This window comes from Abramis brama (assembly GCF_963993115.1).
Source record: "Abramis brama genome assembly, chromosome: 5".
Taxonomy (NCBI): Eukaryota; Metazoa; Chordata; class Actinopteri; order Cypriniformes; family Leuciscidae; genus Abramis; species Abramis brama.
This window is the reverse complement of record NC_139967.1, coordinates 39,224,902-39,296,990: the sequence shown is the minus strand read 5'-3', so window position 1 is coordinate 39,296,990 and position 72,089 is coordinate 39,224,902. Positions and strand designations below refer to the sequence as shown.

Sequence of the window (72,089 nt, the reverse complement as noted above, 5' to 3'; positions counted from 1 at the left end):
GAAAGGCGTACAGACGTAGCCTCGGCCACGTCTGAACCATAGCATCCAGTCCCAGAGGAGCTGGATGCGTGAGGGAGAACCAAAGTGGACAGTGAGACGTCTCTCGAGACGCAAACAGATCCACTTGTGCTTGGCCGAACTCCCTCCATATCAGCTCCACCACCTCGGGGTGGAGCCTCCATTCCCCGGGCCTCGGCCCCTGCCTCGACAGAGTGTCTGCTCCTATATTCTGGACCCCGGGGATGTAGGCTGCTCTGAGTGACAGCAACTTCCCCTGGGACCACAAGAGGATATGGCGCGCCAGATTGGATAATGGGCGCGAGCGCAGACCCCCTTGGTGGTTGATATAGGCGACTACCGACGTGTTGTCCGTATGCACTAACACATGGTGTCCCCTGAGATCTGTGATAAAGCTCCTCAGAGCCCGGAAGACGGCTAACATCTCTAGGCGATTGATATGCCAGGAACGATGATGGTCTTCCCACAGACCTTGAGATGAGCGACCCTCCAGGATCGCTCCCCAACCCGTGAGGGAAGCATCCGTCGTTAGCAGTTTGCGACGACAAGGAGCTCCCAACACTGGGCCCTGGGACAGGAACCAAGGTTTCTTCCACATAACCAAGGCACGTAGGCATCGCCGCGTGACCTTGATTGTGCGAAACGGGTTGCCCCTCGGGGAAAACCCCCTGGTCCTGAGCCACCACTGCAGGGGCCTCATGTGCAGCAGTCCAAAAGGTATCACGTTGGAAGCTGCCGCCATGAGACCCAACAGTCTCTGGAACTGTTTGACAGTGAGTAGCTGGCCTAGCTTTACACTTTTCACAGCTGCAAGGATGGACTCTATACGTGGCGGTGACAGGCGCGCCTGCATCGACACTGAGTCCCAAACCACGCCTAAAAAAGTGGTCCTCTGGAGTGGAGAAAGCACACTCTTCTTGGCGTTCAGCCGTAACCCCAGCTCTTTCATGTGGGCGAGAACAACATCTCGATGTTGAACCGCCAACTGATGCGACTGAGCTAAAATCAACCAATCGTCGATGTAGTTCATTATGCGAATACCCTGGAGGCGCAGCGGCGCCAGAGCTGCATCCATGCATTTGGTGAAAGTGCGGGGTGATAAAGCTAGGCCGAATGGAAGAACACGATATTGGTAAGCTTTGCCCCCGAAAGCAAACCTCAGGAACTTCCAATGACACGGACGGATGGAAATGTGGAAATATGCGTCCTTGAGATCTATCGTGACAAACCAGTCCTCGGATCTGATCTGTGGCACGATCTGTCTCAATGTTAACATTTTGAACTTGAGCTGCATGACTGAATCGTTCAGAACTCGAAGATCTAAAATGGGACGCAATCCCCCGTCCTTTTTTGGAACTATGAAGTACCGGCTGTAAAACCCGGTTTCCCTGTCGGAGGGAGGTACATATTCTATGGCCCCTTTCTCTAACAGAGTGTTCACTTCTTGTTCCATAACCAGAACCTGCTCGGGGGCCACCACTGTGGGCAGGACCCCCATAAACCGAGGAGGGCGTTTCTTGAATTGTATCAGATACCCTCTTTCCACGGTCTGCAGGACCCAACGAGAAACATTTGACAGTAGTTTCCACGCTGTCAAAGATTCTACTAGAGGTACCAGCCTCTCGAGACTGGTTTCTGGATTTTGTTGTTGTTGAGCAGTCAATTCGACGCCCTGTAACGGCGCACCGGCAGGGAGCGACCGAACAGACTGCTCTAACACCCTCCTCGGAGGGGGCGGGCATCCCGAGGCCACTACGTTTCCGGGTGGTCCTTGAGATATGTGCTCGCCGGAGACCGCTGCGCCCTGTAACACCGGAGGCGGCAGGGTTAGCAGAACGGTCCCCTGAGGGTACCGAAGAGAGACGGGCACCGTAAAAAGAGGTGTTAACCGCTCTGCTTCGGGGGGGACTACCCTCATTAATCCTGAGCCCTCGGACGTCAGGATTTCTTCCCAGCAGCCTTCTTGGCGGTAATAACGGTCCGCAGATCCGCTCTACCCCTCGAAGACTGCTGGGTTTGAGCGCGCCCTCCGTGTCCCCGAGATTTTGCAACCGCAATATTCACTGCATCCCCAAATAACCCGGCAGTGGAAACCGGAGCATCTAAAAGAACATGTTTCTCTTTGTCCTTTATATCGCTTAGATTGAGCCACAGATGCCTCTCAGTGGCCACCAGGGCTGCCATAGACCGCCCGATAGATTTAGCGGTCTCCTTGGTGGCCCTGAGAGAAACATCTGTGGCTCTGCGAAGTTCAGCCACAGTGTCGGGACCAATTCCCCCGCCCTCCTCTAAATCCCCCAATAATTCTGCCTGATATGCTTGCAGGATGGACATCGTATGCAGACACGCTGCAGCTTGACCAGCGGCTGCATACGATTTATGTACCAGGGACGAAGTCATTTTTACTGGCTTAGAGGGAAGTGTAGGAGCCTTCAGGGAAGATGCCGTTGCTGGAGAGAGATAGCCCGCGAGCGTCTCCTCCACCCTCGGCATCTCCCCATAACCATACTCTTTATACTTAAAAATAGAGGAATAGAGAGAAGTGTGTGGTGTGTATACTCTGTGAGACACTGGTTTCCCCCACGATCTCGACACCTCGGTGTGGAGATCGGGGAAAAACGGCAGGCTCCTGCGCTGGGGCTGAGCACGAGATGGCAGGAAGCGTTCGTCGAGCTTACTTTTCGAACGAACGTCCTGCCGATCCTCTGGCCACTCAATAGATAGTCTGTCAACCGCTCTAGTAATAACATCGAGCAGTTCCTCAAACGCATGAGACTGAGGTGGCGAATCCTCAGACTCAGCTTCAATACTCACAACATCCAACTCCTCAGAGCTGGATAGTTGCAGTACTGGTACCTCTATCGGGGGGGAAGTAACCGCAGCGCGTGCTTCCACACCCTGATGAGAGGCACTGGATCTATCAGAAGGATGCTGAGATAAGGCAGAGCCCGTCTCAACATCCACTGATAAATCCATTTGTGAACCCCAGGACTGAGATCGACGCCGTGCCTCGGCAGCGGCGGGACCCGAGCCCTGGGGAACGTGGTCGGGATAGAACCGAGCCAGGCGGGATCGGAGTGTACGCAAAGGAAGCGCACAGCAATGCTCACAGTCACCACCCTCGAGTGCTGACTGGGCATGCTCCTCTCCCAAACAAACAACACAAAGAGTGTGTGTGTCACCTCCCGTTAAATAACGCGGGCAGGGATGGACACACACTCTAAACTGCTGCTTGCTCGCCATACTGAATAATATAAATATATATACAGACAACACCAAATAAGACAGACAGATTTCAACACAGAGCGCAACTGAAGACTCAGAAAGCTGTCATTTTCTGTTTCGGGACGGTTTTTATAGCTTCCTGGTACGTGACGTCACCCGCCTCTGACGTTCCGCCACGCCATTGGACTGATTTTACATGTGCTTCAAGACGTCATCACGCAAAGCGTTCCCATAGCGTCAAACTCGACGCAACGCGAGTTCCCTTGAAAGGGAACTTACTTAAACTGAACAATGCCTTTCTTCTAGAGCTGCTGTATATAGCCAAAACAATCTTTGTTGCTTTAATTCCTGTTATCACTGTAATCTGCTTCAAATCAATCTATATTGTAAAAAGCACCATATAAATAAAGGTGACTTGACTTGACTTATTATGAAACCTCCCTCTTTTTTTGTTTCTTGAGGGAGTGGCATCACCACAGTCTTTTTTAAATAGAAGTTAAAAATCAGTATTTTATTATGTTTACACCTGCCATTTTCAAGCTCAGTAAAGTTTATGGGGAAAAGTGATCATTTTTGTGTTGGCAGTGATTTTTGGCACACCAAAACCATTAAATCTAGTTATTAATTATTACATTTATTAGATTATTTAAATTTATAAGACACTTATCCAAAATGACTTACAGTACATTCAAAGATCAACATTTTATCATTTATCCATTCTCTTGGAATCAAACCATTGGTTGATTGTTTATGCTACAGGAATTATTTTAACAGCATTAAATTATAAGTAATATAAGTACTGTATGAGTAATGCTTTAGACAGTAGCTGTAATTAACTAAAAATATTTCAATTTCTATTCACATTTATTTGTATAACGCTTTTCACAAATACATACCATTTCAAAGCAGCTTCACAGATTATTCAAAATCTGCACAAAATTCCTTTTAGAAATCCTAGACCGCGGAAGATTGTGCGTACATGCATCCCCACTCCGGCTCCTCCACAGCAATATATGGAGTGTACAACACTTAGTTTGACTATGCATAACCTCATCTGCATATCATTTCCATATCCATATTCCCATCCATGTGTGTTTAATGGTAGCCTATTAGACACTAGAAAAAAGATTGTACATTTTGTTTGTGCTGTTACAGCTAAAAAGCATGCAGTTTGCATATGAACATGAAATGTGCATGTGCAAATTTCCACATAATATACATCCGACCCGTTTTTCCAGCCTCTACACATTCTAATTCACACGGTCTGTTCTTTCTATCCATCCATCCATCTATATACATATATATTCAGTATATATTTCATTAGTAAGAATCATTGCTGTCAGTCCAGCCCAAAATCTGGGTTTGGATATAAATGCTTGCACTGTACTCATGCCAATGTTTGTGATGGTTTTTGTTTTGTGAGTTTCTTATTTAAGTATCAAACAAATATCATCAGTGCAGGTATATATTCTGTCCTTCTCTCAATAGGTACACAGCTTGTCCAAATCTGTTCTGGAGATGCAGATGTAACATTTGTCATGTCAATAAAACTATTTGCTCTGGATTGATTATCTGTAAGGCTGAGGGGCTCCCTGTGGGCTTTCTGACAAGAGCGAGTGAAAATATGTGTGTTTGTGTGTGTGAGAGAGAGAAACAGGGAGCAAGAGCTGATTCACCAAACACAGATTGTATCAGTCATGTCGCTGCTGACGGGGCTGCTCTGGCTGTGTCTGGGCCAGTGCTGTTCAGGGCTGATACTGCACCCTGGAGATAGTCCAGATAACAGCACTGACATCCTCTCTCATTCACACAGCTGCGGGGGAGGACAGCCTCTCCCCTGGGACAGACGACCGCAGCACCGAGGGGCAGGAGGGGGAGCCTGAGAAAGGACAACTGGAGGAAGAATGGAATAATTAAAATCATCTACATAAGGTCTGAAGTTACCAATTAGTAATGTTTAATTTGCAAATAAATCTCTTTTTATAGGTTTTGAAAAGCACTTGACCACAAGGGAAGACTTTGTTTGGGAGTAAAATTTATCTGGCAAACATTCATAATCAGGATCTGCTCCCTGATGGAGGGAACAAGGCGTGGTGTCGAGGACTGACACTAGGGGTCACACTTGGGAGCCCCAACCACCTCTGATACTACAGAAAAGGCCAATGAGAATTGGAGAGTGGAATTTGCATGCGCCACTCGCCAAGACATTTGGGTATAAAAGTAGATGGCGTGCTTCCACTCATTCAGGTTTGTGCTGAGGAGACGAGAGCGTGTCCTGGTCATCCAGCGGGTATTCCAGCATTGTGGCAGGAGGGACATCACGTCTCGTTCCCTCCATCAGGGAACGGATGTTAGGACGCTCCCCATCTGCCAGTCACTGTTGAGGGCTGACACTAGGGGTTGCTATGGAAAGGGCTACAACCGCTGAACTGAGTTATGAAGTTCTGGCAAAGCAGATGTGTACAAACCACTGCGTGCACTCACAACATAGTAACCTTCCCAGTGGCCCAGGTAAGCCATGTAGTCCTTAGTACCACTCGGGTACCGAAAGGACAGTACTTACAATGGAAATAGTTTCTTTTAGCCTGACTTTCTTTTGACCTTTTCTGTTCTTCTTCTTCTTTAAGGAAACAATCCACAGCTGAAAGGTAAGATTCGTTCAGAGTTTGCCAGTCTGGAGAACTCACATGGACAAAAAAGCGCATGTTATCACCTCAGGGAGGGGAAAGGTGCTGTGTGCAAGTGGAACACTCAGCCAGTTGGCGAAACTGGCTCAACCCGGAGATAGTAAAATGTCGCCCAGCCTGCCGCTCTGCAGATGTCTGTTAGAAAGGCTAAAGCCCAGTAGGATGCAACACTCCTCGTGTGTCTTCAATATTAATGCCAAGGCAATAGCATCCATAATCCATTGGGCCAACCTCTTTTTGGAGACAGCCTTCCTCTTCTGCTGTCCCCCAAAATAGACAAAGATCTGCTCAGAGCTTCTAAAGCTCTGCGTGCAGTCCAAGTAAATAACGATAAGCAACGGTAAGGCTGGGTCTGCCACGTCTCGAGGCAGCACTTGAAAGTTCACCACTTGGTCCCTAAATGGGGTAGTTGGAACTTTGGGCACGTAGCCCAGTAAGGGTCTCAGGATTACATGAGAGTATGCAGGACCGAACTTAAGGCACGTTTCGCTGAAAGAGAATGCCTACAGGTCCCCAACCCTATCGATGGAAGTGAGCGTGGTCAGGAGTGCCGTCTTTGACTATAGGGTCCTAAGCTCGACTGACTCCAGTGGCTCAAAATGAGCTCCCAGTAGGCCCAGCAAGACTACAGAGAGATCTCATGAGGGAATACGGGATGGCCTACGAGGATTCAACCTCCTGGTGCCTCGGAAGAACCTGATGATCAGGTTGTGCTTTTCTAAAGACCTACCATCCACTGCATCGTGATGTGCTGCTATGGCAGCCACATACACTTTCAGGGTGGAAGGGGACAACTGACCTTCCGACCTCTCCTGCAGGAAGGAAAGCAATGACACAATCTCTGTGGGTCTTCCCCTCAGGAAGCACATCAGTTTGCAAACAGACTTCACTTGATAAGAATAGGCACACCTCGTGGAGTGGGCTTTAGCCTGAGTGATAGTATATATCACCACTGACATTGCCAGACATTGAGGTTCCAGAGGTCCTGGCACATGCGCCCTGAGAAAGAAGGTCCCTCCTCAGGGGGATTCGCCAGGGAGGGGCTGTCGCAAGTAGCATGAGCTCCGAGAACCAAGTCCAGGTGGGCCAATATGTCGCAACCAGCAGAAACACTCCCAGTGTCAGTGCTAGCCGTCCTTGTGCATTGCAGAAGGACCAGCGTGGGAAGCGGCTTAGGTGACTCCAGTCGTGATCGCAATGTTGCCATGGTCATGGTCTCGCAGTAAGGACATGAGACATCCACAAAGCTTTCTCAGTGTGGGTACAACCTAAACACACGAGGCAGAGATTGTGGCCGTCCAAGGGTGATAATATCAACCGCATCCAAAAACACACAGGTGGAAAGGAATCTTTACAAACATACTTTCCATCTGTGCTTTGCTCTTTTAGAAAGGAAACTGCTCTTTTAAGTGTCCGGGGGAAACTCTCTGAACTTATCCATGCCGCTGTGGGAGAGACCCTTGTGATGCGCACATTTTCAAATACCTGGATGAAATACCTGGATGACCAACTACATTATGCCAAAATGTGCAGTATGAAACAGAGCACACTCCTTAGTACTGCATACCACAATGCATTGCACTTGATTTGACCTACCACTTCCGAATGATCCTTCTTGACACGTTACTTGAATGGATGGCAAAAAGTTTCAACATTTCTTCAAAAATGTAGGTAACACTCTATTTTCAGGTTACGTTGTTACGTTTTACTACTCTAACAGTACTAACAGTAAATTAAAAATAATTACAAGCAACTAACCATAAACCAAACCCTAACCTTAACCCTACAGTAAGTTAACTACATGTAGTTAACTATTGCTACTTAGTACTTAATTATGTAATTACACTGTAACAATGTCACCTTAAAATAAAGTGTTTGTAACACAACATTTTTTAAGATGATAACTGGATGCCACTCACTGAAATTAAACATGCAGGTCATGTGATTACAATGTATCAGACTTTGGTTTGCAACATTTATTTATGTTCCACATACTATTTAGAATAGAAAGCAGTACTTTGTATGTAGTACTGATTTGTATATTGTGTAGTGTGCAGTAAGCAGTACACAATAATTTCATTAATTTACACTATATACAATAAATACAACCAATTAAATTAAAATAACCTTTGTATGTATATTTATTTATCATACATAGTATTATATATTTACACACAGGGGCTTTTGGGAAAACTTTTAAGTGACGACTTGAAACAGTGATTTTTTATTTTGAACCAGTTGTTGTAAAGTTTTCTTTGTTCGAAGCAGAGACCAGTGAGACAGTCGGGATCGCGTTCAACGGAAGTTATTCTTTATTGAGAACTCCGCCGTACGCGGCTGTAGAAACGTCCAACATGATCTAATCTAATACAGTATGCATTGTAGTTATATACATTCCAAGGGGGAGGGACTACATAGAGGTGGAGACTCTGAACAAAGCATGCAAATGAAGTAGGAACACACCCTACTCTGAGTCCAATTGAATCAGCATAACTACTCAAATGATCCAATCAGCCTGACGGTATCACCCATATCTTCACATGATCACAGAGACAAAAGCACAGCTGTACATTGAGCTTACTGGGCAGGAAATGCATAAGGGCAAAGGGTGAGGGTGAGAGTCTCAGGAATTGACTCATTTAGAGAACAAAGGAAAAGGTCGGGCAGGAATATCTTGCTGTAAACTCAGTAATCACTTTCTCAGTTTATATACTAACTAAATTAAACATTTAATAAAAATGTAATCCAACACAGTTAATTGGAATAAAGCAACAGAGCAATGTGAACCAATTAATTTAATGGCTTCCCAATTATTTAACAAATCTTCTGCAACTCTAAAAGCATTATAGATTGGATTTTTTTTTTTTTTTTTTACAATTGAGGTCTTCACTTTTGTGTCCATTTGATGCATCACAAAAATGACCGCAATCATGGATATGTGGATAATTGTGCGGAAATAAAATGCATCCAAGAAACTGCTTGAATTAAAGGATGTGAATGTCCATCACTCAAAACACTTTGCAACAAATAATGATCAAGAAACACTAGAAAGAAAGCTACGTAAATGATCTTGCCATACAGTGAGGAAAATAAGTATTTGAACACCCTGCTATATTGCAAGTTCTCCCACTTGGAAATCATGGAGGGGTCTGAAATTGTCATCGTAGGTGCATGTCCACTGTGAGAGACATAATCTAAAAAAAAAAAAAATCCAGAAATCACAATATATGATTTTTTAACTATTTATTTGTATGGTACAGCTGCAAATAAGTATTTGAACACCTGTCTATCAGCTAGAATTCTGACCCTCAAAGACCTGTTAGTCTGCCTTTAAAATGTCCACCTCCACTCCATTTATTATCCTAAATTAGATGCACCTGTTTGAGGTCGTTAGCTGCATAAAGACACCTGTCCACCCCATACAATCAGTAAGAATCCAACTACTAACAAGGAGTGGCTCTGTAAGAAGCATATCAAGGTTCTGGCGTGGCCTAGCCAGTCTCCAGACCTAAACCCAATAGAGAATCTTTGGAGGGAGCTCAAACTCCGTGTTTCTCAGCGACAGCCCAGAAACCTGACTGATCTAGAGAAGATCTGTGTGGAGGAGTGGGCCAAAATCCCTCCTGCAGTGTGTGCAAACCTGGTGAAAAACTACAGGAAACGTTTGACCTCTGTAATTGCAAACAAAGGCTACTGTACCAAATATTAACATTGATTTTCTCAGGTGTTCAAATACTTATTTGCAGCTGTATCATACAAATAAATAGTTAAAAAATCATACATAGTGATTTCTGGATTTTTTTTTTTAGATTATGTCTCTCACAGTGGACATGCACCTACAATGACAATTTCAGACCCCTCCATGATTTCCAAGTGGGAGAACTTGCAAAATAGCAGGGTGTTCAAATACTTATTTTCCTCACTGTATGCATAAGTTAGGAAAGAGCAGATAGTGGTTTCCCATAGAGAATATGATATTGTTGGATCCACAACCGCATATAAAATCACATGTACGTAACAGCACGAGCCTGTTCCTGTCTCATTCATCTGAGTATTTATAAAGACAGGCCAATTCTTCTGCTTAAATCTGTAACTGCCCACAAAATGAGTATCTGCCTTTGAATTTAGAGTGTTCATTAATAGGATATTATGTGCAGCAGGAGTCTATAGTAATAGAATATTACACACATGGTCTGAGGGATCCTCACTGTCTCTGGACTTGATGAAATATCAATATACTGACATCACACATTCTAGGAATTCACTGATTCTTGAAATAAGGGACAAAACATGTTTTAGATGTTAGCTTTTTATTATTTAATAATACATTATTATGAATTGATATATGAACCATGTAAGGCAGGGATGGGCAACTTCGGTCCTGGAGGGCCACTGTCCTACAGAGTTTAGTTTCAACCCTAATCAAACACACCTGAACAAGCTAATCAAGGTCCTCAGGATTACTAGAAAATTACAGGCAGGTGATTTTTTTCAGGGTTGGAGCTAAACTCTGTAGGACAGTGGCCCTCCAGGACCGAAGTTGCCCATCCCTGATGTAAGGGAACAGGTTATGACAGAAAAAGTGTGTTTGTGTGCACGTGTTTGCAAGTCTGCAGTAGATGTAAAGATGTCATGTTTACAAGGCATGTAAATTGGGCCAAATATATACAGTATGTAAATAAAATCATAAAATAACATTAGAATAATTCCTCATATGCAAAACATATAGCCTATGTGACCCTGGATCACAAAACCAGTCACATGGGTCAGTTTTTTTAAATTGAGATTTATACATCATCTGAAAGCTGAATAAATAAGCTTTCTATTGATGATATGGCTTGTAAGGATATGACAATATTTGGCCGAGAAACAACTATTGAAAATCTGGAATCTAAGGGTGCAAAAAAATCGAAAGATTGAGAAAATCGCCTATAAATTTGAAATTTACAAATTATCTTTATGGAACATGATCTTTACTTAATATCCTAATGATTATTACGATAATTTTGACCCATACAATATATTTTTGGCTATTGCCACAAATATACCCGTGTGACTTGTGACTGGTTTTGTGATCCAGGGTCACATATTATATCATATTATATCATTATTATATCATTATATTTTGTTGTTATTTTGGTCATTAGTTTACTAGTCAAATCTGTCAACTGAGTTGACAAAATTAAATATTTTTCCATCGTAACCATGTGTTGTACAGTGGAGCGTTTTTTTTTTTTTTTTTTTTTTTTTCAGTTGCAGCTGCCTTAATAAATAACATAACACAAATGGCAAGATTTATCCCACAACTATTGACAGAAATGATCACACTGGGAAGATGGAGATATCTCTTCTCACTGTTTGCATCTACAATGAGCAGGGAAAGGGTTCTAAGCAAAAGCATGTTCGCGAGAACCAATGAGGTTCATTCTTGTGTGTTACGCAGCACGTTTGAGCTTCCGCAAGAGGTTTGTTCTCGCGCATCAAGCAGGTTCGGTTGAGCTTCTGTGTATGTTCGCTGATCAATGTTTATATGTGAATAAAAGCCTAAATTAAATCTGTTCATCATATAAACCGATCGAGCCTCTTCAGAATATTTGGACTAAACCGCTCAATTAATATGGATTAGTTTTACGATATCTTTATGAACTTTTCGAAGAGTCAAAGTGGTAGTTGCATAGACTGTCAAAGGAGGGACAGAGAACTCTCAGATTTCATCAGAAAGATCTTCATTTGTGTTCCAAAGATGAACAAAAGTCTTACGGGTTTGGAACGACATGAGGATGGGTAAGTAATGACAGATTTATTTATTTATATTTTGTGAACTATCCCTTTAATTTAATGGTGTTTTTTTTTTCCTATTTGCATGTGTTTTCTTCACAACAGTATTTGTCTCAAGAATCAATTAAATATAAAAAGATTACATAAAGACCAGTCACATTTAGTATCACCTCTGCCAAATATGGATCAACGATTTTGATGACATCATGATGCACTACAGCATCTCATCAGATCTTCTGTCCAATCAAATGCTCTCTAGAAACTAAAGCATCCCGCCCCCAACATTATAAGTAGACGCTGAAGCTGTAGATGAAATCGGTCACTTGTTTACACATTTACTATTTTCTTCATGGTGAATGACAAAGTGCACTGTAAAGGAGATAGGGAATGATTCAGACAGTGTAAATATGCTTTCCATTGGGGTGAATTAAGTCTTGTTTCACATCAGTGTCATGCAAACCGCCGCAGCGCACACAGTCTGCTCCGGTCCAGAGACATAATATCACAGAGTGGATCATATGCGTGAGTCGGCGCAGACCACAAAACGTATCGGACCCATTTGAATATTACACAGAAATTATAAAGCGATGTGGATGAGATTAGGAGGAACGGTCAGAGATTAGGAGGAAACTGCGGCTTTACCGAGCTCAACAGCTCTAGCCGAGCTGTGATATAAAATAAACGATATTGGCTATTTTAAAAAAAGGGAGGAGCTGTGCAATCTATCCCACCCTGTCTTCCTGTTTCAGTAGAAATTACATCAACACATTGAATAATGCTGCGCGTTTCAAGGCACTTCAGAGGGCCTTTAAAATTTGTCGGTAACTTGTTGCACATTGTTAGTGTGGTAGAGCTTTATTTTACAGTCCTGTTCTGCATGTACATACTATGTAGGTACTGTATTGCAGTTACTAAATAATAACTAGGTTGTGGCTAGCAGGATGAGGCAGAGAGCTGTGAGAACAGTGCGAGGCCGGTGGCGCGATTGCTAATGAGCGTCACCTGCGCGCTTCACCGGACTCGAGTCTCACAGAGGAGCTTTGGATTGTATACAAGAAAAGTTGTCAAAAAAAAATAATAATCTAAATATTGTCTTTAACATTTTTGTCTGGTGGAAAAAAAAGTAGTAATATCACTCAGCTAAAATCACCCAAAATACATTGGTAACCGCATAGCAACACAAACATGCACACACACAAACTGATCACCTTAGTAACCATAGCAATGTCCTGGCAACCAACTACACCACCATATAATCATTTAGACAACTTTTGTATAGGCAAGCACCATATTTCGTGGTAATATTTGGTATTATATTTCAGTATATTTCCTATTTCTCTTACTGAATTGTAGTTCAATTCACAGCATATCTGCAGGAGACAGACAGCCTTTCTGTCAGCCAAAAGACAGGTGATAGTCAACAGACAGGTGGAGAACAAATGGAGAACAAGGATCAGAGAGCCTCTTGAAAAAGAGGGGAGACATGGAGGGAGGATGGATTTTGTGAAGGGCTCTCTGAATCCCAAAGGACATGTGTATATAAGTCTATCTGGGGCTAATTCATGTCAGAGCGTGTATTTCACATCTAAAGAGAGGCCAGAGATGAGAGAGCCTGATAACTCTTCTTTACACTAATTCCTGCCCACCTTCCATATTTAATCTTGAAAGTGAAACTGTAATGCCTCATGTCAATGTCAAGTTCAACAATCAAATGTATGAAGAAAAGGTGTTACTGGCACAGGAATATTACAGTAGATATAAAATGAATTTGCATTTTTGCTCTCTAAACTTTATTGCAATCTAAAACAAACATCCTCTCTACAATCAAATATCTATGATAATGTTTTTATTTGTGTTTATAATTTGACATAAAAATGTATTTAATAAATGAATGTAATAAAGCCCCGGTTGCTCTCTCTTTTTTCAGGTTGGGCAGTTTGTGGGCTGGATCAAGGGGAGTTCTGGGTAATGGCACTGTGAGTGTCCCAGTCGTCTGAGACCCCTCACTAAATGACTTGTGAGGATAGTAATTGGAGAGGAGGGAGAGAGAGGTGCATAATGAGCAGTGGTATCACACAGAGAGCAGAATAGATGTCAATGTAAAGGCAGACACACAGGATGCACAGACAGATTGCATTCATAGAAAATAGACATGGCGTCTTGCTAAGGAAATGAAGCAATTTTAGAACAAAAACACTTGAAACGCTTTAACACTTGAAACTTTAAAAACGCTTTTCACCCAAAATTGTTATTTGTCATAATTTACTTTCCCTCATGTTGTTCCTGTTTGATGTACTTTCTTCTGTGGAACACAAAAGGACATTTTAGGCAGAATGTTCATGCTGCTCTTCAAAAGACATAAAATACAGCATTTCAATCTATTAATAATAATATAACATAACATAACATGAAATACAGATAATAATAGATAATATAAAAATAGTTTAATCTCTGTAACTTTAGTAATACAACTATAATTTTGGCAATTCATTGCAAAAAACATTGTGGTAGGCACGAACCATACATTCCACCTGAGTCATACTTTCTTATATGTGATTTGTTTATGGTTTTTGAGGTTGTGCACGCAACCTGACAAAGCTGGCATCTGCCTAAAATGAATTAGCTTCAAGTGACACGTGATTCGAGCCAAATACCGTTTGATTTGGAGGTACAGCTAAGCTTCACAAATCATATTGCCCTGATCTGAAAAGCTTTATACATTACAAGACTGAGGAATTAAACAGTGGCCCTACATTAAAACGAAGTGAAGAGAGTGAAGTCAGTGCAAGTAGCAAGCTAAGAGTGGTGTAGGTGAAAAGAGACAAGGCAGATGGCAGAAAGCTGAATAAAATACCGCTGTCGGATCTAAGCCTATATTCATATGAGCCGCCTACCTTTGATTTTCAAGAGGATTACACCTTTTGCTCAAACACAGAGTGGAGACAGAAGGAGAATGAGGAGGTGCAGAATTAATTGAATGACTGCTTAAGGAGATCTTCATTCATACTTTATTCCTTATGTCTCATTAACACTAATCCTTATTAGTCTGTGAGTAAAGCAGGTCTGAATGGTCCTGTGGTGTATAGGCAGACATGTGCCCCTATTGTGATGGGGCGTAGGGGGGCGTAGGGGGTTAATCCAGATCTTAATGCTCGGGTTGAAGAAGAGAAGCCAGGTTACACCCATCCCCCTATTTCCCCCCCACCGAGGTCAGGGAGGAAAAAGGACACTGCAGTGGTGGTTGGCATAGTAACAGGCATGTGTAGCTCCAAATGTCAGCGACATGCAAATACTGCCATGAGGTGATGTTAAGGTAGTTATAAATGCTATAGGGCATTTACTGTAAATAAAGGTATTTGTCACACTACAATTACTAAATGGTATTGCAAATAGTAACACATTCAAACAGGTTTCCCAAACTCTCCCCCTGTCTGCCAAACAGGTAGCCCTGCCCCCATCTCTTGACATTGGTTGCCAACTTGAAGATGTTCAAGCGGAACTTGAAAGAGTGCGATGCAAGCTAAAAGCCATTGGCTTTTTTTCTTTTCTTAAGGCCATACAGGAGACGATAGAGGGAGGAACCTGAGACTGATGGAGGGATGAGCCATGATGGAACTCTGATGGGAATGCAAGGTAAAACCAGGGGGATGAACGAATGAGGTGGAGCCGTTGGAGGTGAGGACCCAGGGCAACACCGCTGTACTGCAGGGCAGAGGCGGAACCGCAGGCTCACGTGACCGTAGCAGAAACAGGGACAAAGGCATACCGGGGTGAAGTCGGAAGGAGCAAGGACAATGGTGGAGCCGGAAGGAGAGGAAGAGTCCAGGGGAGCCAAAGGGGTGGAGTGATGAAGCGTGACCGTAGAACCAGAAGTCCGTGGCGCAACCGGAGTGATTACTGACCGAGCCGGAGGGATGAGCTTGCGAAACTTGAGGGATAACGGGCCACAGTGGAGCCAAGGTAGAGCCGATGGGTCGACAGGAGTCCAGGTTCGGAGGCTTGAGGCAAAGCCAGGAGATTGACACACCTAGGCGGAGCTGGTGAACTGGAAGCCAAAGGCGGATCAGAGCTGCAAGGTGTAACCAACGAAGGAGGAGCCAAAAAGCTGAATGGGGCCAGCGGAGGCAGGGCTGAGAAACTGGATGCCGTTGACAGAGGAAGAGGGAGTAGGAGGCTGGGCAGGGCCATCAGTGACAAAGGAGACTTGGAGCTGGGCTGAACCAGTGGCAACAAAGGAGACTTGGAACTGGGCTGGACCAGTGGCAACAAAAGAAACTTGGATCTGGGTAGGACCACTGGCGACAAAGGAGACTTGGAGCTGGGCAAGAGCACTGGTGACAAAGGAGACTTGGAAATTGGCGCAACCAGCAACGATTGGAGACTTTGAGGTTTGCCAGTATCCAGATCAGCATTCCAACTTGCAGGGCTCCACTCCATGCCCTCGAACACCACTAACATACACTCTGGGACGGATGTTGGTGCCGGCTCTTGTACTTGGCCCCTGGTGTAAGCTCTGACTCTAGCTTCTTGGCGGGCATGGGTTTTGAGTATGCGGTTTGCTCTGGCATAAAGTGTGTGGGGGGCGTGGCTGAAGGCTGTCTGGGCTCTGGTGTCATGATTCCTGTCTTGTGTTCACCCTTGTCTTGTGTGGACTTTTGTTATTTCATGTCCTGTGCCATGTTTTGTAGTCCTTTGTAGTTTTTCTTGTTTATTAGTCTCCCAGGGTGTTTGTGATTAACCATGCCCCCTTGTTATCTTGTTTAGCTTGTTTGCGTATGTATTTAAACCTCTGTGCTTCAGTTGTTGTTTGTCGGTCATTGTAGCTGTTTCCATGTTCTAGTCCTGAGTTCCGTGTGCCATTGTTTGCCCTGGATTTCCTGTTTGTTTCATTAAAGCTTGCATGTGGATTCCCTCTCTGCTTCGTCCTTGCCTCATCGTAACAGAACGACCGACCAAAGATGAATCCAGCAGCATTAAAGGGGAATCTCCAGCCAAGTAGGCGGCCATGCCTGATTCTGGTTCCCAGGATGGCCGCCGCCATGTCACCTGAGAGATCGTCTATGGCAAAGATGGCCGCCGCCACGCCTGAGAGATCGTCTCCGGCAAAGATGACCGCTGCCACGCCTGAACCTGAGCCCTCAGCAGAGATGGCCGCCTCCACGTTTCCTGAGTCTCTTTCTGTTCCTGAGACCGCGTCTGTTCCTGAGTCTGAGCCTGTTCCTGAACCTGAGCTTCTTCGCGTCACGCCTGCCGATCCAGAGACTGTTCACGTCACGTCCGTCGAGCCAGTGTCTCCGGACAAGATGGCTGCCGCCGAGCCAGTGTCTCCGGACAAGATGGTCGCCGTCGAGCCAGTGTTTCCGGACAAGATGGCCGCCGCCACGCTGTCTGTTCCTGTTCCCGAGCCGGTGTCTGTTCCTGTTCCCGAGCCGGTGTCTGTTCCTGCCCATAACCCCATAGCCGCCCCTAAGGAAAATTTTTTGGGGGGCAGGAGGTCCCTTGATAGGACCATGGAGGCCACGCCGCCATGGTCTCCTGAACTGTCTGGTCCACCCTGTAGCCCTGAACCGCCAGGTCCGCCTGGTCCCCCTGAACTGTCGTCTTCTCCCTGGCCGCCTGAAGGGTCGTCTCCTCCCTGGCCGCCTGAAGGGTCGTCTCCTCCCTGGCCTCCTGAAGGGTCGTCTCCTCCCTGGCCGCCTGAAGGGTCGTCTCCGCCCTGTCCGCCTGCACTGCCTGCTCTGCCCTGGCCGCCTGCTTTGCCATTGTTTGCCCTGGATTTCCTGTTTGTTTCATTAAAGCTTGCATGTGGATTCTCTCTCTGCTTCGTCCTTGCCTCATCGTAACATCTGGGTCTGCAAGGTCCACTGGAGGATTAGGGGTAGTCTTGGCTGGAATGGGTACAGGGAGTGTGGAGCAGGCATCCTCCTGAACCTCCTCCACTGTCAGGGGGGATCCAGTCATCCACAATGCATATTCAATGTACTGGAGTAAAAAAAAAACAGCTGGTATTCCCTATTGCCATTAGTTAGAGGAGGTAATCATCTCACCCACTTCAAAAGCAAGTCTTCAACATTACCTCATTCCAATGATAAAGCGAAAATAGTTGGTCCTCTGGATGAAGTGGAACTGCTACTAGATCCATGTTTAAGGTCTGTTAAATATTTGCATAATTTAATTTTAATTAAATAATCATATTCTCAAATGTATTCAATATGCTTAGAATCAGCACAAATCTGTTCATTGTAAAAGAAAATACATTTATTCAGTTAAATTTCCTACACTGTATGTGTGTAGGGTGAATATTTAAACTTGGGTGTGTTAAATTCAGGCGGAATTCCAAAATATGCCTTGGAGTGGAAGAGGTTAAAAAGTATAAACATGGTAAAATATGTTTAGCTGTGGAATAAAGAATATTCATCAAGTAAAAATATAAGAGATTGAAACAAATTGGATTGATTATAAATATACAAACCTGCTAGTCTGCCTTTAAAATGTCCACCTATCACTCCATTTATTTTCCTAAATTAGATGCACCTGTTTGAGGTCGTTAGCTGCATAAAGACACCCCATACAATCAGTAAGAATCCAACTACTAACATGGCCAAGACCAAAGAGCTGTCCAAAGACACTAGAGACAAAATTGTACACTTCCACAAGGCTGGAAAGGGCTACAGGGAAATTGCCAAGTAGCTTGTTGAAAAAAGGTCCACTGTTGGAGCAATCATTAGAAAATGGAAGAAGCTAAACATGACTGTCAATCTCCCTCGGACTGGGGCTCCATGCAAGATTTCACCTCGTGGGGTCTCAATGATCCTAAGAAAGGTGAGAAATCAGCCCAGAACTACACGGGAGGAGCTGGTCAATGACCTGAAAAGAGCTGGGACCACCGTTTCCAAGGTTACTGTTGGTAATACACTAAGACGTCATGGTTTGAAATCATGCATGGCACGGAAGGTTCCCCTGCTTAAACCAGCACATGTCAAGGCCCGTCTTAAGTTTGCCAATGACCATTTGGATGATCCAGAGGAGTCATGGGAGAAAGTCATGTGGTCAGATGAGACCAAAATAGAACTTTTTGGTCATAATTCCACTAAACGTGTTTGGAGGAAGAAGAATGATGAGTACCATCCCAAGAACACCATCCCTTCTGTGAAGCATGGGGGTGGTAGCATCATGCTTTGGGGGTGTTTTTCTGCACATGGGACAGGGCGACTGCACTGTATTAAGGAGAGGATGACTGGGGCCATGTATTGTGAGATTTTGGGGAACAACCTCCTTCCCTCAGTTAGAGCATTGAAGATGGGTCGAGGCTGGGTCTTCCAACATGACAATGACTCGAAGCACACAGCCAGGATAACCAAGGAGTGGCTCTGTAAGAAGCATATCAAGGTTCTGGCGTGGCCTAGCCAGTCTCCAGACCTAAACCCAATAGAGAATCTTTGGAGGGAGCTCAAACTCCGTGTTTCTCAGCGACAGCCCAGAAACCTGACTGTGTGGAGGAGTGGGCCAAAATCCCTCCTGCAGTGTGTGCAAACCTGGTGAAAAACTACAGGAAACGTTTGACCTCTGTAATTGCAAACAAAGGCTACTGTACCAAATATTAACATTGATTTTCTCAGGTGTTCAAATACTTATTTGCAGCTGTATCATACAAATAAATAGTTAAAAAATCATATATTGTGATTTCTGGATTTTTTTTTTAGATTATGTCTCTCACAGTGGACATGCACTTACGATGACAATTTCAGACCCCTCCATGATTTCCAAGTGGGAGAACTTGCAAAATAGCAGGGTGTTCAAATACTTATTTTCCTCACTGTATGTATGACTGACAAATACGCATCAATTGAAGTTTAACAGTGTGTGCTAAAACTGTTTAATCCAAAATAATTTAAATTCAAAAATATTAAATTTAGGCCTACATTTTTTGGGGGTTAAAATGTGTATGATGCCACGTGAATATGAAAGAATCAAAGAAGAATGTAAAGACAGTTAATGCACACAGCGAAAAATAAGTGTTAATAAAGTGCCATTTTATTTCTTTATAGAACATATTTTTAATATATACAAGAAAAGTCTGTAAAAATAGGGCTCAATGTACTGTGTTAATATAAAGGATTTTTCTGTATGGATTTTTCACTGGTGTTTACCCGTTTTTTGAATTGCATATTGCATTTTTGCTGTGCTTAAATGTCTGTAAACTTATCGGATAATGTGCTGGCAGGAAATGACCTTTACCTTTTTTTCTTCTCTGCTGATTTTTTTCTTACAATGTAGGACAAAATAAACATAAGGCAATCAAATCTAGAGATCTCAATTATAACTATCCCACATTTGACTTTGAATGGAACACAGCATAAAACCACTTAAAGAAAAAGAGCCACATGGCCTTTACCCACTTTTACATGCCATCTGGGACCTGGGGTTGAACCCTTCGGGCTCCTCCAGAGTTCTTACCAGACAACCTCGTTAACGCAGGTCAGAAATTAGCACCTGCTGTTCTCTCGTTAGTGTTTGTAAGTGAGGTGTTAATGGAAGCCTAACCTGTTGAGAGATTCCAGCTGTGAGATATACCAGAGATGGATAAGGTGAGAACATTGTATTGGAAGAAGCAGTACTTTCAGTCACTGGTTATGAGCACTTCCTTCTTCTTTGTTTTTCTTCCGACAATGATCTAGATAACTAACTATGCATACTCAGTAACTATGTAAAGTTGGACAAAGCAAGGGTTTTTGAAACGTTCTAGGAGCCTCCCTATAGCACTGCACATTTTTTGTTTGAGCATTAGGACGCCTTTAGCTGCGATTTCCAAGTTCCTGAAGCCAATGTACCTTTCTCCATCATCTTCCAGTTCCTTGTTGTCTCTATTGTCTCCTTTTCCTAGGTCCTGAAAATCTGATACATACATGTTCCCTCACTGAGGTATGTGCTCCGTCCATCCACAATCTCCAATCCACCTGCAAGACAAAGACTGTCAGTAACATTTTACTGTTACTGTAAAATGTATGGTTTTTGCAAGTAAAACTATTACTGTATAATTTACACTGAAAAGGACATTCCCAGAAGGCCCTTCATGAAACATCAAATACAATTATTTTATATAAATACTTTTTTTTATTTTATTTTTTTTATCTTATTATAAGAAACATTAGGGTGTTACATTTTATATACTTTTTTTTTTTATAATAATGATGGTGTATTTTTATATATGTCTCTGTGCACCATATAGGCCTTTGATTTTTGTTTTATGGACAGGCCAAAATACAAATAAATCAGTATTTAAACAGTTAATAGGTGTTCAGTCAAGACAACTCGCGGAGTGTATAATTTAACCAGTATTTGTTGGCATGGGGCATGGAATGTAATGATCAGTTGGAATGATTTTGGTGGATCTGCTGAGCAAATGGAAGATTTTGTTCAGCATATTTAAAATAAGATGCATAAAGGACTTGCCACTGCAAGAATATATAAGAAACCCTGTAGCAGATCTCTACAGGTGGCGCTGGGGAGGAGGAGGAGTAATAATTGCATAATTACACAGCAGGGGGATCACAGGCTACAGGCGCTTTCCACCCCAGAATTATCCCAGTATAAAATAAAAATGTAAGCAATGCTTCCTCTACCACTTTTCAGCAGTGGCGCTTCAATTCAAGCGTGTACTGCAAAATAATGGCAAAATAATTTCTTTCTATAAACTGTCCTTGTGGGTTGCTCACGCATGCAGCGTACCCATTGTAGTCAGCTTCATTATCAAATTAATCTTATGAACCTTCAAAAAAAGACAGTGAGGTGTACAAATTGATTATTTTCCCATTTGTTTGTGAATTGGAAAATTACCGCGTCTCGGCTAACTCAGAGGTCCTCTGAGGAATCTAATCCTGTAGGATATGTCCGTACTGTTTGCTCTACTTTGATCATGGATATAGGCTTTTTTTTTTTGCCGTCAATGAGATCACTGAAACTAACAGAAGATTTAGGTTAAAATCGAATCTTAATGAATTAGATTGAAAAATGTATGCTGGCTTGTCTTAAAGCCAACTTAAAGTATTGTTTAAAATTTTTTAAATAGTTTGACATCGTTAGGTCAGACTCAAAATACATGTTCAGGGTGTTTGCTAAACTGTTGCTAGGTGGTTACTAGGCTATTCTGGGTGGTTGCTAGGGTGTTTACAGTACATGGTGGCTGTTCTGGCTGACCTTCCATTACATCCAGGCATTTCCACCTCTGTTAATAATAGAACTGATCCAGTTTCAGTGCTTTGATATTTTGGTTGGCTATTTCTTTCCAATGTCAGCAAATTCAAAAGATTTTGCAACTCTTAAACTTGTAATTTATATCATCCAAGTAGCCTATGTAATATTAATAAAACAGTTTGTCTTCTCTATGTAGTACACTGCAAAAAAAAAAAAAAAAAAATTTGCAAGAATATACAGGATTTAAAAGTATTATTTTACAATAAATTAATGTGGTCAGAAATGTTCTATGAAATCAGTGCATGCAGGGTCATTTCTTATAAATTATACATTTCTGTGAAACAACAGTAAAATGATACTAACATCACAGTAATTTACTGCTCTTGTTTTACTGTGAATACACATTATAAAAGTTGTCTTGCCAGTATTAGAAATTATATTCTTTACCACCGTGCTTGTTTTGAAGCCACCATAATGGTGATTTAGTGTCCCATTTGCTTGGGATCTTAGACCATGCACCCCTATAAATAATTTTCTAGATCCGCCCCTGGTTACATGGATTAGGAAGTACGTCTGGTTGGCTAAAACATGGCAATGTAGCATTTTGTTTTACAAATGTGGGACTAGCAGAAAAAATAAATAAAAAATCACTTACTGTGATTTACATAATCACCTCTGCAAACAATTCCTAAAACGGTTTTATTATAATACAGGCTAATGTAGAAGCTTAAACCAGTAAAAAGAAAAAAAGAAAATAATTTACTATATACACAATGCTTTATTAATTACATCAGCTTTTGTGAGTCATTGAATGTTTGCTGGACATCAAAACACCATCTTTCTGAACATTTCCTTCATTTAGACTATCACTGCCTCAGTAAAATCACCCCCTGCCAGAGTTTAAACATACACTGCAGCACACACACTGCACCATATCAAAATGTAATTAAATTATGAAGTGATACGCATCAGAGCGGTCACGCTTATTTGTTTCTCCATTATTAGAGAGGGAGTGCTTCATGCGGTGAATATGAAGTAGGGTTTGTGTACGACTCTTCTCTTTGCTGTGCGCCAGGGGCCGTCTACTCCAGCGAGACATGCTCATGCTGGGAAAACACATCTTCTGCTGGGAGCTCTGCTCTCAAATAGTTTTACCCTCTATGACGCTACATTATCTGTTGTGCTAATTGAATTGTGGGGAATCTCAGTGAGGATATTAGACTGCATATGTGACAACAGCAGTAGGAATAATTATTGCTAACAAGGCCGGTCGAATTGTAATCGTTGGGAGAAATGCATATGGAACCTTGATATATATACACTGACCAGAAACCTCCAAAAAGCCATGGAGAGTAAAGAAGAGAAGTTCAAAACTCTGAAATCACATTGAAAGTCTGAGAGTAAATAAGAGACAAGTTAGAAATGCTCTGCTTAGAACGTGCTTCAAATATGCTTATACAACTCTCAATAAATGCTGGGGGTTTAAACTTGAGAATTTGTGATTATTTTAATATTATTTGGTGCATAAACATATGCACATTTTGGATTATGAGCATGTGAGTGACTTGATGAGAAGTAAACATAGGTTTGTCAGACAAGACAACAGAACTTATTTTTCTTTAGCCAATTACTTACCACTGGATTAATAGGGCTGATCATGAAATTTAATAGACTTCCATCCAAGTGTTACGGTTACGCAAGGAAGAGAATCTAATCTAATCTCTATAGGACAAACACAGAAACACAACAACACCTGAAAAACAAAAAAAGACAAATGAAACACAGGGGCATAAATACACTGGATAACAAGAGGCTAAAAAGAAACAGGTGTAGGCAATGAATTGACAAAGGGTAATTAAGGAAACAAAGGCGAACAGGAACTAACCACAAGAAGTGAACAAAGGGGAAAATAAAAAATACTGAAGCATTGTATCTTTAGTGAATTTTTACTAGTTTTGAGACTTTGCCTAATGATAAACATACATGAGCCTGACTGCATTTCTAGATTAAAACTGAGTTTGAACAATTTTGCTTTTTTTGTTTTGTCCATTTCCAACAAAGTGGACTGACCCTGTACTAGAATAACATTTGCTATTTTTCCAGAATGTTCCCATGTCGTATTTCTAGCACACAGGGCAAATATCACCAATCCTTTTGACAGAAATGACTGTTTTGTTGGCATCTCCTTTGTTCACAAGCTGAATCTCTGTGGGTTTTGCTGTGTAGAAAAAATTGGTATATTACATTTTATGCGTTTCGCTTTTTCAAACTGAGGACACATTATGGTGTATGGGACTCACAGCGAGCACCACTGAAGTGAGGGTAATTCAGAAAACGCTCAGTGTTTAACAGCTTTAATGACCTACAATGGGTGATGTCTGTACTGTTTAGAATGTGTCTGAATCAATATGAGGTATAATTGGCCATGATGGGACTTTATGACTGTTAGTGGTGGGACATGACAGTGTAAACACTCATTTGTCAAAAGGAGGCTTTCTGAACACAGTCACATGATGATGAAGGTACAGGTAAAGAGGAAGTGTGAAGAAATACAGCAATCTACTGTAATCACCTCTCCATTTGCTAAAGCTCTTTATTCTGTTTTGTATTTCGGCAGTGGCCATTTTGAGGCTGTTTGCTGACATATTAGCGTTCTTATAGCACATTAGCACGCTAATATGTAAGCAATGTATTTGTTTGGTGGTGTTTACAAAATCATTGTGTTTTAGTCCAGCAGGTCATTTTGAGATTGCAATCTTATATTACAACAAATATCTGGACAGATCAGATTTTAGCGTCTAAAAATTAAGATATAAATACCTAAACATTCACCTAAAACTCTTTGTTTTGATTTGATGTATTCCATCTGACATGTAAAGCTGTGGTGAATGTGTGTGAAGTGGATGTATAGTATATCAACATTACTCTCGTCAGCCCCTGAAATCAATTCAGTCTAATTAACAGAAAGAGCTCTCCAGTATAGACACTTCTCATTGACATGATGATGCCACTCAACCTGATACAAAGTTACCACAATTATGGCAATTACATGTGGATGATTGCACTCAAACTGAGCAGAGCTCTGAGAGACTCTCAGCTCGATTATCACTCTATTCCTACGAGCTCTCTGATGGAGGGCTGTGCTGATGACACATTAGTGGCCCTCACAGGCCCTTTGACACTGTCCAACATTACTCAGGAAATACAAAACACAAACATATTGCACTTTATTACACTAATATTCAATGTTCACATGGTGATTTATTTTCAGAATTCCTGTCAAAGTCCTCACAAAAGATCTTTGTTATGAATTTCAAAACCTAGTAAGTTAGCCTTAGTGTCTACTAAAATAAACCTTCATAATTGACTAATTAGGGCTTTTCACACTTGAAAATAGTTAACTCTGGGTCATTCTAAACCACAGGCAAATGGAATCCTGGGTTATCAATGAAATGGTCTCTTAATTCCAGTTGACGCGTTTTCCATCACCATTTGACATTTTTCTCCTCAAACGCTTGTGTAACTAAAACATAGAAATGAACAAAGAATATGAGGCATGTGATTGGTAGCCGTAACATTCTAACACCATGTTGTTTCACAATGGACAAACTTGGCACCGCAATGAGGGATTAACCTTGCAAAACCTGTTCCCTAACCCTGTTCCAGAACAGGGCTTCATAACCCCAGGTAAAAAGCGGTGCTTACTCTCGCTTCTGAATTACAAGTGTGAAACATTCCTCCGGGGTTAAAAGCGTGGTTTAGAATGATGTCATACATCACTGTTTTCTGAGTCAAAATGCTCTGTCTGATCCCAAAAACAACATCTGGTGCTAATGTAGGCTACACTCACAGTGTGCTGTAATATACTGAAATCCTCATGATCATGATCCTAATGTTTGTCTCCATACCAAAATCTAAGATGGCCAAACTATTTTTTTTTTAAAACAAAATAAATTTAAATATTGTTAAAATATTGGTATCTGAGATGCCATGACCTTGGAGACTATAGTGTACAATGTGAGTTATTAAAAGCTAAGCATAAATGTGTGATAAAAAAAATAGTGCTCATAAATGGCTGTTGAGATATTCTCAATTGAAACGAGTAAAGACGTGGACCTGGAAACTGTATTCCTTACCTCACAACTTAACAAGCAGATAATGTTTTTCATTGGCATGTTGCTAAGCTAATAATGTGAAACTCAACTCTAATGGATTCCAACAGCATTTGTCGCTATGTTGTAACTCTATATGCTTAAAATAAAATAAAAACACACATATTAAATAAAATAGTCCTACTATTTTTATCGACATTTTTTGATACTGAATGAAATGTAGCCTAAATACATAAACATTTCTCTCAGCTCATCTACCATCCAGGTTTTGGCACAGAGATAGCTTGCTATAAGAGACCCTACATAAAGATTTCAGACTGAACGTGAGAAAAATAGCGTTTATCACTTTTTTGCAATTGCATATTGCAATGCAATATTTAGTTGGCAAGGATATTGTATATAACGACCTAAAAAAAGGCCCTTGGTGATCTGGCTTTCTGACAACAACAGTGTGTATTGGTTAAGAGGCTGGTTCAGGTTAATGGAGCATTGAGACAATAGGTTGGGCTATAAAGGGAGAGGGGATTTATGGTTAATGGGTCATAGCTGCCAAATGCTGGCAAGTCTTCTTTAGCTACAGATATGAGTCATCCTCTCAAGTTGGCATCCTTTTAGCCACTCACCCAGAATTCTATTGTGTATTGAATACCTAATCACCATAGAGAATAAGCCTTACTAACACTGTTATACACAAAACATTGATGGAAATTACAATGTTATCCCTGTTGAAAGTATGTGAATGACAGTGAATGTTATGAGAAGGTGAGTTATACTATTTAGCCATATTTTGTATATAAACTGTAAGAAACAGAGAAGGTTCTGGTAATGTTCTGCCAGGACATTATCCATTAAATTCACAGACGTTTCCTTTAACCATTAAACACAACAGAATGCAACGAATAACCAAAATTGCTGGTAATACTTGTGAAAAATCAATACGGATAATTCCTTCATATTAACAGTACATTGGGCAAATTACTATTTTCATGGAATTTTCTTACAATGCACATATTTAAATAGAATTATTGTATTGTATAAAAAAGAACTTGGATGTATGAAATACACCATGGAACCATGGATGATGGAGGCCAGAAGACACCATGGAGATGACCGGAAGTGATGGCAATGAAGAAGGTGCAGCCTGCCACTTAGCCGAAGAGCCAATGTAGCGAAGAGACACCGAAGACCTTGGCGGCCGCCACAGGGCCGTAGCGATGACCCCCCCAGAGATGAAAGCGAGGGTCCGGAGGGCAGAGGTGCAGCCTGAGGGAGGGTGGAGCTAGCCGGAGCTGTAGGGTTGGAGGGTCGGAGAGCAGCGGATGGCCCGCAGGTCCGTGGCGAAGGTGGTGCGATGTCCGACCCAGGTGGAGCCGACGGTCCGAGGGAGCCCGGTGTGGCCGAATGCCCGATGGTCCTTGCCGGAGTCGAGGGAGGAAGGAGCGCAGGTGCAGGAGCCCAGGCAATGGGTCGAGGTGGACCGGAGCGTTCTGGGGCTGGAGGCAGAGCCACGGACTCCCCATGCCCAGGAGGAGGTGGCTCACTGCTGGCACAGCAGTGGGTCAGATGATGATGATTCAAGTTCAGGCAGGATTAGAGGCAGGGGATCCAACTCTCCAAACACAAAACAACAGTCCATAAAATCCAGCCGGAACTCACTCTCGGTGGTGGGAGGGTGGGCAGGGCTCGCTTCCATCCCCTCGTACTCCATGAGGGCTCCACAGGGCGATAGATTGGGCAGCCGTCTCGCACCCCTGATCAGTCTTGGCTAGCTCAGGCTCCGGAGTCATGTCCTGCTCGATTGCTCCCCGAAGCGCGGGCTCAAACATCGTGGCGGAGACAGGCTCTTGGTCTGCGGTGGGCTCATGCGTTTGCTCCTTGCAGCAGGATGGTCTCTGGCTGGGCACTGGGTGAGGAGTGAACTGAGGCCTAGTCCACACGTACACAGGTATTTTTATAAACGAGTTTTTGCTCCTTTGTTTAAAAAATGTTTTGCGTCGACTTGAAAACGCAAAAACACGCTATGAAGCGCTGTCAAGAGCATGCCAAACCAACAGGTGGTGATATAATCCTAACCGTAAAGCCATGTTGGCCAATCAGAAGCCTGGAAAATGTTATTACCGGTTCCGGTTCCGGCGGAACACAAGCCAAGCCAAAATCTCCGGTTTCACCGTCTACACGACAACAGTGCAACCGGAGTTTCTAAAAATCTCAAACCTGGCAGGAGTATTCAAAAAAGTTTGGTTTCAGTTACCAGAGTTACTGCGGTTTTGAAAACACCCGTGTTCGTGTGGACAGGGCCTGAATGTCGAAATCAAATCTGTGACCATGACAACAAACAAGGCTGGGAGAAATGGTGCAAATGAAAACAAAGTCCAAACTGAATGAAACTGTGACAATAATGTATATAACGTCTATATATATGTATATAACCGGCTGGTCAGACTCCTTGCGCATACAAAAATCTGGATTATTATAATTAATGGCAAAAGGAAAGTTTGGAAATGTAAACAGATATTTCCTACTGACACACTACAGCAAAAGATATAAATAACTGGCTTAAATATTTTTGTTGTTGTTTTTTTTTGGTTAAAATACTAACGTGCCTACGACTTTTGTATATACACTACTGTTCAAAAGTTTAGGATCAGCAAGATTTTAAAAGAAGTCTCTTATGCTTACCAAGGCTATAATTATTTGATCAAAAATACAGTAAAAACAGTAATATTTTGAAATGCTATTACAATTTAAAATACTATTTTCTCTTTGAGTATTCTGTATTTTAAAATGTAATTTATTCCTGTGATCAAAGCTGAATTTTCAGCATCATTACTCCAGTTTTCAGTGTCACATGATCCTTCAGAAATGATTTGTGGCTAAAGAAACTTTTCTTATTATTATCAATGTTGAAAACAAAATCTCACTGAAATTAGAGCTAGGGTTGCATGGTATGTCTTTGAGAAAACCAGAGGCGGACAGAGTACACAGCTTCATTGCTTGAGTAAAAGTACAGATACCCCTTGCTAAATTTTACTCAAGTACAAGTAAAAGTACTACAGTCAAATGTCTACTTAAGTAAAAGTACTAAAGTACTTGTTTTTAAAAGTACTTGAGTATCAAGAGTACAAGAGTACATTTTCTAAATATTGCATTACTACTGCCACAGTGCTTACATTGGTAAACACAGCAAACACTTGAAGCGAAAACTATCATTAACTTGTTCAGAAAATTGAAATAGTCTGGCGAGGTGGGGCCACGGGTTCGGGATGTGATATTTTTTTTCCCAGGATGGTAGGGGAAGACTCATGAATATTCATTTGGGAAGTCATCCCTGATTGGTCTGATGACCTACCCCTAACCCCACCCCTAAACCTACCCGTCACTGGGGGTCTTATGACCTCCCTAACCCCGCCCCTAAACCTACCCGTCACTGGAGTTAAGACCAATCAAGGATGACTTCCCTAATGAATATTCATGAGTCTTCCCCTACCATCCTGGGGAAAAAAATAGTCCTGGGATGGACCTGCTGCGTCTTCATCCAATGTTTCGTCCATGGTTTCGTCTCTTATCTAAATCTGACCATGGAGTTGACTTTGGTGGAAAGCTGAAGGTGATTACTAATAGGCTGTCCCAATCAGTGGTGCCTGCACAATCCAATCACATTTGAGAGGGAAACAACAAATTGAGGGTTTCCGAGATGTTTCTTTTTTCCTTTTTTTTTTTTTTTTTTTTTTTTTTTAGAAGTAACGGGTACTTACAGTTATGGATAGAAATGTAGTGGAGTAAAGAGTACAATATTTGCCTCTCAAATGTACTTGAGTAAAGTCATGAGTACTCCCCAAAAATGATACTCGAGTAAAGTACAGATCCCTCAAAATTGTACTTAAGTACTGTACTCAAGTAAATGTACTCCGTTACTGTCCGGCTCTGGAGAAAACATTGCATGTCATTAACAGGCCAAGCACTAAAATAAAAACCCTTAAAGAAATATAAGTGTCCAAATGAAATGAAACACCACAGCAGATTAAAGTCTATTGGCAACCTTCCACCCCATAGCTTGACCTCTCACACTGTTACTCATCTCACACAGTCTTGACTCGCAGTAGTGACTGTGGTGACACAGGCGGCCAATGTGGACTGTAATTGGGTGAAAGGAGAGGCCAGCAGCTCCTCTATTAGCCCTCGGCACCTCTGTGCTCTATCACAGGCATGCCATTGCCAGGAGGCAGAGTAATTGGACCTTTCTAGTCTCTCTCCAGTCACCAGTTCATGTTTAAAGTGATAGAATTATTAAGACACAAAGAGAGAACACATACCGGTAGGTATATCTTGACCATGTTAAATGTAAAATGCAATTGCTGATTACAAAAAATATATATATATAGTTTTTTTTCCTTTCAAAAACTAGACAATCTGAGTGGTGTTCGACCATTAACTCACTGCTAACTTACACTGAAAAAAAAATGCCTGAAAATATTCTGATTCCATTCTCTATTCCATTAAAACAGTAATGTGCTGAAGAAAACAATGCATTCCTTTGCAATAATTTTGACGGTAAGCAACTGCTGTTACAGTATTTACAGTATTTAGTATTTACAGCCCATTTTCAACACTAATCTACTGTATTACATTTTTTTACTGTAGTTTGCAGTGCATCGTGGGTGCATTTATTAAGCAATAGCACAATGGGGCTAAACGAGCTGGAACTGAACAAGTCGGAAAAACACTCGAGAGAGCTAAGTGAGTAGTTATAAATGCATTAAACAGAGAGGGTAAAAAAGGCTTTATCGACTAAAAGAAGCAACTTTAGTTATTTTAGTCGATAAAGTTTTAAATATGGATATTTTTCTTACACGAACACATCGCTTCACTTCAGAAGGCCTTTATTAATCCCCCGTAGCCGTTTGGGACACTTTTATCATGGATGGATGCACTTTGATGGACTTATATACGGCCATTCACTGCCATTATAAAGATTGGAAGAGCCAGGACATTTTTTAATATAACTCTGTCTGATTGTATTCGTCTGAAAGAAGAATGTCATATACACCTAGGATGGCTTCAGGGTGAGTAAATCATGGGCTAATTTTCATTTTTGGGTGAACTATCCCTTTAAGCAAACTCCACTAATTAATTCAAAATATTATAAATAAAACCTGGCATTAGTTTACTATCGGGAATTTGTCATTTTGTGTTGCCCCACATCCAGTGTAGACAGCATCACTGATTATAATGGGTTTTATTGTCTTGCTTCTATTGTAATGTATCACGTCGCTCGACTCGCACCACTCACATCAGTGAAGACACAGTATTACACTTTATCCTCATCAAGCCCAAACAGACTGTTATGTGCCCAATGAGTCTATATCATTGCCAAGTCATGTGCTGTTATATTCCCCACTATTTCCCTCCCATGCATCAACATTTAGTAAGGTTAAAACATACTTCATTATGCATGCTATAAACCTGAGATCAGGTGTTTCTGTAATTATTTGGTATCTGTGCTGGTAGAGGGCTTGAGTGAAATCAATAACTGGCGACACCTGTCTCCAGCACAGCTGAGAAAGGATCTATCATAGTAGAAGCGTGATTTATGCCATTAGAAGACAGATCAGGAGGAAGGCCACAGAGACAGATGAGGGCTGATGGAGAGATGCAGATAACGATGCACATCCTTCCTTGCCATAAGGTGTCAGGGAACAAGATTGTTGTGTTTTTTTCTTGTGTTTTCCTTTTCCCATCAGCAATGCAAGGTCTGTAACCACCAGTACCTTTTAAACACAAGCAATTTATGTGGATGTACATGCATTACTAAGTAAGAACTGCTAGCAATAAAATGAGTCAAGACACAGTGATGAAGTTTAGAGGTAGGACTTGGATTAGTTGATTAATGCTATATTGTTACTAAAGTGTCATTTTCCTTCACATTTCTGTCCATTACATTTTATATTCTTTTTATATTCTCTATCAAATTGTTGTTTAGATTTGGGGTAAGGTTAAGTGATCTAAAATGTATCTATAAAATGATAAAACGGCATTTATACAAATATTTTTAGGATACAAAAGATTTGTAAATATTTTATGATTCTTTAGCTGGAAATACACAGCCTACAAATATTTACGTTTAAATGTGTCTTCGAAATCATGACAACCATACGGACAAAGAGAAGAGCTGGGGAGAAATCTCCTTGGTTTTGAACATACCGGGTGAGTGTAGAAAGCTGCAAGCAAATGTAAAAAAATTACCTGTTGAGACATCAATGATGATCTGCTACGTAGGCTACATGTTTACATCCGCTTCCCAATGAGAACACATGAGGTGCTCCTCCTGGTATGATGATCTTAAATCTTGTAGTGTGTGATGCACTACAATTTTCAAATCTTGTAGTGTGTGCTGTGCATGTTTGAGATTTGAGAGAAACCAGCATACAGATTTCATAATCGGTTGGGATTTAAAAACTTCTGTCTTTAGTATACATTCCAACTCATCATTTTAGGTTATGTAAGGTGTCCAACATGTCCTATAAATTAGATGACATATTTACTATTGTTTTGTGAGAAAGGGGCCATTTACTTTGTTCACAGGTAGAAAAATTAGGTTTGCAAGAATCCTGAATATCATATAGAAACTGGCGAGCTGTGTGGAAGAACATGACATGCAAATCATTTACGGCACAGTCTGTCTCCTCCTGGCTCTGTGCCATAGCAACCACAATCTCATTTCAAATGTGTCATTCTGCATTATCATCATACACACACATGCAGGCATTCACACACACAAGTTTACAGTTCAGTGTTATTTGTCATCTTTTGTCTGACACTCTGACCAGAAGCCAAACTCAATGACAGAGCATATCTGATGTCTTGCTTGGTTTTCAATTAAATTTAAGTAGCACCAATTGTTTAATAAAACAAGAAATATATTTTGTAAAGTCAATAAAGAACACATTATAATGTGCATTTGTATAAGTTTCCCCACATACAAGAAAAAAAGATATAATTGCACTAACGATACACAAATACTAATCCAATTTAATTACATCTAATTATATTTAAACATTTATAGAGGACTAGACCTATAGGCATTAATCCAGTCAGTATTTATTTATATGTCTTTCAGTAATTTGGCACATTGAATAATTATAGAACCCAGTTTCCCTCTAGGCACATTATAGAGAAAATGAGGATGGGGGGGGGGGGGGGGGATTGATGAATGCCAATGACTTGTATTTTGTTACAAATGGATTGAAGTGATAGCATACAAACACAGCATGTCATTTGTCTATTTAATATGAAGTCTTCAATATACAATTATGCAGTATCGCTTGCATTATAGAATATAAAAAACAAAAACAAAAAACAACAAAGACAATGAAAATATTCTTAAACAAAACGGATCAATTAATAAAATAATATAATAGCTATACTTTAAGAAACTCAATTGAACAATACTTTCAGTTGTCCTATTCAAATTTTCCATATGCAAATAGTTATAATATTTTAGAATAACTTTAAAATGTGCTCATTTTTTTTAAAGTGAAGCCCAAATGCAATACTCATCCATTAGGCTCCACATTTAGCCAAATCCTCACACACCAGCTCAGTCAATTTGGCCTGAACTTTTAATGAACAAATTAGCTAATAACTCACCATCTGTAATGAACTAAAACACTGTCATACAAAATTTATGAGGAATATTCATTTGTGCAATGGAGTTGCCTCATTTAGTACATAGAGGATGGGTGAACATGAGCGACAAAATGCGATAGATAGATAGATAGATAGATAGATAGATAGATAGATAGATAGATAGATAGATAGATAGATAGATAGATAGATAGATAGATAGATAGATGTAACTGTGTGTGCTAGAAGAACTAAGAAATCCCCTCAGCCTCGACCTCCAGCTATCAGCGCTGGCAGGCATTTTTTACGCTTGGCTGTTCCATTACTTTGCTCCTTTCTGTGGCATATTAAACAGATTAATAGAACTGCACTCTGGGGAGGGGAAATGCCAGTCAATCTAACCTGCCGACACAAAGGCGAGAAAAGCAGATACGCCCGCGACTCATCCTGAGAGCTGATAAAAGAAAGACAAATGTCACATGAGAGGAAAGTGGAACTCTGTGAATGTTGACTTTTGGCTTAAATTTTGTAAACAGAGGAAGAATCTGAATAATTTGCTCACTGAGCAAGTAGCAGTGAGAAGTGTAGACTATTAAGGGTTCCTGCTATGGCTAGCATCACTACACCCTAAAAATGCTGAGTTGTTTCAACCCCATGCTTGGGTCAAATATGGACAAACCCAACCAATGGGTTTAAAAATACAATTAAAAACCCAGCATTTTTTGGAGTGTATCGCTATTGCTCATACTTATCTTAGAGATTTGATCAAACCACAAACCACTTTGGTGTGTAACTAATCAAACACCATTTGTTACAAACTTTCATTTAAATAATCATATTTTCAAAATAAGTGATAATGATCAGCATAAAATATCGTGAAAACAATTTATTCATTTATAAAATATGAACATGGTAAAAATATAACTGTGGAACAAACTATATTCAATTAGTTAAGATGTATGAAAAAATTGGAAAAAAAAAACCTGATTATGTGTATTTGAAACACATTCCATTTTTTAGAATTCAATCTATGTATAACTGACAAATATGCATCATATTTAGCTTATTAGTTTGTTTGCGCAATCCAAATGGATGGACATTTTATATGCAATTTATATGCAAAAATCCCATAGACGTCCATTAAGCCATATCTAGGAGACAGAATACTATAGAGATTTGGGGTTGGGCTTTTTGACTTATGCCAGTAAACAACTACCCAGTAACCCTTAAAGATAGGAAAATAACATTCAAGGAACGTTATAGCAACCAAGCAGAGCAATGCCCTATTTTGTTTTTACATGGCAACACTCACATTTTCAGGGGTCTAAATCATTGTTTCCCAACCAGGGGTATGTGAACACACTCACACACACAAAAAAAAGATATGTTGGTAAACAAATAGTTCTGGTTACCATTGGCTTCCATTGTAAGGACAAAAAAAAAAAAGAGAAGAAAACAGGTTTCCAGGTTTGGATTGACATGAGGGAAAGTAAATGATGACAGAAGAGTTCTCCACCAATCATGTCTTAAAGCAATCAATAACCAAATAAATGTAAATAATTTTACATTACTCAAACTGAATCAAAATGCTCTGGAAATGCAATGAAACTGCTAATTTAACAACTGTCCTCACACTCTCTGAACACATCTCTTCTTAATGCTGAAGAGAGGATGCTTGAGCCATTCTGCTTGGCTTGAGAGGGTACATAAGACAAACAAGGTTGGGATTCAGTGGTCTAAATGATCTATTGTGATCACTAATACAAATCAACAGATCTGTCCAACTAACTATTGGAAGGATTAACAAATTGGCTGCTTGATGAGACACATCAGCATATAGCAGTTTATGTCACAAAGACCTTTAGATCATTCTTCCCTGTAAAAACAATAGAGTGCTTCATTACATTCAATCTAATATCTCCCTCTCCCCTGCAGCTATGGGTAAAATGAAAGTGAGGTCTAACTGTCTATAGTATTAGCTGCTTAATCGTCCTGTCCTGCTCCCCGCAGGCGTGCCAATCGTGCACATTTTAGTTTAATTGTAAACCATCTTGGTCCATAACCTGCAGTCAGCACCTCGCTGTGAAGCGTGAAGGGAAATGGAGGTGTGTGAGATATCTATTCAGTGAACTTTACGTAAATGCTGCTAGATGTTACTGATCTAGCACCAGCCTCCGTGTGTCAAGCCCTCATCTTTAATTCTCACAGCAATAAAAATCAATGCTGATGTCTACTATAGTCAACGCAGAGGTATACCTACTAATATACTATATATGCAGTGCCACCTGCTGAACTAACTTAAGTACTGCTTATTAGGTGGAATACATCAGCTATGCGCTCTATGACCTATTATTTATTCCATTTCTGCAGTGTATATATATTCAGAAATGACCTTCATTTCCACTGTGAAAAATGAACCATTACGAATGAACGTCTTTTTCTTGACTGATCTTATGATCAGATCAAGAGGTCATTGTTTTGTTGGTTCATTGCCCATTATCTACAAGTTAGCCTACTACTGCTTATTGTTGTATAATCCATAATATTTAAATTTTTAGTTTTGCAACGAGGCAGTAAACCGTACAGAATGCATTACCTTACTGGCTAACATTACCAGGATTTCCACTACCAAAAATTACCACTACTAAAAAATTTGGGGTCGTAATGTTTTTAAAATGTTTTTGAAAAAAAGTCACTTTACTTTTACTCACCAAGGCTGCATTTATTTGATCCAAAATACTATTTAAAATAACTGGTTTATGTTTGAATATATTTTAAAATGTAATTTATCCCTGTGATGCAAAGCTGAATTGTTAGCAGCTATTACAGTGTCACATGATCCTTCAGAAATCATTCTAATATGCTGATTGGTGCTCAAGTAAAATAATACAATTATTATTATTATTAATGTTAAAAACAGTTTCTTAAAGGGTTAGTTTACCCAAAAATTTAAATTATGTCATTAATTACTCACCCTCATGTCGTTCCAAACCTGTAAGACTTTCGTTCATCTTCGGAACACATGAAGATCTTTTTGATGAAATCTGAGCTTTTGCTGCTACGCAACTACCACTTTGAGGCTTCAAAAAGTTCATAAAGAGATTGTAAAACTAATCCATATGAATTGAGAGGTTTAGTCCAAATTATCTGAAGAGACTCGATTACTTGATGAATAGATTGAATTTAGGCTTTTATTCACATATAAACATTGATCAGCGAACATAAACAGAAGCTCAACCGAACCTGCTTGATGCATGAGAATAAACCTCATTGGTTCTTGTGGAAGCTCAAACTTGCTGCGTAACACAAGAATGAACCTCATTGGTTCTCGCACGTCAAGTGAACATGTTTGAGCTTCTGTTTCCGTTCATTAATGTTTATGTAAATAAAAGCCCAAATTCAATCTGTTCATCATATAAAGCAACTGAGTTTCTTAAGAAAATTCGGACTAAACCGCTCAATTCATATGGATTATTTTATGATCTCTCTATGAACTTTTTGAAGCGTCAAAGTGGTAGTTGCGTAGCTGTCAATGGAGGGACATAAAGCTCTCCGATTTCATCTGTGTTCTGAAAATGAATGAAAGTCTTACAGGTTTGGAACGTCATGAAGGTGAGTAATTAATGACAGAATTAAAAAAATTTGGGTGAACTAACCCTTTAAAAAAATGTCAGGATTCTTTGATTAATAGAAAGTTCAAAAGAAATAGAAACTTTTGACATTAAATGTCTTTCCCGTCACTTTTGGTCAATTTAATGCATGCTTGATAAATTAAACTATTAATTTCTTAAAATATGTACTGTCCCAAAACTTTTGAATAGTAGAGTATATACAGCACTACCCCTACATTTTGACGCCAAATTGTTAAAATGCATTGCAAGCTCTTTAAATATACAAATATTTGTAACATTTGCTGCTTTATTGTCACATAGGTGCACTAGCCTCAACAAGCATCCTACAAAGCTCAGAGATATATTTGAAGAGTAAAACGTATTAGTTGTTGTATATTTCTGTAGCTCCAGTCAAACAGAGCATGTAGCAACTCAGCAACACCAAGGTCAAAGGTTTGATTCACAGGGAATGCATGAACTGATAAATTGTATACCTTGAATCCGCGAGTCACTTTGTATGAAAGCAACTGCCAAATCCATCAATGAAAATGTACAGCATGGGTCAACTGGGTTTATAAACTGCAAATAGTTAACAACATATTCAGCTTTCATGGGAATTTCCAAAGAATGATCAATAAACATAACCATCTACAGCATATTTATTTAAAATGAAATTAACTTGAATTTTCATCCATTTTCATGTGGCAAATGTTTACAGTGATAAAGCACTTAACTAATTAACATGTTTCAGGAACAAGATGAATAATTAAACATTACACCTCTGTTTTTAGAAGCACGATTTCCCAGATGATTGGAGACCCTGTAACGTGCAGGTCTTGTATTAAAAAAGGTGGTCATAGTCAGTAACTTGACCAGAATGCATCTACATCCTATCTTTATCTGATCAATGGGCCTCTCCAGACTCTCAGACTGTTAATTGATGAAGTAATCCAGTCATTAATCACTGTAAGGGGCTAATGAGAGACATCTGAGTAAATCATGCTGATGCCATGTCCTTGTTGCCATCATCATCATCATCAGCTTCCTGTGCGTGTGGACAGAAGAGAGTGCAGCAGGATGCCTGGAAGAAGGAAAACACGGAAATATGAAGATAAAATGATGTCAAAGAATTGCATGCGCGGGGTAAGATTTGTGAAAGTGTAGCCTACATAAGATTGCAAGCGTAAATTAAATTTGCACGCACAAGAGAAGATTTGTAAAGGTGTAAATTGCCTTTCAAGTGTAAGAAAAAAATATTTGCAGCATTTTACTGTTATTCGTAAGTGTAATTCATGTATTGTGAAACTGCAGCTTCATGCTAACGCAAAAATACAGTTCTTCTGACTGCCATTTTTCCGCGCTTACACTTTTGGTACGGTTTTTGCGCACAAATACGGCCAAAAGCATTGCAGGCCTGTGAACAGCAATTTGCGAGCGAAAACAACAGAGTCGGGAACTGCAAAACAGATTAATTGTGTAATTTGTTTTTGTGTAAAAAAATGTCTAAATGACTTCTTGTGTGCATGGGGCAAAAAAGTTCCCGAAATAACCCGATTTGTACAGTTGCGTCTTTCTTTTAGCTGCGCTTCCAGTTTTGGCACGATTCTCTCACTCATTGAGTTCTGCAAGCGTGAAGAGGAGGGCGGGTCCACCTTCATCATGTTGCCAATCAAATGAGCTTCTCGCTGACTCTCAATTTACTCTTATCTGACTGGTTCAATAAACACACCAGTCGCCAGAACACATCTTATTCTTCATTTGGTGGTCATAGTCAGTCATTGCATTTATATATATATATATTTACAAAAAATCCTCCTGAGCTGTGGTTCTAAACTGTGGTCCTGTCAAATTTCTAACAGGTAAATGTTAATTAAATACCGGCAATTCAGAGCAATATTTACATAAAGAACACATACCTGTGGCTACAGACACATTGAGTGACTCTACTCCAGGTTGCAGGTGTCTGTGTGGAGGGATGGTGACCAGGATATCACACAGCTGACGCAGTTCTGGAGACAGACCGTCACCCTCTCCACCTGACAGCACAAACAGAGACAGACCAGCGTTTAAACAACACAGAGAGAACAAAACAATTATCTGTCCGAATAAGTTCGAAAACACATACCCATTAACAGCAGTGTGGGTCTAGACATCTTGAAATCTGAACAAGGCATAACAGGGGATTCCGGATTGCCTTCCTCTAATCCAACAGTGCCGACTACTTGCCAACCATGTTCCAATTTCACCTATAATGTCATACAAAATTGGTTATAATGTTATAAAGATACTGTGTGTTTCTCAAAAGGACTTGACAGACACAGTTTAAACCTCAACGGTTTTCTTTAACTGCCCTCTACAGATGGAAAGACTGTTAGAAAACTTGGGTCTCGTCAGATAATTCTCAAATTGTCCACTCCATTCGTAAACTAAACCAAGGTTTTGATGCCATGTATGATGAACACCTTGCAAATGACCTCCTTCCTAAAATATAAAGTCATGTTTTAATACAAGTTATACATTTTAATGCATAAAAATGACTGCATTACATTAATTGACTGTAATACTGTCACTGTTTGAAGATTTGTTTTTATTTGTAACCATGAAACAGTCCCACCATGATTTCACTTTCTGGTTTATGGGGACTTTCAGGACTTCTTTCCAGTTTTTGTGTCCCAAAAAGACAGAATTTGCATTTCTCAAAAATTGTGTTGATATCATTTTTTTGTTGATTTGCAGGAAAAAACACCAATAATCATTATCTACTTATATAATTAGTATTAGTAAAAGGAGCAGTTACCTGTAAAATTACTGAAATAAACTGTAAACAAGTTGAAAAAACAACAGACAAGATGGCAAATTAATGATTTGGAGAGATCACTTGGAAATATTAGCCTAAATATTACCAATAGGAACTTTCCTTTCCTTTTAAAACACCATTTCTTATATAACCTGATGCGTGTCAAAGTCCCAGTGCTCCATGTGGCTGATCCGTCCCTGCTCATTTTACAGAAGAATTCACTGCACTTGAACATGTATTGATCAATTGGTTTGAGCTCAGAAATATACATTTTGATTAGCTAGTATTGCTTTTCCCCCTCGGGGATAATTATTATAAGCTGTCGCAAATAATGTGGCGGTTAGTAGAATTTGCTGTTTATTTTCGCGATCGCACAATCCTGGAGGGACTGATTACAAACTTTGGCTGTCACAAGAAAGAAAACACAATTATTCTCATGATTTCCGACAAGTATTAAGAAAGCAATTTTTTTTTTTAAACTTTATTTCTCCAAACAAAAAAATCTTTGCAGCCCCCTATAGGAATCCCTGGACCCCAGTTTGTTAAACCTTGGACTAAACCACAATTGTATTATTTGACTGCCCTCTACAGGCCACACATGTAAGCACAGTGGGGTGAAGTGGATGGATCAACTTCCAGACCTTTATCATGTCTTTCAAGTTGCTGTAGCCAAACACCTCCATGATCTCCATCACACCAGCGCTGGCTTTACTCACTGTGGGCGTCAGAGGACAGCTAACAAAGAGAGCAAATAATCAGAAGCAAAGATCATTCAAAGATTAAGTTAAAAGCACATTTTAATTTGATCATAACTAGGCTGTTATGTTGTTTTAGATCCTACAGTCCATGTTATGACGTAATAAAAACGTTTTTTCACTCCACCCGTTTTGAATGCTGCAGACAATCCGATCCACTCCCAGGAAGTACGCAGACCGCAAAATGGCTCCAAGATTCATCGGATCCTGCACTCCATCCAAAACCAGCCATAATGCCCTGTGATTCCTCGCCTCACGAGATGTTATTGGTCTTTCCACATTGATAAACCCAAGAGAACTTGCCTGCAGACACAATCCCTGGTGCACCTTTCCACCACACATCTTGTCAAGTGTTTGCTTACTGACTCTCTGTATCTGCACACCACGACTGACAGCCTCCTGACAGACCTTCAAAATCACATCTCTCTGCGGCCCCTCGCCGTTCTTCACAAAGAGACGACTCAGCCTCCTTCTGCCCTGAGTGAGGGCCAGCAAACAAGGGCCCACCCCAAACACAATCTCCAACTGTTCTTCATTTGACTCTGAGTCTTTTTGGATATGCCGCAAAATCCTTCTGGTTTCTGACTCACTGAAATCATCAAACCTCAGTTTCTTAAGATCTGACGACACTTTTCTCTCTGTTTTTGAAGACGGAGCTGCATGAGATTCTCTCCTCTGTGTTTTTGTTGATTTGAGAAAATCATCTCTGGTAGGAGCATATTTACGCTCTCTAGACACAAATGTCTTTTTGAGTTTATTAGAGGTAAATCTCTCATCTGACTTTGAAACACTGTCTCTTGGAAAGAAAAGTGCTCTTGTGCAAGTATAGGCTGCATGTTGTGTTAAAGATGCTGGTGTAATATATAATTCATTCAGTCCAGCCAAACATCTATTCCTAGTTCGGTTTGAGACTCTGAAGACTTGGATACTCGTTTTCCATACCTGCATACTTGGTAAGGTATGCTTTAATAAAACAACTTTAACCAGCTTAAGGTAGTTTGCTGGTTTCAAACAGGCTTTATGTTTTTTATTTCTCCACTGGTCAGTCTGGTAGACCAGCTGACTGACACGCAAAACCAGCTGAACACTAGTCTGGCTAAGAGCAGCAAACCTGGTTTAAGAAGTTAGATGCAGCTGCTAACCAAAAAGCTAACTTGCCCTTCAGGATCAAGATATCAGCAACGTTATTTAACTATTAAATGAAGCAGAATTTTCTATATTAGTAACATGCGATATATCAAAAGAACCGACCTCAAGCATATCTCAACAACTATGTTCGTTGTTCAACACAAAATACAACCATGTGGAACAGCTTCCAGTTCATTAGCAGTTGTCATGTGGATGTGAAGCGTGGAGTGTTTTTAGAACCGCTTCTGCTCCCAGATCAGCTGTGGCTACTGGTCCCGTTGCTGTGTAAATGCTTCAGAAAGCAGCTCAGGCTGATTTGAGAACAGCGTATTTATATCCGTACCAAGCATGCGCACAATTGACTTCCGGCTTCTTCCGTTTGTGTTACCATGCAACGAGACTCTCTGGTGTGTACCCGAGTGTACTTCCTACCCGAGTATTATTATTAAAAACGTATCAACTTTAGTAACCGATGCAGATGGTACAATAAATCTAAAAATTTTAATTTTTTGAGGCTGAGTGTCAGATATGGCCGACGGCTGGTGCACGGACACCGGAGAATCGGTTTACCGTTCCCGGGATGCAGTTAAAAACTTACGCATACGGTAAGTCACGTCGCTTGAGTGTACTGTACCCGACATCTATAACAAAAGTATACTCAGTATTAAATACATGATAATGTCTTTGGGACATGGGAGTACCGTGCTATTCCTGGAATTGCCATGCAGTACCATGTAAAACCATGGTAAATTAATTTCAGTTCCATTAGCAGCTATATATCAAAGTAACGTTACCACGGTTTTGCCATCTCTACTGCCCCATAACAAATAAAGAGATTTATTAAAAATAAAAAGATATGTGGGAAAATGATTATAAAAACATTACTAAATAGATTACTTACATTATACATGGTACTCCAAGTCACTAAAAAAGTACTGTTGTATTATGCCTAAAAACATGGTATTACCATGGTCCTTTTTGTTACTTTTTAGAGTGCGTATACAGCGCGTGACCTCGACAGCTGCTCTGTCTCAACACCTTCATCAGCAAATGATTTCTCAGCAGGAAAGAGGAGTTATAGAGCTAGACACCTTCAGCTCTCAGACACAATCAGCCTCCAGTATGTGAAAGACACGGATATAAACCTGTTAAAAAGTAGTCACAACTATTTACCTGGTATATTGTGGATAATATTTTTATAATATTGTTTATAATATTTTCTCTCTCTCACTCTAACACAGCCACTGATGAGGAGGAACTGGTGGTTGGTTGGCAAGAGAAGTTCTTCAGTCAGGTAGGAGACTATTGAGGGCAAAGATGTGTGCTAGATAGTCGGCAGGTTACCTGTTTTCATGGTGTATCTGATGAGTTCTGCTTGCTATTCATGTGCAGTATGAAGTGGACCTTTACCAAACAGAGTCAAACTGTCAAACACCACTGGAGCGTCAGTATCGCACAGAAATCATGGCAACTGAAAGATCCAAAAGAAGGCAAAACCAGCGCATTTTCACCTACACAGACTTTGATCGCTTTTCCAAATGGGAAGAGGTTGGTTGACTACTGTTTTCTTTTTTTAAACTTAAAAAAAAAAACATACCCAGGTCATAATTCACCACGAAAAAAAAAGAAATGTTGGTAGCGCTTTATTTTATAGTCCTGTTCCCCATGTACATATTATGTACTTATTATAGTAATTACAATAACTAGGTACTAACCATGAACCTACCTCTAAACCTAACCTTAACACATGTAGTTACCTTATATTACCCAGTACTTTAAGTACACTTACTTTAAAATAAAGTGCAACCCTTTATTTCCCACTTACAGTGTCCCTGTTACAAATCTTTATGAATTTTTGTCCATACAATGGAAGTCAATGGAAATCTAAACTATTACCAGTTATCAACAGTTACCAACATTCTTTAAAAAAAGTCTTCTTTTGTGTTACACAGAAGAAAGAAAGAATATTTTTCAGTGTGCATTGCATTGTCATGACAATATGAGAAATTAAGAATTGACATAAAAATAATGTCACAATACAACATATCTTACTGTTTCTAAATTAGGCTTTATTTTCCTAAAAGTCACCATGAAATCAGAATTGTCGAATTGTAATTTTTTATGGAATATTCCATTATTTATTATAAATGATTTATCCATGCAGATTAAATTTTTTTTTTTAATTCATGTGCCCTCGTAATCCTTAATCAAATTAACTTCCCCTTCCTCTTGCAATGACACAAGGGCAGGATCAACCTGTCACTTTCATGACATCACAGCAATAGCAAACCACAGCAATCCAAGTAATTCCCGATGGACAAAATCATGTCCCGCCCTACATTCCACTTGGATAAACGTCACAATAGGGAAGAAAAGGCTATCGCGACTTCCGTTTCATGCTTGCTTGCTTCAAGCTAAATCTAATTTCTTACTAATAAATAAATATTTGCGGTGAAAAAATTACCCAGACATGATTTCGACAGGTTTGGTGAGATTCACCAGTAGATATATAGACCACATACTGTATGTTTTATAGCTTTCTGAAGTTGTGATTTTATTGGCAGCAAGCTCAAAGTATGCTGACCCCAGCTCAGTCAATACCAACCTTCTTAGCAGAACGCATGGCCAATGTTAGACACAGGAGACAAGAGAGACGTCCTGTGTAAGTGTACAGTTTCTGTAAAAGATGTATCATATTTTGGAAGTTTAGAAGATTTACCTGTACATAATTTTTATTTTTATTTTTTTTCCATAATTTAGAGAGTCTAATGTTCCCAAGTCGCGTTTAATCACATGGGAGCCTTCAGAGGAGTTCATAAAGAACAGCCACATCATCAACACACCAGTGCAGACCATGCACATCATGGGAGATCTTGGGCCTTCTGGCAAGTAAGTGAGACAATGATACTCTTCAATAGCCACTTAAAAGGGTCACATCATACATTTTATTATAATTAATTTAACCTGAGGTCCACTTATAATGTTATTTAAGGTATTTTGCATCCAAAATGCATTATGTAGTTCAATATCACCATTTTCAACCAGCTGGCCAATTTTTAAGACTTCTATGCAAATTATCTTCAGAAACGTTACAGACAAACTCCTTTATTTTACTCTTAAGTTCAAGAATTAGATTTTTATAATATGAGTCTTAAAGTAATGTGAAATAAACAGACAATGGCGTCCAGTTTGTAAGAGAATGAGATCTGATCTATCAACTGACTGAGCTGACTGTGTTTTATAGGTTGGGCCTGAAAGAGAATGAATATGTATTATGCACAATAAAAGCAGACGGTAATGGAGTAATCACATTAAAACCAGACTTAAACAACAACAGAGGAGCCTACAGGCAAGACCCACCAATTTCTATCAATTTCTCTTTAGAATAATGTGACTTCATTGTGAAAAGTCAAAGTGTATTTGACTGTCTTTCACTCCAGGCTGGAAACAGAGGGGGAGAAGAGGGAGGTGTGGAGGCTGTATCTGGAGAATGCCTCATCAGACATTCATGCGGAGGAGAAAGAGAGAGAGCAGCGCATGTACAAAGATGTATGGCCAATTCCCCTTGCTTAGGATTGGTGGTTTATCACACGGTTTAGACCAGGGGTGTCCAATCCTGCTCCTGGAGGGCCACTGTACTGCAGAGTTTAGCTCCAACTTGCCTCAACACAAACTCTGCAGGACAGTGGCCCTCCAGGATCAAGTTTGGACAACCCTGGTCTAAACATTTAGCTCCTGTTCCAAACCCTAGAGAGCTGAAATGAAATCTCATATGTGACTGACTTGAAACACTCCTCCTTGGCAATGACTGGTAACGGTCATGCACTCACACTACACAAATAGGAGTCACTCATAGTTGATTCACAAAATGTCACAAATTAGATTGAACTTTTTTTCTGTTGACACTTTCCTGCACTGGATATAATTATGTAATGTAAAATGTTTATATTTGAGTTACATTAAAATAAACTATGTTCGCCATATGGGCAATTGGTTTTGGAATTGCCGTATCTGCAAAGGATAAATATGATATTTTGGCCTTGGATTTTGACTAAAACGTTGTGTTAAGGTGTCATATAAGGCAAAATGTTTTTATTTTATTTATTAAAAATAATTTTTGTTACTCTGAAATAAAACTAAATATAAATATTAGATGGAAAAAAATAGAAATGTTACAACTGAGGAAACTGAAATAAAATAGGTTTAAGTGTAAGTACTAAAACTATAAAAGCAAATAAGAAAATTACTAAAACTTAAACTAAAATTAAAATAACAGAAAATAAAAGCTAATTCAAAAATATGAATAAATACTACAACAGTATAACACTGTTTGGAGCTTGACTGTTAGCATCACCCTTTGCTTTGGGAGTGTACCTACACAGTTTGGAACATAGTCCCAGTGTGACAATTCTTGTTTACTTTTTAGTAGACTCTGCTCATCAAAGCATCTTAAACTTGACTTACTGTACAGAGAGCGTCCCTGGAGCAGTATGGAATTCATTGGCTGTCCCAAGGCTCATTTGTGGATTGCTGAACCCTGTCTGGTGGATTCATCATTCACACACATTTCTTTCTTTCTTTCTTTTTAGCTGTACACACGTCACAAAGATTACCTCAACAGCCTGGTTGGCCAAGACTTCGAGATGGTAAGAATTATAATTATTATCCAAACCATGGTGTCATAGTATAAAAAAAAAAAACTGTTTAAATTATAATCCAAATAAAAAAGGTAAACCTTTCATTCTGATTCTCCAAAAACGTCCTTTAGCCACCTCCTGGGATACTTCGTCTGATTGTAAATGGAGAGATTGGTGAGTATAACAGTTATCATAAATTAAAAATGAGGCCAGATTTACAGGGGGGAAAGCAGTATAACATCAATACATTATATGCATGCTTAAATTGTACAGTGTCTCCAATATATTTGACATTAACTGGGTCTCAAATGTTACTGTACGGATCATAATATGGCAATTTTTCATTTTAGTTTCTGCTCAGGGTTATGAGTATGACAATCTTTACATCCACTTCTTCCTGGATTTACCAAACAGTAAGTCAATCTACTCTCATACACACAGTGGCAACCATTATTCAAACAGTTAAGCCACACTTATTAAATGTACATGACATTGCTTTTGATGGCAAAATCTAATGAAGTGACATTTATTTTAAAGAAAGCACAAGCACACTTTCCAAGCAAAGCATTTCACAAAAATGTTAGATAAGTTTTAAATGATAAAACAGTTATTCTCTTCAAAAAGAAAAGAAAAAAAAGAACACACATTCTGATTGTTAAACTAATTAAATGACATTCAGACATTTCAAGTTTTACTGTATTTCGGTTTTGTGCATTTTCTGTCAGTAATTCATGGTGTTGAGATTGCTCTATGTTCTTCAGGTTGGTCCAGTGTTCCCATTCAGTGCCTGTCTGGTGTGACTCAGACATGTCGCACACGCAGCATGGGAAAGGTAATCCGTCATTTTAGTTGACCCCATCAACTGGCTCTGTGTTCATGTAACTGTGGTAAGCATGTTCTCTGTTTTATAGGAGGATGTTGCCTTCTTCTCCTATCCATTCAGCTTTGAGACCTTCTTCCATAAAGAAGATGAATCTGATGGTGAGATCTTTGATTGCCTCAGAATATCTGTAACTAACGAATGGAAAAATACTTTACATAGACCTGATATAAAAATAAAGTACCATTGTCAATACATTTTCAGTGAATAAACACAGGTGCTGATGTTCTGTGCAGGGTCATTATCCCAGTGGCCTGTGTTGTATTTCAAAGTTCTCTCACTGGATTTTTGGCAGCGCTACAGAACTGAGGGCTATGGATTCCTGGTCATTCCCTCAACGCCAGGTAGGAGTCGGACAATCTTTTGTTTTGAAGTATTGCATGGTGTAATATAGTCATGTTCAATTCATCAATGAATTGTTCTTTTGATTCTGTTCATTTTAATGATGCATAACCAAATTCACAAAGCAAATATTTTGTTTGGGAGTAAAATATGAGTGACGTATTGGCACCATAAACATTAATAGTTTTTTTTTCTTTTACTTTTTTTGTGGGGGTTGGGGGGGGGGGGGATTTAATTTACCTGCTAAAAACCATAAGCAGGTTTAAAATGAAAGTGACAGCATCAAATTGTAACACACCAATTCAAGTTAAAATGTCATTTCCTCAACACTAAGTAGGACAAGCATTTCTTCTGAGAATGAAGAAATGTATACTGAACTATACTAATGCCCAAATTTGTAACCAGCATTTGAGAATCATTGAACTTTTGGGAGTAAAATTAGGATAATGGGTGGCATGGTCAAACTGGAAAACATACAACCATTCATTATAATATTTCTAATTCAAATAGTTCTATTTCTGTTTAACGCTCTATAAAGATATTGATAATAAGAAAACTGAAAGCAGGTATTTTACATTGTAATAATGTTTCAAAATATCACATAAAATAAAATCAACATAATAACTGCAGGATTAAACTAAATATTAACTGGGCTCTGGATATCATGTATGAACTGTATTACAAGTAATTTTGTACAAGTAAGTTTTATAAAGTAGGCTATATTTGTATCAGCTTGTTCAATAGTGGCTTTATGCTCTCAGGGCGTCACAGAATGACTTGCCGCACATGGAGACCCCTCCAGCCCGGCACAGTGGCTGAACTGAGACGCTTCTTCATCGGCGGAGCACCTGAACTCGAGGACATCAGTTATGTCAGAGTACCTGGCACTTTCAAGGTGACTCATTATACATGTTGTGCTGTATTTTTGTATTAGCATGTCCATTAATTCACTTTGCTTCTATTTTTAGGGAGAGCGATTGAGTCGCTTTGGCTTTCGCACTCAAACCACTGGAAGTGTGACCTTTACTCTTAATTGTATCCAGCATGCCAGGTTGGCCAACACAATCAGTGAATCATGCATTTTGTTACTGCAGCAGTACTATTTTATCCTTTTGAGATTGTAAGTGCTTGCTGTACTTTATTCAGGGCTTTTGTTGATGCCAGCACCCTGAAGAAAAGGAGACAGACTGTTCTGGATCAGTTGGGAGGCCACAGTCAGCAGGGCTCTGTGTATAATGTTCTGGGTAAGGCAGGTCTAAATAACTTCAGATAGGACTTTTATTGCTATTAATTAGTGCTGTTTGCTGAGGTAATTGCAAGGTAAGTAAATGTTCATATTTAGGGTTAGGGATTTTAACAACCCCCTAATTGTTCCACTTATTTCGTCCCAACCTCACTCAAAAAAATGTATATGTTGGCTTTAATTATCTTTTTTATGTCAACAGGTTCCACATAACTGGGTTACGTTAAACAAACATAATTTGTTCATGTAATTCAAACATCATGGAATTAAGTCATTTTAAGCGGCCCATTTAAGTAGTCTCAAAGTGAATTTTTAAAGGCTCCCTGACATGATTCAGGTATTCATATTTATATATTCATTCATCCTTTAAGATTTCATTTATTTTAGTGACACACAATTGAATTGATAGACTATAGCTAGCTATTTGCTATAGCACATATTAGTATCTTAAATGCTAAGATTTACATCCATTAAATGCTCCTTCATCCAAAGCAGTTGAAAATAACTGAAACAGTCCACACCCTAACAAAATGCTCCATTCTTCTCCACAATGGTAACCCACTGTAATTTAAATGGTTCTAATAATTCCAATGTAATTGAACATTAAACACAATTACACACTATCAAGTCTTCCCCTTTTATAATTTTCTCAAAAAAACATAAAATAACACTTAATTTGTAACATTTATTCTCTCTTAATTCAACCTCTTAATCCAGATCAAAACCAAAATTGGATTTTGTGATCTAATCCGATAGAATCTTTTTTTTTTTTTTCTTCTTCTTTTGAAAAACACATTTTCAAGATTTGATTTAATCCTATCAGATTACTTTTGAACAACTGGGCCTTGGTTTCTGTAAGTACAACAGTGTGAATAGCAGCAGCTTTGGTGTTACAGAAAAAAAAAAAAAAAAGTCTTGAATGCAGTCACATTAGCCTACATCGTGAATGTAACCCCATTTGGAGCACTGGTGATCCAAATTTGGTAATCTGAAAAAGTGTGTATCTGGATCAGGGGGATCCAATCCTATTTTGCTTTGAAAAACTGGCACAAAACTAAGATAGATACCAGATCCAGGATAGCAAAACATGGGATTTCCAAATCCATATCATTCTGATCCAGGTTAAACTTTTTGAACAAGGCCCAGGAGTGACAATATAATAAAATAGTTTATTCTAGAATTTTCAAGAACTGAATGTTCTGAAATGCAGTCACGTTAGTGAAATTGAAGCGTAATTTTGCGGGCAAAAGAAGGTCAGTAGTGTAGAGATGTATAAAACATTGTTCACAGGAAGTCACTTTCGAACTAAGCTCCTTTCTGTTGGTCAGCGTGGCGAATTTACGTGACCAACTGGAAAATGAACGAAATTGCGCAAAATCCTATTAGAATTACTGTATTTTGCCCACTGTGCAACAGTAAATGAGACCGCAACTTTAGATGTACATTAAGGGAGAACCCAAAACATACAATAGCTATACACCAGAATATCATAGTGACTTGGTGGGCTCTTGATTTGGGCCACCATCAATTTTGGTTGATTTCAGCAACCGTCCAGCAACCGTCCAGCAATGCCCTACTAACCACCCAAGATACTCTTGCATCATTGTACAGACTTCAGAAAATGTAAAAATCTAGTTTGTTTTGACTGAAGTACAGAATGACAATATATCAGATTTTGCAGGATATGTTTCTTTTCTGATTTGGTCTGTGTTTGTGATTTCAGAAGCGTTTCAGAGGGCCCATAAGCGCATGCAGGAGGCAAGAGAGACTTTACCCAGAGATCTCATCAATACCACAGCACAATTAAACTCAGAGTCTTCTGCATAGAAACATTATGTCTTGAACGTAATGCTGTTCATAGTATTTGTGTTTATATGTGTATATTTTTGTATTGAAATCTAATTTGTTTTCGGTTGCATCTTATGTAATTAGAATGTATTATGCATGTAAATCCTCACTATTTCTGTGAATAATTTGCTCAATAAAGACATGTTTTTTGTACATATACAGGATTGCTTAATTAACTTATCAAGAGTGAGGATATATCAAAGAAATTCATATACTATGTGTTCATAATATTTCACAAACTGAAAGTTGTGCTTGTTCTATCATTTCACACAAATATAACTTTTAACAACAGATATACTTTTAAAATGTGGGGAAGAAACTTATTAGAACATTTTCAGTTTTGTCACACAGTAGTGGATCATGTTCAAAGTTATTGTGATAAACTTGAAGGGAAATGACATACATCCACTCAAATGGCTTTGAAAGAGTTGGTTGAAAGTAACTGCACGAAAGGCTCAGTTCTGAGAGAAGCTCAAGCACTTGATGTATAGTTTTCTAATGCAACTAGTGAGGACACTGTACATGCACATGAAGGAACAGCAGAGGGCACCATCTAATCTATAAACATAAGCCACACATAAAACTGGGAATTATGTTATAGTTACTTAGCTCTCTGCAGATTTATTCTCTACAATTTGTGCTGCCAAATTACATGACAAAGTTAGTAATACATTACACATTTAAGGTAATATAATCTGATTACTTAACTCGTTTATCACATTGATTTGAATAGGATAATCTTGTACTATATTGATATAAAACTACAAAGAGAAAGAAAATATCTTCTATTCTCAGTAATCAACAACATTAAGTACATTAAATATTGCATTATGTCAGTGACTGGGGTTCGTGATGGAACTGCAGGGGGTTTGTGAGTTTAATGTAAAGCTATTAAGTTAAGTTTAAGCTAAATCATTAAAGTTTAAATTAATTATTTAAAAATAAAAACAAACATGAAATATTTTATTCGTTTACCTGCATGTCATGTGACCATTAACCGGTAACTTAAAATCGCAGTGGGTACGTACTTCAAGTAAATATTGTGTCAAAGAGGTTCTGCTGACAAAAAAAAAGTTGGAGAGTTCCTGCATTAGGCTACATGTAAATATGAAATAACATGTTTTGTTCATTTTAATGTAAAGGCAAAAGCCTTCCAAATAGTAATTCGTGGTTAAATGACTCACTAAGTGATAATTCAAATTATTAATGTGTTTGTCAGGAGTTGATTAAATATGCAATGTTACAATTTTGAGAAAACACTTGTTAAGAGTGAAATGATTTCTTTAAATCCAGTGATCAAATGCTGTGTGGGTCTCAGTTTTCAGTAGTGGCTGGACTGCGTGTGCAGTTTCACAAACCTGGATGACCTTCTGAATGTAAGCAGTAGGCTTTTTTTTTTTAGAAAGTTAATTTTAAAATATAACAAAAGTAGTAGTGAGGAGAATCAATGAATTATGAATAATTTTCTGCCATTGTGAGAATAATATGTAATCATGTAATCAATAAAGTACTTAATTTTTGGAATCTGATTTTGTAATGCAGATCACACGTAATCAGTTACTACCCAACACTGAAAGACACGCATGATCACACGGCCTTCATCTGATTTGGATGGATATAATGAGAACATAATGTCAGTTATCAGCACTCCTGTGTTCACATCCCTTGAAGCAGGCACTTGGATTAAACAGAGCTTACTGTCCCTCAGACCACCTGTCCCTGTGTAAAGGGAAGCGAAGTGTGCAGACTCTTTGGGTAACATGCTTCTGTGTGAAGTGTTCTCCATTTTCATTCTTAAAAATAAAGGTTATTACATTTGTCAGGGTGTACGGTTCCATGAAGAATCTTTAAAATCCATGGAACCTTCCCTCTGCACTCTTTGTAGAGGAAAAAGTAATTTTTGCCTATTTGCCTACATGAGTCTATTGCCATGTCAGAACTTCCCCAGTCAGTCCTGGCACCCTGCCCATAACCTCACGTCAAAAGGTCAGAGTGCCACAGCACCAATGAAAACACAAGGTTTATTTAAAAACAAGGTTTATATGTAAAGAATGTAAAACTTTACATTAAAGGGTTATTTCTGTCATAATTTACTCATGTTGTTCCAATTCCATAAGACTTTAGTTTATTTTCAAAACACAAATTAAGGGACCCCTCCTTGAACTGCCACCTTACCGTGGTGGAGGGGTTTGAGTACCCGAATGACCCTAGGAGCTATGTTGTCTGGGGCTATATGCCCCTGGTAGGGTCTCCCAAGGCAAACAGGTCCTAGGTGACGGGTCAGACTAAGAGCGGTTCAAAAACCCTTTCAGAGGTTCAGAGATTCCGACTAGAGATAGTTGGGATCACCTCTACGCACGGCTTGGGCTCTGGAACCACACTCCCCGAGAGAGGATGGACTCTTCACCACTCTGGAGTTGCCCATGGTGAGAGGCGGCGGCCTGGTGTGGGTTTGCTTATAGCCCCCCAGCTCAGCCGCCATGTGTTGGAGTTCACCCCGGTGAACGAGAGGGTCGCTTCCCTGCGCCTTCGGGTCGGGGATAGGTCTCTCACTGTCGTTTGTGCCTACGGGCCGAACGGCAGTGCAGAGTACCCGGCCTTCTTGGAGTCTCTGGGAGGGGTGCTGGAAAGTGCTCCGACTGGAGACTCCGTCGTTCTACTGGGGGACTTCAACGCCCACGTGGGCAGCGACAGTGACACCTGGAGGGGCGTGATTGGGAGGAACGGCCCCCCTGATCTGAACCCGAGTGGTGTTCTGTTATTGGACTTCTGTGCTAGTTACAGCTTGTCCATAACGAACACCATGTTCAAGCATAAGGGTGTCCATCAGTGCACATGGCACCAGGACACCCTAGGCCGGAGGTCGATGATCGACTTTGTGGTTGTTTCATCCAACCTCCGGCCGTATGTCTTGGACAGTCGGGTGAAGAGAGGGGCGGAGCTGTCAACTGATCACCACCTGGTGGTGAGTTGGATCCGATGGCAGGGGAGGAAGCTGGACAGACTCGGCAGACCCAAACGTACTGTGAGGGTCTGTTGGGAACGTTTGGCCGAATCTCCTGTCAGAGAGATCTTCAACTCCCACCTCCGGCAGAGCTTCGACCAGATCCTGAGGGAGTCTGGAGATATTGAGTCCGAGTGGACCATGTTCTCCACCTCCATTGTCAACGCGGCCACTCAGAGCTGTGGCCGTAAGGTCTCCGGTGCCTGTCGAGGCGGCAATCCCCGAACCCGGTGGTGGACACCGGAAGTAAGGGATGCCGTCAAGCTGAAGAAGGAGTCCTATCGGGCCTGGCTGGCTTGTGGGACTCCTGAGGCAGCTGATGGGTACCGACGGGCCAAGCGGACTGCAGCCCGGGTGGTTGTGGAGGCAAAAACTCGGGCCTGGGAGGAGTTCGGTGAGACCATGGAGAAGGACTATCAGTCGGCCTCGAAGAGATTCTGGCAAACCGTCCGGCGCCTCAGGAGGGGGAAGCAGTGCCCTACCAACGCTGTTTACAGTGGAGGTGGGCAGCTGTTGACCTCGACTGGGGATATCACCGGACGGTGGAAGGAATACTTCGAGGATCTCCTCAATCCCGCCGTCACGTCTTCCATTGAGGAAGCAGAGGCTGAGGGCTCGGAGGCGGACTCGTCCATCACCCAAGCTGAAGTCACCGAGGTAGTCAAGAAACTCCTCGGTGGCAAGGCACCGGGGGTGGATGAGATCCGCCCTGAGTACCTCAAGTCTCTGGATGTTGTGGGGCTGTCTTGGCTGACACGCCTCTGCAGCATCGCGTGGCGGTCGGGGACAGTGCCTTTGGACTGGCAGACCGGGGTGGTGATCCCTCTTTTCAAGAAGGGGGACCGGAGGGTGTGCTCCAACTATAGGGGGATCACACTTCTCAGCCTCCCTGGGAAAGTCTATGCCAGGGTACTGGAGAGGAGAATCCGGCCGATAGTAGAACCTCGGATTCAGGAGGAACAGTGTGGTTTTCGTCCCGGTCGTGGAACACTGGACCAGCTCTATACCCTCTACAGGGTGCTGGAGGGCTCATGGGAGTTTGCCCAACCAATCCACATGTGCTTTGTGGATTTGGAGAAGGCATTCGACTGTGTCCCTCACGGCATCTTGTGGAGGGTGCTCTGGGAGTATGGGGTTCGGGGCCCTTTGCTAAGGGCTATCCGGTCCCTGTACGACCGGAGCAGGAGCTTGGTTTGCATTGCCGGCAGTAAGTCAGACTTGTTCCCGGTGCATGTTGGACTCCAGCAGGGCTGCCCTTTGTCGCCGGTTCTGTTCATAATTTTTATGGACAGAATTTCTAGGCGCAGCCAGGGGCCGGAGGGGGTCAGGTTTGGGGACCACACGATTTCATCTCTGCTCTTTGTGGATGATGTTGTCGTGCTGGCTGGCCTCATCAAACCAGGACCTCCAGCATGCACTGGGACGGTTTGCAGCCGAGTGTGAAGCGGCTGGGATGAGAATCAGCACCTCCAAATCCGAGGCCATGGTTCTCAGTCGGAAAAGGGTGGTTTGCCCGCTTCAGGTTGGTGGAGAGCTCCTGCCTCAAGTGGAGGAGTTCAAGTATCTTGGGGTCTTGTTCATGAGTGAGGGAAGGATGGAACGGGAGATTGACAGGCGGGTCGGTGCAGCTTCTGCAGTAATGCGGTCCCTGTACCGGTCTGTCGTGGTGAAGAAGGAGCTGAGCCGCAAGGCGAAGCTCTCGATTTACCGGTTAATCTACGTTCCTACTCTCACCTATGGTCATGAGCTGTGGGTCATGACCGAAAGGACAAGATCCCGGATACAAGCGGCCGAAATGAGCTTTCTCCGCAGGGTGGCTGGGCGATCCCTTAGAGATAGGGTGAGAAGCTCGGTCACTCGGGAGGAGCTCAGAGTAGAGCCGCTGCTCCTCCACATCGAGAGGGGTCAGTTGAGGTGGCTCGGGCATCTTTTCCGGATGCCTCCTGGACGCCTTCCCGGGAAGGTGTTCCGGGCATGTCCCACCGGGAGGAGACCCCGGGGAAGACCTAGGACACGCTGGAGAGACTATGTCTCCCGGCTGGCCTGGGAACGCCTTGGTGTCCCCCCGGAAGACCTGGAGGAAGTGTCTAGGGAGAGGGAAGTCTGGGCATCCCTGCTTAGACTGCTGCCCCCGCGACCCGGTCCCGGATAAGCGGTAGAAGATGGATGGATGGAAATTAAGGGATTTAAGATAATGTAATCTGTGTGTTATGTGTGAGCAGGTATGAGAATCCAAAGGCAAGCACAAAAGATTAAAAACATTAACACAGATAATCCAAGAACAAGAGTCTAATCCACAGAGAGCAGGCTAGAGAGCAACGACAGGAACACGCATACAGGAGCAATGACGACAAACAACAATTGAAGCACAGAGGTTTAAATAAACAGGTTAAAAGGGGGCTGATGGGACAGGTGTTGGTGATCAGTTGTCATGGGAGCTAATGAGGATAACTACGACGACAAAAAAGGTACAAGACAAAACAGGAACCAAACACTGGAACTGAACACAGAAATAATGGGCAAAATAAAAGTCCTTTCAAAACACAAGACACAGCACAGGGTTCGTGACACACTGGTGGGACAGAAGTCCACCTAGGCGTCGCTGATGACCACCACCACAGAGCAGGCGAAGCTGGAGTCCCCCAGAGCAGAGTAGACAGAGCCAGAGACCACCATGGTGGATCTGGCAGGGCTGACTGAACAACAACAGAGAGCACAGAAAGGTTAGCAATGGAGACAGGCATGGGGTTCAAAATCTGCCTCCTAGCCCATAACAGGGCTGGTAGGGAGTTCAAGAGTGCCCTCTGTGGTCATGTCCAGGCAAACAGGAAGTTCAGGGATGACTTTGTGGTCATGTCTGGGCAGACAGGGAACTCGGGTATGATCTCCATGGTCGCATCAGGGCAGACAGGAAACTCAAAGACGACCTTTAGGGTCATGTCTGGGCAAACAAAAAGTTCATGAGCAACCTCCATGGTTGAATCCAGGCAGACAAGGAAGTTCATGGACTGGAACGGACACAGGACTGAGCTCAGGGACTGAAAAGGGCTCTGGAGCGGACTCATGGGCTGGAGAGCAGTGTATAGCCCAAACACACAAAATGGCAATTGCAGGGAGTACCGAGGACAAGGGGACAAACTCTGGGATGGACAGCTCAGGCACCGGCAGGCTTGAGAGTGCTAAGTTTCTGGTATGGCGTCCATGGCAGTTGGAGACTCTGGCGTAGCATACGTGACTAGTGATGTGACATTTGAACCGAGGCGTCGGAGCTCGTGTCGAGCATAAATGGACGTGCCAGATGAAGCCGCGATTCGAGGCTTGTGTTGTTAACGAAGAAATCATGTGACTGATGACAAACAAAGCCTCATTTTCTGTCTAATCATGTGCGTGATTCATTTTGCGTGTCGGAATGTTCGAACGCCCAGATCTTACTTTACGAGTGAGTTTTCATTCAGACTTATTCAATTACATTTTTTAAATACCCAGTCATACAATTAATATAAATATACAAATTATAAAATATTTGCCATATTAATTTCGTGTACAATATTCTTCAATTACATCATATTGATATTCACACTGGCTTTAAATGCCACAGTTTAACAGTTAAATTAATTTATCACAAGAGAAATTCAACACACACACTTATATTACACTTACGTTAGGCTTTTATTTGCGCACAAAACTATCTAGGGAATGCGTGGTGGCTGCTTCCTCCGACGAAGCTTTTTTCACAGGGTTTTGGCTGCTTTATTTTTTGCTAAACCCCAGATGGCGCTGTTTTTGACACTCTCGAAGCTTTGAATCTATTCACGAAACAATCAGAGGAAAGCCTCAGTGCTTCATGAGGCTTCATTTGCCCATCACTATCCGTGACGGCTGGAGGTTCTGGCGTGGTGGCCATGTTGTGAACATGTGGCAGACATGTTAGCTGAAGACTCAGGCGTGGCGGCCATCTTGGCTGAAGACTCAGGCGTGGGACACACATACAGGAGCAACGACCAACAAACAACAACTGAAGCACAGAGGTTTAAATAGACAGGTTAACAAGGGGCTGATGAGGGACAGGTGTTGGTGATTAGTTGTCATGGGAACTAATGAGGATAACTATGGCGACAAACAAGGTACAAGGCAAAACAGGAACCAAACACAGGAAGTGAACACAAACAATGTTTTGACAATTCCACATAACTTATTTTCGGTTTCACTTTATTTTGATGGACCCTTTAACACATTCTGTTAATTATTAGTTAGTAACGTTGCCCCTACGTGTCTACTAGCTCTCATTAGAGTGTTAGTAGAGTATTAGTAGACTGGCAGCAGGGTTAGAGTTTGCGTAAGTTGACATGTAGTTGCAAACTTACTTCAGTAGAATGTCTGTTGGGGGACCATCACAATAAAGAGTTAGCAGATATTAAGCAGACAGTCTACTAATACTCTAATGACTGCTAGTTGACATGTAGTTTCAAAGTTACTTATAGTCAAAAGAATGTTCAAAAGGGACCATCGAAATACAGTTTTAACACAAATCAGGCTTTAATTTTATTTTGAATATTTTCAAAATAAATACAGATAACAGGGTTTTTGTTACATATAAGAGAAAAGCAAAGGTTTCATTTGTATGAGTGAACTGCAAGGGTCAGAGAGGTCTTCTCAGCATGCTGTGCATTGTTCAGTTGGCGCTAATGAAATTGTAGCAGCCACTGCACCCAGTACATGGGTAGGCAAGTTGCTATTGGGCTCTTTAAATAGTGTAGCAAAGTCTGTCATCTTAGGTTACTCATAATAAAACTTCCACTGTAAATGACTCAACGTAACTACAAGTTATTATGCCACAATGTTGTCATTTGAGCTTGAATCTGGAATGTTTCTTTAAAGCAGTGGTTCTCAACCTTCCCTCGAAGACCACTTTGACCACTTTGTCTAACACTAAAAAAATTTTTTTTGCATTTTAATTTAGATTAGAGTTTGATTTTGTTCATTGTCTATTGTCAATAGTGTAGTATGAAGCACAGCTCACACAGAAGTCACTTTCTATCCAAGCAGCTTTCTGTTGGTCAGCAAAGCGAATTTGCTCAACCAACATAAATCCATTGCGAAATCTGCATAGGAAAATGCTTCACCTTAATGCAAAATTCTCCATCTCATGGATTCCTGTAGAAATTATTGGATTTATTTACTGGATTTTCGAAAAATCACTGAACAGTAGATGTGACTTTACCTTGACCCTGGCAACTACCTACAACACTCATTGTAAACACGTACTCACATTTTATTTGAAAAAATCTAGTTATCTTTTTAACTTCTGAGATGTGTCACTTATGGCTCAGAATTCTTTTATAAAGATAGCAAACAATTCAAAGCAGATGAGATGGAATTTCTGGTGGCTGACATGGAGGCGACATGCCTGGCACAGCATGGCCTCATCCTGTCATCACAGTGACATCTATTAGCATATGACTCTCTTTCATTCAACCCTCCTGCTTCTGCTTTAGCTTGTCAGCCATGCCAGGCATCTTCATTAGACAGGCCCGCTGCTCTGTCTGCTGATTACCAGCTGACCTTCTGCCCCATCTCTGCCGCTGCTCTCCAATAATCAGCCGACAGAGCACAAGTTATAGCCCTGCTCCGTCCATTGGGACAACCTGGCATCTTGCACCACCCGGAAGGGGGAGGTCATATGAAAGCACAAGATGCAGCGGTTCTAAAGTTTTGCTTTTAAAAGTAAAGTGGGTCATTTCTGTGATAATAGCAGCAACTCCATTCCAACTTTTTTCTCCATTTTTTGAAGAATGTGAAGCTTTCTTATCCAAATTTGTCCCCACGATGTTAAGATCCATTCACACATAGGGCGATAACGATAACTATTTATAATTATATAAGTTTTAATCCTTGTTCTAATTCTATGAGAATAGGGAAATAAGTAAGGAACTTACTTAAGTTACTTAATAAGTGTGCAACAATTAGGCTGACCAACATCCAAATCATTTTGGACAATCTGTTTTTTGGAGAGCCTGTTTTTACCTGTTGGTAACATGCGGTAACTCTACAAGTCAAGTCAAGTCCACTTCATTTATATAGCGCTTTTAACAATGTAGATTGTTCCAAAGCGGCTTTACAGAGATACAAGGATAGTTTAAAGTAACAGAGATTGTTTTGGCTTTATAGCAGTTATTTTCCAGCTAAAGTTAATTTGATTGATTCACTTCCATCGCAACGATCATTAGTTATTAACTTAGGGGCCGCTAACATGACACCGTTTTAACAGGAAACTCTACACAGACTTTAAACGCGAAACCCGTGAGAATGCTGATGGCATGCACATGCGTATTACGAGTTCAGTCTATTGGTATGCGCGTTTGAATATATGTGCGCAGGTTTGTAATTCCCTACAAACCAAGCCTTAAAAAACTACTTGTCTGGCCTTAACATTTTTGATACAGAATTTTATCACTTTGGGGTAGATACGCGAACCGAATTTTCCCGACAACGCTTTATCTGTAGAGTGGTAAAGGGATCCTCCATAAGGAGAAACTAGCTGGCACTTTAGCACCCCGCTATGACATCGGGTTCAGGCGCAGGTCCTTCATCAGATCTGGATACAGCCTGGATCCGGCAGGCTGCGGGAAAACCTCGGGATAAACAAAAACACTAAAATTAGCGTAGATGCCATTCTTCTTATGATGTAACGAGTACATCAGGATTTATTGGAAGTGTTCCCGGTTCCGGCTGACCTGATCTATGCAGCCTAACATTGAATTATAGAAGTCTATAATGTGTTATGTGTATGCTAGGTCAAAGAGATGTGTTTTTAGTCTAGCTTTAAACTGACAGAGTGTGTCTGCTTCCCGGACAATGGTAGGAAGACTGTTCCAAAGTTTTGGTGCTAATACGAGAAGGATCTAACGCCAGCAGTCGAATTTGATATTCTTCTAGGTATTATCAGCTGGCCGGAATTTTGAGATCGCAATAGACGTGAAGGACTATAATGCGTTAAGAGCTCGCTCAAGTACTGCAGAGCTAAACCATTTAGTGCTTTGTAAGTAATCAGCAATATTTTTTTATTTATACGATGTTTAATAGGGAGCCAATGCAGTGTTGACAGAACAGGGCTAATATGGTCATACTTCCTGGTTCTGGTAAGAACTCGAGCTGCTGCGTTTTGGACCAGCTGTAGTTTGTTTATTAAGCGTGCAGGGCAACCACCCAGTAGAGCATTACAATAATCTAGCCTTGAGGTCATGAACACATTAACTAATTGTTCTGCATTTGTCAATGAGAGCATATGGCGTAATTTAGATATATTTTTAAGATGGAAAAATGCGGTTTTACAGATACTAGACACGTGACTTTCAAATGAAAGATTGGTATCAAAGAGCACACGGTTCCTAACCGACGACGAAGACTTAACAGAGCAGCCATCAAGTGTTAGACAGAATTCTAGGTTATTAAGTGAGGAAGTTTTTTGTCCAATAATTACAATCTCTGTTTTTTCAGAATTTAGTAGTAGGAAATTACTAGTCATCCATTTTTTTATATCAGCTATGCATTCCGTTAATTTTGTGAATTGGTAGTTTTCGTTAGGTTGTGAAGAAATATAGAGCTGAGTATCATCGGCATAACAGTGAAAGCTAATTCCATGCTTCCTAATGATATCTCCTAATGGTAGCATGTATAGAGTGAACAGCAGCGGTCCTAGTACTGAGCCTTGTGGTACGCCATACTGAACTTGTGATCGATAAGACATCTCTTCATTTACTGCTACAAACTGATAACAGTCAGATAAGTATGATTTAAACCATGCTAATGCAATTCCACTAATGCAAACATAATTTTCAAGTCTATTTAAAATAATGTTGTGGTCAATAGTATCAAATGCAGCACTAAGATTGAGTAACACCAATAGAGAGATACAACCACGATCGGATGATAAGAGCAAATCATTTGTGACTCTAATGAGAGCTGTCTCAGTACTACGGTACGGTCTAAATCCTGACTGAAAATCCTCGCAGATGTCATTTCTTTCTAAAAAGGAACATATTTGTGAAGATACTGCCTTTTCTAGTATCTTTGACAGAAAGGGTAGATTCAAGATCGGCCTGTAATTGACTAATTTTGTGCGTTTTTTTAACAAGCAGTTTAATCATAGCCAGCTTAAAGGTTTTTGGTACATATCCTAGAGTTTTTATCCTAGTTTTTGGTACATATCCTACAAAGATGAATTAATGATAGTAAGAAGAGGATCTATGACCTCTGGAAGCATCTCTTTCAGTAGCTTAGTCGGTATAGGGTCTAACATGTTGTCGGTTTAGATGATTTAATGAGTTTAGCGAATTCTTCCTCTCCTATAGCAATAAATGAATCGAATTTTTCCTTAGGGAGACTACAATGGACTCCCTGATGCGATACTGTAGTAGACAGTTGCATAGTTATAATTTTGTCACTGATATTATCAATCTTTTAAGTGAAGAAGTTCATAAAGTCATTACTGCTGTGTTGCTTGGAAATTTCTGGGCTTGAAGCTTTCTTTTTCGTTAGTTTAGCCACTGTTTCAAATAAATACCTAGGGTTTTGTTTATTTTCTTCTAATAGGGTTGAAAAATAAGCAGATCTAGCAGCTTTTAAGGCCTCTCTGTATGCAATCGAACTCTCTTTCCATGAAATGCAAAATACCTCTAGTTTTGTTTTCTTCCAGTTGCGCTCCATTTTTCTGGCTGCTTTCTTAAGTGCCTGAGTGTGCTCGTTGTACCACGGTGTTGGACTATTTTCCTTAATCTTCTTTAAAGCGTAACAGAGCAACTGTGTCTAAAGTGCTGAAAAAAAGAGAGTTAAAAGTTTCTGTTGCAATATCGAGTTCTTCTAAGCTATCCGGGATGCTGAGATGATGAAACTGATTAGGAAGATTATTAATAAAGCAATCTTTAGTGGCAGAAGTGATGGGTCTAACATATTTGTAACACGAAGTCGGCTTTGCAGCCTTGGCTAAATGTAATTTACACGAGACTAGATAATGATCTGAGATCAGATGTCATCGCTCTGCTGCAGAATTTCAGTGGCATCAACATTTATTCCGTGTGATAATATTAGATCTAGAGTATGATTACGACAATGAGTAGGTCCTGACACATGTTGTCTAACTCCAATAGAGTTCAGAATGTCTTTAAATGCCAATATGTAATATGTATATTAATATCACCAACAATTAGTACTTTATCTGCAGCCAGTACTAACTCTGATAGAAAGTCAACAAATTCTTTGATAAAAATCTTTATGGTGCCCTGGTGGCCTGTATACAGTAGCCAGCACAAATCTCAAACGTGATTTCTTAGTGATTTTGAAAATATTACTATAAATTACAGCGACACCTCCCCCTTTGCGTTTCAGACAAGGTTCATGTTTATAACAGTAATCTTGCGGGGTGGACTCATTTAAAGTAATGTAATCATTTGGTTTTAGCCAGGTTTCTGTCAAACACAGCACATCTAGATTATAGTCAGTAATCATATCATTAACAATAAGTGCTTTTGAAGTAAGGGATTGAATATTCAGCAACCCAAGCTTATCATTTGCTCATCTGTATTATAGCTGTTTTTTATTTGTTGAACATCAATCAAATTTTTAACCTTAGATGGGTTGAAATGGTTTTTGGATTTCCAAATTCGGGGAACAGACACAGTCTCTATGTGATGATAGCTAGGTGAAAGAGTCTCTGTGTGATGGGATTTATCTGACCTTGGTGATGTGAGACAGCTAGCAGACGGTCGGTTAAGCCAGTCTTGTCTGCTTCCTGACCTGAGCCCCAGATTGTCATGTTTTATCTCTAAGACTATGAGCCAAATTACTAGAGAGAAGAGCAGCACCATCCCAGGAGAGATGAATACCATCTCTTTTCAACAGGTCAGATCTGCCCCAAAACCTTTTCCAATTGTCTATGAATTCTATATTATTTTGCGGACACCACTTCGACAGCCAGCCATTGAGTGAACACAATCTACTGACTATCTCATCACTCCTGCGAACAGGAAGGGGGCCAGAGCAAATTACAGTGCCTGACATCGTACTTGCAAGTTCACACACCTTTTTAATATTAATTTTGGTGATCTCCAACTGGCGGAGTCGAACATAGCTCCCGGCAAACATGTGACTATGGTGGCTGGTGTCTCTATTTTCACGTTCCGTGTAATAGAATCGCCAATAACTAGGGCACAATCAACAGGATTCTCAGTGGGTGTTTCACTGAGTGGGGAGTCCTGTCTAATGTTGTTATCGGTACAGAAGAGCGGTGTTTTGTCCCGCGACTATAGCGTCTCACCGTCACCCAATTGCCCTGCTGCATGGGCTCTACTTCAGCAGGAACCGAACAATGTAAAGAGTTCACTAAGCTAGTTGCATCCAAAGCAGTATCTAAAGCCCTTGCATTCTTACTATGCTCGATTAAAGTTTGGATGCGTGTCTCTAGTTCTGAAATCTTCCCCGTCAGCTTTACTATCTCCCTATATTTATCACATGTAAATCCTGTGCTGACAGAGAAGGATATGCTAAACGTTGCATGAGGTGCAAGTAACAATAAGAGGAGAAGATGACATGACTTACCGTGTTTGTTGACTGATCCTACTCACCTAAGTTGTTTGATGGACTTGTAAGAGGCGCGAACGCGCGAGAAAAATAAATAAATAAAGAGCGCGCGGATGGCACGCTAACAGGCTAGCGAATTACTAGTGTGTTGTGCTAGCAAATAACTATTTAGATTGAAGCTAGCTATGTCAGGTTAATGTGTGATGTTGAGTAAGTTATATTTAGCAGTATAAACAACAAGGAATGATAGTAAATAATGATTCAAAACAGAAAGGTATACGAAGCTTTCAGACGCACACCAACGCAAACAGCAGCAGAAGCAACGAGGCAGACAGGAGCAATCGATCGTAATGTGTGTTTTTCCTGTACATTGTAACTTTACAACGAAGTGCCATTTTCTTTTAGTCATTGCATTTGGCACCAATATAAAATTAATGGAGTCATTTCATAAAACATAATTTAAAAGTAATTTGTCTGTAATGCTATTTCTATGATCAAGTGACCATGTGGTATGGCCTACATGGGAAAAACTGCACGCCACACCTGTTCGAGTCTCACGAAGGAGCTCCGGAAGGATAAAAGGAGGAGTGAAGACAGTGCAAGACGTGAGAGGACCAGGCCTGGACTTTATGTTCTTGTTTTGTTTAAATTTATGCGCCAGTCGTCCATGATGGGCTGTCGCTTTACTTTCGTTTTGTTGTTGGTTTATTTTTGGATTCAAGTTTATGTTGTGTTGTCTTTTTTTGTTTTTTTGTTGATTTATGTTAGTGAATACAGTTTGTTCTCATTATTCAGTTAATTTTGAAGTCCTATGTGTGGTTATTTGTTGTTTTGTTTGTTGTCCACGCCTACTCAGGTGTATGTATTTAAAGACTTTCAAATTAAAATGTTTTTACTTTCTCACAGACACATTTTCTCACATCTCACATGCTCACATTTATTCTAGAACTACAATAACCATCATGCTTACAGAGCACACACATGCCTCTGCACTTACTCCTGATTTCTCTCAACATGGGGACAAGTCTCATTCAATAAATGGAAAAACAGTAACTTTTGAAAAAAAGTTACTCAGATATTTTGTTGTAAATTTAAAAGTAATGCGTTACTTTACTAGATACTTGAAAAAAGTATTCTGATTATGGGGGAATCAAAGACGGCAGGCAGAGATGAGGGATCCAAATGCAGGGAGATTTTAATGAAAATAAACAATCATAACATAAATCAGGAACAAAACAACACTGAGAAAAACAAAGAAAACACGGGGAACCGTAGACACCTGCATGACATCAAACAACGACCGACAGAAAACCTGAGAATACAAGAGCTATTTAACAGAGGGGTAAACAAGCTTAACAAGGGAAACTGACACACCTGGAGCAGACTAATGAAAATGGAAAAAACTACAACCTGGCCACAGGAAACAGAACACAGGAAAGAACACAGAAACTTGGCACAAAGAAACTTCAACATAAAGGTCCCACAGAGCACAAGACAGAAGCAGATCTGACACTTGTAATGTGTTACCCCCAACCCTGGCTCGGAATATGTTCTGTTTAGTTTGTCTCGTGTTAGTGTTTCTATTTTCTGTTTTTCCTGCAGTTTATAAGAGGCGATCCTCCTAGGTAGTAGCTATAGTTACTGATTATTTTCAGCTGTGTCTCATTTATTTCCCTTTGTTTGCTCCTTGTATACTGTATATATCCCTAGCCCTGTGTTTTCAGTTATGTTTGTCGGTTCTCGTTGACTGTAAGTGTGGTTAGCTTTTATATTGGGTGCGTATCAACTACTGAACTTAGTTCAGTAGTCAGGGCTAGGATAAGGGAGTCAGCCATTTTAAGGGCTGTCTCAATCGCAATATCCTTCCAGTGCACTGAAACCTTCACCCCCTAAAAAAGTCTCACAATGCACCATGAAAACCAGGAAGCATCAATGCTCACTAAGTTCCCTTAACGATTCTGAAGCGCGAAACATAAAATCACGTGAGCCAACTTACCACACATAATGCGATAATGTGATAGACTGTTATTTAATTTATATTTCAGAAAAATATCAGTTCTGCTATTATTCATAAGTACCAGTAATGACACTGTACAACAAGGACGTTGTCATGTCATCATCAATGTCCTAATAATGAGCCAGTGTCCTTACTGTCCCTACTAGTGGCCCAATTTGTGTACACAACATACCAATTCACGAACTAGGGAGCTGATTGAGACTTACTCATTGTTTTCTCCTGTGATTTCTTGTGTGTTTTGTTTTGATCCATAAAGACTAAGAATGTTTTGATTACCTGTTTCATCTTCTGCTTCGTGCATATGGACTACCATGTTTTGTTCATCAAGATAATCTTCACAAATGTAAATAACATTTATGAATTTTGAAGTCTAAATACAATTGCTTCAACGTCAATGACTTCATTACCACCATTAACCTTCAATGAGGCTGTAAAAGTTAGTGAGAGATCAAGACTAGTGAGTAGATCAGTTTAGATCAGCGTGATGATGTTTAATGTCCCCGACAGTTAGCCACTTGTTAGCAGTTCTGCGGTCTGGGCGACACCTAATACCTTCGCGAGATTCTACAATCTTCGGGTGGAGTCGATTTCTTCCTGTGTGTTGGGTACAAATAGGTAAAGTGCAGGAAGACTGGCTCGGTGTGTCGCTTGTAGTGCCATTCCCCTCTAGGGGGTGATGCAAGCGCCCTCTGTGCTCTCCATGAGAGTTCCCAGCTGTCGAACGCTGGATTAGAGTATCCACCGTGCATTTCTCGGCAGTCAGGCACAGTGAAGGCGTCCAGCGTCAGGCTCAGTACTTGAGATGCATGTCTGGTCGGTCAGCCCCTGTAATAGGCTAGAATAATTTGTGATTATAAAACACAATGAACTGTAAAAGTTGACTAGTGAGCAGATCAGTTTATCTGTTTGGCATAATGACATTTAACGTCCCTAACAGTTAGCCACTTGTTAGCAGCCGCCTTTTAAAAATAAAAGTTTGTCACTATTATATTTTGAAAATATCTTGATCTTGTGTTAACAGACCCTTTTTCAAAAACCCATTTAAAAAGCCACTGACTTCAGGACGATGGAACTGGAAGTGCTAAAATGCTAACTCGTTTTGGCCTACAAAAATATATCCTCCCTGCATTGTCGTTAGGCTTAGTGAGTCAAATCGGTCCTGTCCCTAACTCAAACCACTTGTATACAATATTCAGTCTAGGCAAGTCTATATTAAACTGCATTACTGCTGGAAGCATTCACTACGGTGGGGAAGAATGTCCAAAGAACTCTAGTAAAGTACTTACATTCATACTTGTAACATAGCAAACTGCTGATGAAAACTCAGCTCATGTGGTGGGCATCGCTTGTGTGCGTGGTGTTGTTGTGTGGTGGAGGATGGTGTGAGAGAGGAGAAGAAGTGAAGTGGCGCAGCTGTGGAGGGTGAAAGTAGAGCTCACAGCTGTGAGCAACTGTTCTGCTCTTTATTTTTACACACGGACTCTGGAGCCCAGCCGGTCCATTACAGCTGGGACATATCTTTAGGGAACAAGGACAACACAAAGGCATCCAAATCAGTCGGTGCTCTGTTTTCCTGTGGTCATTAAAAAATTACAGGAAGTGTTATCATTGTTAATGAAAATGAAATCTAAATGAAACTATTTACATTAACTTTAAAGTTAATGAAATTAACTTTAATTCAATTAAAGTTAAATATATTTAATAAATTTAATCAAATATACAATAATTTTATATAAATAATAATAATAAATAATATATAAATAATATTATATTATAATTTAAAATAATATAAAATATAAATTAAATTATAATATATTGTATTAAAATTATATATTGTAGCTTTTGATACATGGTATTTCAAGGTATACATAAAACAACCCAACATGAAAATTCCACAGTTAACAGTAACATTAGACTTTGCAAAGAAATTCATAAATGAGTTAGTGTGTTAACTTTGGGAAACCTAAAATACTGAAAATAACTTAATAAACTCAAATGTAACTAAAATACACTACATTTGAAATAAAACAAATGAAACATTTTAAAAAAGAAAAAAAAAAAGAAAAAAAAAAGAGAATTTTATTGTCATGTACCAGGCTCCGTAAACAATTAATGGTTGGGCAAAGGATTAACACAACCAAATACATATTAATTATTTAAAATATAATCATTCAAACAAAACATTAAAAGGCAACCCGAAAGTTTAGGAATGGTTAGGGAAAGGACACAGCTTGGATTCAAATCCTGTCCTCATAGTCCAACATCTTTGTGAGCAACAGCATTACCTTCTGTGCCAAAGCTGTGATATCTGTGATTTTAATGCTGTAACAGTGGACAGCTTTTCTTTTTCCCAACGTCCTGCAACTTCACACACTGCCTCGCTCCAGCTATCATAAAGGGGATAATCAAAAAGCAAATATTGATGTCTGCAAGGAATGCATTCCTGTTTCCACAAATCAGCTTTGCAAATAAATGTCTCTGGGTCAGTTACAGGGATCTATTAAGAAAAGTAAATACATGGATGAAATCGTGTTTTTGTGGCTGCATAGTTCAGATTAAAACTGCTTTCATTTACATCTGGTTCAGGCAAAGTTTGAGACAAACAGCTTCTGTAACTGGCTGTTTCAGAGGGGATGTAGGGTCCATTCGAATTCTAGAAATGGACACTCTGACTCGAGGCATGGAAACCCACAGCAGTTTTCCAGAGAGGGTGGAGTGTGCTGGCATCCAAGGTCGCAGCCGAACCTGTGCCAACTCAATGTCGAGAACTCTCGACTGAATTCATACCACAGAAAGCACAATTCCCACACTCAAGAAAATTATTATTAATAGTGCAAGTATTATTAGTATTGGTATTAAAGGGATAGATCCCCCCCACACACACACACACACATTCTTTAACCTTAATGTAGTCCAAAACTATATGGTTTTTCGGTAATACTTTAGAATACTGTTCCGTCATTAATTAATAACTACACAGGAACAATTGAGTAATGATTTACTAACACTCTAGTAACTACTAGGGGAGAACCGGGGCGAAAGTAATGCGGGACGAAAGTAACAAAGCAATTTTCTCAGAGCCCTGACTATATTAGCATTTCAAGCTATGACAGCACGTTTAGTACGCAACCCTTGACAGAGCTGCCAAATATCACGCAATTTCGTCATCGTTTCCCGCGATTAGGTCCGGTAAGCAGTTTTCGAGTGCGATAAGTAAATTATTGAAGCGGTACTTTTTTTCTAATTACAAGTTGTGTTTTTAGTTTCATGTCACACAGTAATGATCAATCTACAGGTTATTAAGTGCTGTAACACATCCTGAAGTTTGCCTTGTCAGAGTTTTTCAGTATAAAAGTAAATCGGGTTTAAATGTCCGGAGTTCCTGTCGGGACGAAAGTAACACTTGTTACTTTTGTCCCTCTATGAAAACAAGTGTTTCTTTTGTCGCGCTGCTAATGTGGTGACTTTCTGTGTTGCAGCATTTATTAAAACATGTTTATGTCATATTATACTTACAGAATATGGCAAAAGTGAGGGTCAGTAAGACAGATAGAGGTCTGATTCAGCCAGATGTTTATGAGAGGGCGTTCACATTTAAATCAGCTGATTTCTGTGTCACCATTTTTTACACTCAATCTGTTTCCATTTACCCTAGTCACATTTAGGTTTTAGCATACCTTATAGCTTTTCCACCTCCACCTATGGATTTGCAGGGTTTCCATCCTGATGTTTTTATGCAGATTTTAAATAAATGCATAAAAACAGCTTGATGGAAACATGCCTATTGTTACATTATGTTGAGAATTTATATTATGGTAATTTAATTTAATTTTCATATTGTTCATGTTGAAAACATTTTATAAAATAGATTGACATTGCCAATAAAAAAAAAGATTTTAAACAATTCAAGTTTGTACTGTTGGGTTATTTGAAACATTGATGAAACTGAAATTTAAAATGAAAATTTAAATTAACAATTTTTTGCTTATATAAAGGCCAAAATATGTTTGCAGTTACATGTTAACAAGGTCATATACTCAGGTATATTTAGGCTAAAAAAAACTAACACAAAAAATCTAGCTTGTATATTGTTGTGTTACTTTTGACCCACCTGTGTGTTACTTTCGTCCCAACTGACGGGGTCGAAAGTAACATAAGCAGTCTTAAGTTCAAAGTGAAATTATACTGAAGTCCTTCTACATTTTTTCAAAATACCACCTGCTATTGATAGACCACACTTGTAAGTGTCTGACCACAGCAAAAATATATCTGTCTAAAATATCATCTTTTCAAATTAAGTTTTTCTGAAAAATGGTACTTTCGCCCCTGCTCTCCCCGATTAACGAATAAGTAATAGCGCTGGTGTGGTAGTTCATTATTAGCTAATCAATAAAGAAAAAAAAATCATATCTCCCAGAGAACTACTAAGAACTACAATACAGGTTATTAATTAATGTCAATAATGAATAATGTATAATAAATTCTAAAGTTGAGGTAAAGGTAACCAACTTAACCAAGTCATTGTAAGCTTTTGAGGTTTCTGTACGGATTTTTAGGTTTTGGATAGTAATGATTTAAGTATTACTACATCCTTTAAAAGGAACTATTAATTATTTGGATCAGTATTCTAAAGTGAAAAACACGATAAATCTCCTAATTACTCATTGTATGCTTTTGAGGTTTTTGTTAGGTTAGTAATGGCTTCTGATGGATTTGGTAACACTTCATTACTATTGGGTCACCATGATCTTCACTTTAGAATACTGATCCATTGAATTAGTAATTCCTTTAGAAGGATGTAGTAACACTTCAATCATTACTGTCCAAAACCTTCCAAAAACCTCAAAAGCGTACAACGACTTCAGTAATTACAAGACAGTTATTATGCTTTTCACTTTAGAATACTGATCTTTCACTTTTAGAATTAATGATATATTATGCAGTATTCATTTTAATTATTAACCTGTATATAGTAGTTCTTAGTAGTTCTCTGGGAGTTATGAAAAAAATAGTAGTTACTGATTTGCTAATAGTGAATTATCACATTCGACTAAGCGGTATTACTTCCTAATTCATTCATCAGAGTTTCTTGTTTCTTGTTAGTTAATAGTAGGTCCCTTTCGAATGGTCAGTCATATTGCGTCTGCTAGACGTGATGGGGAAACTCCTTTTCTCCGAATACTGAAGCCTTTATAAAATAATGCAGTGCTACTGCACAGCCAACAGTGCCTAGACTACTTGCACGCTATTGGCTAGTCAGTGGGAACTGCACGAGCCTATGGCGGAGCGGCGTAACTGCGCAAACCAATCGGTACACAGCCCGCCGATCTGAGCACAGAGCCTGCCAGAAGGGGCGGTACGTCTGCCTATAAAAGCAGCTCATTTCGTCAGATTTATCTCTTTCAGTGACGATCTTCGGACCTCGCAGAACTTTGCAGAATACTCAGAAAGCCTTCTTTGCCTTCTTCGCAGAGGAAAACAGAGCCCAGCAGCGGAACAGCGTGCGAGCCAGCAGACTGCAGCAGATTCAGTGCGCTCTTCGGCCAGCTGATCATCACACGGCGAGCTGTTGCCTTGTTTCCCTGCACTCTCCGACGAGCACCTAAAAGGCAAGT

The 72,089-nt window shown here is 40.2% G+C and overlaps 2 protein-coding genes across 2 annotated transcripts; one reads left to right on the top strand and one right to left on the bottom strand.

Moving 5' to 3' along the window:
• Positions 1-37,889: 37,889 nt before the first annotated feature.
• On the bottom strand, positions 37,890-42,978 carry mrm1 (mitochondrial rRNA methyltransferase 1 homolog). Its single transcript, XM_084113309.1, has 5 exons — positions 40,928-42,978; positions 40,687-40,780; positions 39,374-39,494; positions 39,165-39,284; positions 37,890-38,329 (listed from the first exon to the last, which is right to left on the bottom strand). The coding sequence occupies exons 1-5, from the start codon at positions 41,746-41,748 to the stop codon at positions 38,286-38,288; spliced, it is 1,200 nt and encodes a 399-aa protein (XP_083969435.1). The 5' UTR covers positions 41,749-42,978; the 3' UTR covers positions 37,890-38,285.
• Positions 42,301-51,035, top strand: mks1 (MKS transition zone complex subunit 1). Its single transcript, XM_084113308.1, has 19 exons — positions 42,301-42,335; positions 42,443-42,533; positions 42,921-43,048; positions 43,170-43,222; positions 43,321-43,476; positions 44,493-44,590; positions 44,689-44,817; positions 45,173-45,277; positions 45,369-45,477; positions 46,518-46,574; positions 46,697-46,739; positions 46,916-46,978; positions 47,327-47,397; positions 47,477-47,546; positions 47,682-47,789; positions 48,549-48,682; positions 48,756-48,838; positions 48,934-49,031; positions 50,754-51,035. The coding sequence occupies exons 2-19, from the start codon at positions 42,457-42,459 to the stop codon at positions 50,855-50,857; spliced, it is 1,686 nt and encodes a 561-aa protein (XP_083969434.1). The 5' UTR covers positions 42,301-42,335; positions 42,443-42,456; the 3' UTR covers positions 50,858-51,035.
• The last annotated feature ends 21,054 nt before the right edge of the window (positions 51,036-72,089 follow it).

Coding starts and splice junctions, on each gene's coding strand:
- mrm1 (XM_084113309.1), bottom strand. CDS start 41,748: ATGCAGGTATGGAAAACGAGTATCCAAGTCTTCAGAGTCTCAAACCGA. Junction 39,285..39,373: donor ACCCACACTGCTGTTAATGG/GTATGTGTTTTC, acceptor TTGTGCTGTCAG/GTGGAGAGGGTGACGGTCTG. Junction 38,330..39,164: donor CAATGTGTCTGTAGCCACAG/GTATGTGTTCTT, acceptor TCCTTCTTCCAG/GCATCCTGCTGCACTCTCTT.
- mks1 (XM_084113308.1), top strand. CDS start 42,457: ATGGCCGACGGCTGGTGCACGGACACCGGAGAATCGGTTTACCGTTCC. Junction 44,818..45,172: donor GATCTTGGGCCTTCTGGCAA/GTAAGTGAGACA, acceptor TGTGTTTTATAG/GTTGGGCCTGAAAGAGAATG. Junction 47,398..47,476: donor GCACACGCAGCATGGGAAAG/GTAATCCGTCAT, acceptor TCTGTTTTATAG/GAGGATGTTGCCTTCTTCTC.